We start from the raw sequence: 71,040 nt of genomic DNA, 5'->3' as shown, positions 1-71,040 counted from the left end.
TGGAATGATGCAACGAACACACGTCCGTCCTGCCCCCAGCATATTGTGCCAAGCACTGTTCAGATGGACGTTATTACATAGGCAGGGGCAGTTTGAATAAAGTTTCAGTTTGTTTCATTTCTTCTATTTACAGTCATATCCATCCTTCAACGTCCAACTGAACATTCGACCCTTCATTAATTGCAGGCTCCTAGCTGCAAGCAAGCTTTGTTTCAGGTGACAGGCTCTCATTATCCAACGCCTGGTGACACACGTGCCTAACTGTTAATGACGTGGCAGACAATCAAAACAGTCAGGCACCAAAAGATACAGGGCTCGTCCGGGATTCGAACCTGGACCTCTCGCACCCAAAGCGAGAATCATACCCCTAGACCAACGAGCCACAGATGCTAAGACAGCTTTCGATTAATCTCTTATTTCAACCTCGTCTTATATGGAACCAATCAAATGAAGGGAAAATATCCGCCTTGGATTATCGTGTAATGTTGGGCTCGTCCGAGATTTGAACGGGACCTCTCGCACCCTAAGCGAGAATCATACCCTATAGACCAACGAGCCGCTTGCTATGGAAGCTTCATAAGTTGACTATAGGAACTTCACATGATGGAATGATGCAATGAACACACGTCCGTCCTGCCCCCAGCATATTGTGCCAAGCACTGTTCAGATGGACGTTGTACATAGGCAGGGGCAGTTTGAATAAAGTTTCAGTTTGTTTCATTTCTTCTATTTACAGTCATATCCATCCTTCAACGTCCAACTGAACATTCGACCCTTCATTAATTGCAGGCTCCCTAGCTGCAAGCAAGCTTTTGTTTCAGGTGACAGGTCATTATCCAACGCCTGGTGACACACGGGTCGCCTAATCTGTTAATGACGTGGCAGACAATCAAACAGTCAGGCACCGGATGAAAGATACAGGGCTCGTCCGGGATTCGAACCGGACGGACCTCTCGCACCCAAAGCGAGAATCATGCAAGGGCTCCCTAGACCTCGCATATGAACAACGAGCCACAGATGCTAAGACAGCTTTCTGATTAATCTCTCTTATTTCAACCTCTCCTTATATGGAACCCAATCAAATGAAGGGAAAATATCCGCCTTGGATTATCAAAGGTTGGGCTCTCGTCCGGGATTTGAACTCCGGGACCTCTCGCACCCTAAGCGAGAATCATACCCCTAGACCAACGAGCCGCTTGCTATGGAAGCTTCAAGTTGACTATAGGAACTTCACATGATGGAATGATGCAATGAACACAGCATATTGTGCCAAGCACTGTTCAGATGGACGTTGTAACATAGGCAGGGCAGCTTGAATAAAGTTTCAGCTTGTTTCCCTGTATTTACAGTCATATCCATCCTTCAACGTCCAATTGCAGCAGCAAGCTTTCTTTGTTTCAGGTGACAGGCTCATTATCCAACGCTCAGGATTAACACGTGCCTAACTGTTAATGACGTGGGCAGACAATCAAAACAGTCAGGCACCAAAAGATTACAGGGCTCGTCCGGGGATTCGAACCTGGAGCACCAAAGCGAGAATCATACTAGACTCAACGAGCCACAGATGCTACAGCCTTATTTCAACCTCTCCCTTATATGGAACCAATCAAATGAAGGAAAAATATCCGCCTTGATTATCAAAGGTTGGGCTCCTCCTTGCTATGGAAGTCTAAGTTGACTATAGGGAACTTCACATGATGGAATGATGCAATGAACACACGTCCGTCCTGCCCCCGTTAGCTATTGTGCCGGGCACCGTTCAGATGGACGTTGTACATAGGCAGGGGCAGTTTGAATTGTTTCAGTTTGTTTCATTTCTTATTTACAGTCATATCCATCCTTCAACGTCCAACTGAACATTCGACCCTTCATTAATTGCAGGCTCCTAGCTGCAAGCAAGCTTTTGTTTCAGGTGACAGGCTCATTATCCAACGCCTGGTGACACACGTGCCTAACTGTTAATGACGTGGCAGACAATCAAAACAGTCAGGCACCAAAAGATACAGGGCTCGTCCGGGATTCGAACCCGGACCTCTCGCACCCAAAGCGAGAATCATAACACCCCCTAGACCAACGAGCCACAGATGCTAAGACAGCTTTCGATTAATCTCTTATTTCAAACCTCTCCTATATATGGAACCAATCAAATGAAGGGAAAATATCCGCCTTGGATTCTCAAAGAGTTGGGCTCGTCCGGGATTTGAACTCGACCTCATCGCACCCTAAGCGAGAATCATACCCCTAGACCAACGAGCCGCTTGCTATGGAAGCTTCAAGTTGACTATAGGAACTTCACATGATGGAATGATGCAATGAACACACGTCCGTCCTGCCCCCAGCATATTGTGCCAAGCACTGTTCAGATGGACGTTGTACGTACATAGGCGGGGGCAGTTTGAATAAAGTTTCAGTTTGTTTCATTTCTTCTATTTACAGTCATATCCATCCTTCAACGTCCAACTGAACATTTGACCCTTCATTAATTGTAGGCTCCTAGCTGCAAGCAAGCTTTTGTTTCAGGTGACAGGCTCATTATCCAACGCCTGGTGACACACGTGCCTAACTGTTAATGACGTGGCAGACAATCAAAACAGTCAGGCACCAAAAGATACAGGGCTCGTCCGGTTCGACCGGGACCTCTCGCACCCAAAGCGAGAATCATACCCCTAGACCAACGAGCACAGATGCTAAAGACAGCGATTAATCTTTATTTCAACCTCTCCTTATATATGGAACCCAATCAAAATGAAGGGACATCCGCCTTGGATTCTCCACAGAGGTTGCTCTGTCCGGGATTTGAAGACCTCTCGCACCCTAAGCGAGACCATACTCCCTAGACCAACGAGCCGCTTGCTATTGGAAGCTCAAGTTGACTATAGGAACTTCACATGATGGAATGATGCAATCGTCCTCCCCAGCATATTGTGCCGCTAACTGTTCAGATGGACGTTCAAATAGGCAGGGAGCAGTTTGAATAAAGTTTCCCCAGTTTGTTTCATTTCTTCTATTTACAGTCATATCCATCCTTCAACGGAACATTCGGACCCTTCATTAATTGTAGGCTCCTAGCTGCAAGCAAGCTTTTGTTTTCGTGACAGGCTCATTATCCAACGCCTGGACACATGTGCCTAACCTGTTAATGACGTGGGCAGGACAAATCCAAAACAGTCAGGCACCAAAAGATAAGGGCTCGCGGGATTCGAACTCGGGCCCCCACCCAAAGCGAGAATACCCCTAGACCAACGAGCCGCTTGCTATGGAAGCTTCAAGTTGACTATATAGGAACTTCACATGATGGAATGATGCAATGAACACACGTCCGTCCTGCTCCCCAGCATATTGTGCCAAGCACTGTTCAGATGGACGTTGTACATAGGCAGGGGCAGTTTGAATAAAGTTTCAGCTTTGTTTCATTTCTTCTATTTACAGTCATATCCATCCTTCAACGTCCAACTGAACATTCGACCCTTCATTAATTGCAGGCTCCTGGCTGCAAGCAAGCTTTGTTTCAGGTGACAGGCTCATTATCCAACGCCTGGTGACACACGTGCCTAACTGTTAATGACGTGGCAGACAATCAAAAAACAGTCAGGCACCAAAAGATACAGGGCTCGTCCGGGATTCGAACCCGGGACCTCTCGCACCCAAAGCGAGAATCATGCCCCTAGACCAACGAGCCACAGATGCTAAGACAGCTTTCGATTAATCTCGGGATTTATTTCAACGAGAATCTCTCCTTATATGGAACCAATCGAAAATGAACACTGTTCGGAAGGGAAAATATCCGCCTTTGGATTCTCAAAAGGTTGGGCTCGTCCGGGATTTGAACCTGTTTATTAATGACCTCTCGCACCCTAAGCGAGAATCATACCCCTAGACCAACGAGCCGCTTGCTATGGAAGCTTCGCAATGACTGTACTCTTTGTATAGGAACTTCACATGATGGAATGATGCAATGAACACACGTCCGTCCTGCCCCCAGCATATTGTGCCAAGCACTGTTCAGATGGACGTTGTACATAGGCATGGGGGCAGTTTGAATAAAGTTTCAGTTTGTTTCATTTCTTCTATTTACAGTCATATCCATCCTTCAACGTCCAACTGAACATTCAACGACCCTTCATTAATTGCAGGCCCTAGCTGCAAGCAAGCTTTTGTTTCAGGTGACAGGCTCATTATCCAACGCCTGGTGACATTTACGTGCCTAACTGTTAATGACGTGGCAGACAATCAAAACAGTCAGGCACTTCAAAGATACAGGGCTCGTCCGGGATTCGAACCCGGGACCTCTCGCACCCAAAGCGAGAATCATACCCCTAGACCAACGAGCCACAGATGCTAAGACAGCTTTCGATTAATCTCTTATTTCAACCTCTCCTTATATGGAACCAATCAAATGAAGGGAAAATATCCGCCTTGGATTCTCAAAAGGTTGGGCTCGTCCGGGATTTGAACCCGGGACCTCTCGCACCCTAAGCGAGAATCATACCCCTAGACCAACGAGCCGCTTGCTATGGAAGCTTCAAGTTGACTATAGGAACTTCACATGATGGAATGATGCAATGAACACACGTCCGTCCTGCCCCCAGCATATTGTGCCAAGCACTGTTCAGATGGACGTTGTACATAGGCAGGGGGCAGTTTGAATAAAGTTTCAGGTTTGTTTCATTTCTTCTATTTACAGTCATATCCATCCTTCAACGTCCAACTGAACATTCGACCCTTCATTAATTGCAGGCTCCTAGCTGCAAGCAAGCTTTTGTTTTAGGTGACAGGCTCATTATCCAACGCCTGAAGTGACACACGTGCCTAACTGTTAATGACGTGGGCAGACAATCAAAACAGTCAGGCACCAAAAGATACAGGGCTCGTCCGGGATTCGAACCGGGACCTCTCGCACTCCAAAGCGAGAATCATACCCCTGAACCAACGAGCCACAGATGCTAGAGACAGCTTTCGATTAATCTCTTTATTTCAACCTCTTTGTATATGGAACCAATCAAATGAAGGGAAAATATCCGCCTTGGATTATCAAAAGGTTGGGCTCGTCCGGGATTTGAACCGGACCTCTCGCACCTAAGCGAGAATCATGCCCTAGACCAACGAGCCAGCTTGCTATGGAAGCTCTAAGTTGACTATAGGAACTTCACATGATGGAATGATGCAATGAACACGTCCGTCCTGCCCCTTGCATATATTGCCAAGCACTGTTCAGATGGACGTTGTACATAGGCAGGGGCAGTTTGAATAAAAGTTTTCAGTTTGTTTCATTTCTTCTGTTACATTTATCGCCGTCATATCCATCCTTCAACGTCCAACTTGAACATTCGACCCTTCATTGAACGTGTCGACATGATATGGCTGGCGAACTAGCTGCAAGCAAGCTCATTGGATTTTGGACGTGACAGGCTCACGCTTTATCCAACGCCTGGAATGGATACACACGTGCCTAACTGTTAATGACGTGGCAGACTTCAATCCTATTTACAAATTAAAACAGTCAGGCACCAAAAGCTCCCTTATGTTTAGCAAGCAAGCTCGTCCGGGATTCGCATACTGGTGGCGTATGATAGGACCTCAAAACTGTCGGAACCCAAAGCGAGACGGTTCATCCGCCCCAAAAGCGAGAATCATACCCACAGATGCTGACGGACAGCTTTCGATTAATCTCTTATTTCAACCTCTCCTTATATGGAACCAATCAAATGAAGGAAAATATCCGCCTTTGGATTATCAAAGGTTGGGCTCGTCCGGGATTTGAACCGGGACCTCTCGCACCCTAAGCGAGAATCATATACCCCTAGACCAACGAGCCGCTTGCTATGGAAGCTTCAAGTTGACTATAGGAACTTCACATGATGGAATGATGCAATGAACACGTCCGTCCTGCCCCCAGCATATTGTGCCAAGCACTGTTCAGATGGACGTTGTACATAGGCGAGGGGCAGTTTGAATAAAGCTCAGTTTGTTTCATTTCTTCTATTTACAGTCATATCCATCCTTCAACGTCCAACTGAACATTCGACCCTTCATTAATTGTGGAGCTCTAGCTGCAAGCAAGCTTTGTTTCAGGTGACAGGCTCATTATCCAACGCCTGGTGACACACGTGCCTAACTGTTAATGACGTGGCAGACAATCAAACAGTCAGGCACCAAAGATACAGGGCTCGTCCGGGATTCGAACCCGGGACCTCTCGCACCCAAAGCGAGAATCATACCCCTAGACCAACGAGCCACAGATGCTAAGACAGCTTTCGATTAATCTCTTATTTCAACCTCTCCTTATATGGAACCAATCAAATGAAGGAAAATATCCGCCTTGGATTATCAAAGGTTGGGCTCGTCCGGGATTTGAACCTGGGACCTCTCGCACCCTAAGCGAGAATCATACCCTAGACCAACGAGCCGCTTGCTATGGAAGCTTCAAGTTGACTATAGAACTTCACATGATGGAATGATGCAATGAACACACGTCCGTCCTGCCTCCCCAGCATATTGTGCCAGCACTGTTCAGATGGACGTTGTACATAGGCAGGGCAGTTTGAATAAAGTTTCAGTTTGTTTCATTTCTTCTATTTACAGTCATATCCATCCTTCAACGTCCAACTGAACATTCGACCCTTCATTAATTGCAGGCTCCTAGCTGCAAGCAAGCTTTTGTTTTAGGTGACAGGCTCATTATCCAACGCCTGAAGACACACGTGCCTAACTGTTAATGACGTGGCAGACAATCAAAACAGTCAGGCACCAAAAGATACAGGGCTCGTCCGGGATTCGAACCCGGGACCTCTCGCACCCAAAGCGAGAATCATACCCCTAGACCAACGAGCCACAGATGCTAAGACAGCTTTCGATTAATCTCTTATTTCAACCTCTCCTAATATGGAACCAATCAAATGAAGGGAAAATATCCGCCTTGGATTATCAAAAGGTTGGGCTCGTCCGGGATTTGAACCCGGGACCTCTCGCACCCTAAGCGAGAATCATAGCCCTAGACCAACGAGCCGCTTGCTATGGAAGCTTCAAGTTGACTATAGGAACTTCACATGATGGAATGATGCAATGAACACACGTCCGTCCTGCCCCCAGCATATTGTGCCAAGCACTGTTCAGATGGACGTTGTACATAGGCAGGGGGCAGTTTGAATAAAAGTTTCAGTTTGTTTCATTTCTTCTATTTACAGTCATATCCATCCTTCAACGTCCAACTGAACATTCGACCCTTCATTAATTGCGGGCTCCCTAGCTGCAAGCAAGCTTTTGTTTCAGGTGACAGGCTCATTATCCAACGCCTGGTGACACACGTGCCTAACTGTTAATGACGTGGCAGACAATCAAAACAGTCAGGCACCAAAAGATACAGGGCTCGTCCGGGATTCGAACCCGGGACCTCTCGCACCCAAAGCGAGAATCATACCCCTAGACCAACGAGCCACAGATGCTAAGACAGCTTTCGATTAATCTCTTATTTCAACCTCTCCTTATATGGAACCAATCAAATGAAGGGAAAATATCCGCCTTGGATTATCAAAAGGTTGGGCTCCTCCGGGATTTGAACCCGGGACCTCTCGCACCCTAAGCGAGAATCATACCCCTAGACCAACGTGTCGAGCACCTGAGTAGACACGTGGTTAGATGTTGCACTTCTTTTTATCACCGACGGCTCAAGGATACACCATTCCGGGTTAACTGTATCACTCGATTACTGATAAATCAGTCCGAGGAGTTATGTAGTACCACATTTGGAGACTACAGGTAATAAGTCAGTCTCTCTCCTTGTACAGTATAGCGTTGTGCTCATTTATGAATGTTTTTGTGAATGACGAGATGTGAAGGTGAAAGAATCTACATCCAAACCGAACAGACTTTTTACAAGGAACGATGCTCGTAACTGTGGTGATGATGATACCCTGTAATAGAGAAAACCCTGCCTGACAGTGACACACAGATTTAAAATTTGAAACTGTTTTTTTATTAACTAAAGAGCGAGGGAGGGTGAAAATGTTTGTTTTATGAAAATAATAACTAATGCTAATATTAATTATACTATATATAACCTGATATACTCTATACACTATATGCAAATAACTACATATGTTAATATCAATACTGGGACTATTAACTAATTCTGGTATTACTTTTACTACTTACTAATTACACTATATGGTTTATTGTTTAGGGTCGGTATATTGTTGTCTGTGTTCATAACGAGGTGTAAGAACTTGGCTTGAAACGCCGCTCGAGAGATTTTCAAGTGTCATGTATTCATGTATTATCTCCCTTGGACGATAGAGGGCGGAAGTGTGCACAAGGCCTCTTTCTCAATTCCGCCATCATGGGTCGTATGCACAATCCAGGGTATGGGAACATTTTTTCGCTTATATTTTGATTTTTACAATCATTTCCCCCAACATGAATGTCTAGATTAAGCATACCGTTAATGCTTCCCACTTGGGACAAATTAGTTCATTTACTATAGTGAGAAGGTTGAAATAAAGATATTATTTCCGGTTACTTCCAACCACGTGTTCTAAAGGGATTGAGCTCCACGTGCTTAGTCCCACTATTTTCTCACTGTTTGGAAATTTGAGTCATACCAAAGATTAAAGTATTACGGTTCTTTTGCAACTTTGGAAGATGAACAAGTATATGTTAATCACCCTTATAAGGTACTTATTTAAATAAACTCAGCGAGTTTGTTTAAGTATCTACCGTCGTGAGGGTGATTAAACGGCTTACACCACGAGGGCATGTACTTATTCAATACGCGTCTAATGTATTAGGAAAAATAGGCATGAAGATTATCAAAAAGTACAATTATCCACGCTACGATTAACCCACGTGTTGTAAGATGTGAACAAATGGACAGGATGGTTATTCCTGTGGACTTGGTTAATTGTATAGGAGTCCTCAAGTGGTATTAAAATCGGAATTTTTAGTCAATAAAGTACAGTCGGAAATGGGAAAAAAATGTTTTAGTCTGTTACTCTGTCTCCCTAAAATGTAAACAATAGCCGAAATAACCCCATCAAAAGTGAGGAAGTTCCTGTTTTCCTGTCAGATCCATGACCCAAATCAGCATGAATCTATACTGAACAACATTACCATGCTTACAAACACACCACACTAAAATGCACTGAAAACAAAATGTGAAAACATAGGTTGGAATGAATGATCCATTATGATAGGGATCTCAGCATGTAAAACACACTGATGGTTGGGACTGTTGCATCAAAACACAACCACATCTGTTACTCTATAGCATGAAATGCACGTAATTTTCAAAATTATGATGCAGTATTTGAAAACACGATATTGTTTCCAAAAGGGGTCATGTGACTAACTTCTTATGCATTATGGTGTGACGTTACTTGAATTGGGGTTGGACATGCAGAGAGAGGAAGTGCAGGCATTGTGAACTGCTGAAACATTTCTTCAGAGATTTGAGGGACAACAAAATAGTTAGAAATGTGAGCAGACATTTGAAGTGTTCCAGGAAGTAGAGTTTTGACGATGTAGTAGTATTGATAATCGTGATACTTTATCTAATGATAATTATATCAGATGCTTGATTGGCATTTTAGAAGATGATATTTGATGAACATAGAGATTTTTCTGGGTTACATCTTCTTTTTATTCTCGAGTACAACGTTTCAGGGCTTGTTCTGGCCCCATCATCAGGTAAACTGAACAGTAACTGTTAACTCTGGCCGTGACGTCACAATGCTATGACGACGCAATACATGTGGTGGTCAATAGATACAGATGACATGGCTAATAGAATACATGTTATTATGAATATATAAGATGTCATTTACTGCAAAATTAATGGATCAATTTAGAACTGTGCAGATACTTATACAAAATTGTTGATTGAATTAGAAATGTACAGAGCGTATTTATAAATGTATAGAATGTAAAGTAATAGCAGTGTATACATAGAAATTATGCTTTATACATGGGAACAGTGACGGTAGAGGGTATTGTCTTATTGTTTTATGTACCATGCATTTGGGAGGTAGACACCCTGGTCCCTGTTTATTGCTGGTTTTGTGCGTTTGATGAAGATAGCCTCAATCAACTTGCGTTTACGCCAGTCACTGATGTTTTTTGAGAGGACTTCAGTTTCCCAGTCAATTTCATGATCGGGATTAATCATAATGTGTTCAGAAACTGCAGATTTCAGATCTGATTTGTCCACTGAAGTTTTGTGTTCTTTCACACGTGTAGCTACTGGTCTGCCTGTCTCACCAATGTGAGGTTTTTTGAGAGGACTTCAGTTTCACGCTATATCCAACCCTAAAGGCTGTGTGTATAAACTGAAATGTGACTGTGGTGACATCTACAAATTTAATTGCCAACATTTTGTTTTTACAATCAAAGTGGCAGGTACCGCGGGAAGTAAAAGGTGACTTGTCAAACTGTCTCATACGTAAAATGTATCCACCCACATAACCCAAAGAGCTGAACCTATGTTAATTATTATGTTAAATATATTTGTAGATATATATCATAGAATAACTGCTTGAGATATAAATTATTCTGGTAATGGAATAGAAATTCTTTGATGTTATATTTTCAGATCATTTTAACTGAATCACCGGTAGATTGGAGCAAAACAATTGTACACAGCTGATTGCTATTTCCGGCTTAGTTGAATAGCAGGTAGCATAACAGGAAGGACAACTGAATTATTATATTTCTAGTGATGTTTAATTTGATTGCAGGTTTCCTATACATATATTTATTTTCATTTACAAAGTTTGTTTTTTCACCTCCAATGATATGATATAGTTTGACTGGGCATAATACATGAAATAGCAGTTCTGTTATATATTTGGAATATAAAGTTTACTTGGCCTTTATTCCGGGATATGTATAACGTTATTTTCTCCCATAACTCAGGGTTATGGCTGGGGATGACTGCAACTATGCGTATGGATCTGGTGGCTTTTCCGTCACAGTTCTTAGGACTTATGTTTGTTTGTTGTTGCTACCATCTCATTACAAGCTATATCAGAACAATGAACATTTAACAAGCAATAAAAAGAGAATCAGCATTTTCAAGCTAAAACATATTAGTTTCAGAAAGGAGAAATACCTTAATTCCCACAACTCTAGTAGTATTTAACGGATTGAAACGAGAGATAGACGATGATTTAGAACAAGGACAATGATCAGTCGCATAGACTATAACTGTCTTATGACAATTGTGTCGTGTTAATTTGTTAAATTTATTTGTCTATAATATGTCATCAACGGAGTCACATTAGACAAGATCTGATTTGTGTGTTGTTTGTTTTGTTTTTTTTAAGCATGAACATTTTTTGGGACGTGGTCATTTCACTGCAGTAAATGCTGATGTGATGTTAGTGACTTTTAATCATGCTCGGCTACTTGCTATTTTGCCGCACGGCAGCTGTGAGCTCCAACGTTCCAGTGATACTTTAATTCTTCTATCTTGTCATGAAACTGACAGTTTTGTTATTTCAAAATAACAAAGATTATGGTTATTATTTCCATGTTATTAAACAATGTAAGGTTTGACTCTTGTTGTCAATTTTCTGCATTATGATCATAGCTCATATACCGAACCGAAAAGGACTGAACTGAAAGCCTTGTACCGCAATACGTACCGTACCGTGTTAAGAGCGTATCGTACCGTGTTAAGAGCGTATTGTTTCACCCCTACTTCCAAGATATCGCGATACATATCGTATTGTGAACTTTCTGTATCGTCACACCTCTACCAGGAAGTCAGTCACTGCTGGAGAAAAGAGCTGCATAAAGCAAAAACTGGAAGCAAATCATGTTGTGGGGTTTCTTTTGGAGTAGGATTGTACATAATCTTAGGATTGTTAAATGGGTTTGAATGGGGTAACCTAGTGGTTAAAAAGTTCCCTCATCACGCTGAAGGCCTGGGTTCGATTCCTCACATGGGTACAATGTGTTAAGCCCATAACTGGTGTCCCCTGCTGTGATATTGCTGGAATTTTGCTATAAGTGACATAAAACCCAGCTCACTCACTCAAATCAGGAATATATTAGGAAAGTACTATGGAACAGCCTCTAGCTGTGTAGTCCGACTAGTCAGAATCCAAATTGTTTATAGAGAGCAGCAGAGAGGTTTAGTTACCATAGGGCTAGGTTACTGCTGACTGGAGATACACAGCTTACTCTTTAATTGCTACAATGTTGACGGACCAGAGCATCACTAACCTAAGGCTCCTTGTGTCGTTGCATAAATGGGGCGGTGGGGTAGTCTAGTGGTTAAAGCGTTGGCTCGTCACGCCAAAGACCCGGGTTCGAATCCCCACATGGGTACAATCAGTGAAGCCCATTTCTGGTGTCCCCCGCCGTGATATTGCTGGAATATTGCTAAAAGTAAAATAGGCGTAAAACCAAACTCAGTCAGTCAGTCGTTGCATAAATATTTCCTACATCCTAGATAATTATTCCACGTGATGGTTTTGAAACTTTATTGATAACTTCTTTTATTTGGTCACATTTCGCAGGATTGTAACACGAAGAGGAGGGGATGTATATATGAGTCATTCCTTAAAATTCGTGCATATTTCATGTAGACAAAAATTGTAAATTTTGTTTCCTTGTTTTACCTTAAAATATTGTTGATTACATCCACAGTATTCTGAATATACAAAACATAAATTATGCAACCTGAACAACATTTCATTTTCATATTTTACCCTTTTTATTAGAAATTTCACGAAATTGCATCACTACCGTTAAGAAATTTGTATGTCATTTGGAAAAGAAAAAAATCCAAAGATATTCCATATATACTAAAGCATCTAGTTTTACAACATAACATGGCTAATGAGTTTTGAACTTTTATATTTATTGCTTAAAAGGGGCCAACAAGCCAAACAATTCCTTTCTTTTCTGATTTACATATACAAAGTAATATGTAGCCAAAAATCCAAAATGAGAATATTAATTATATTATGCTTACTTGAAGCTCTACTACCAAACATGCTTGCACTACAAATTCCAGACATAAACAGATACGGCAATTTTAATTAAATAAGGACAATGACTATGTTAAGGCATGGACATTGGCATTGTTACCGTAGTGACACAATAACGGTAGTGGCATTTGTATTTTTTACAAAATAATTTTCCATACAAAAAAGGCCAAACCACGCCAAGCATCATTAATTATATGTTAAATAATTTCTTTTGAAAAACACGAAAAGACATAAATAAAATCAAACTACGCATCGGCCACTGGAGTTGACACATGAAAATTGAGTAAAAATGGGTGGTTTGGGGGGTTTAAAATAAATATAAAAATATTTTTGTCCCAAGTTTGTTACTGTAAAGTGTAGAATAAACTGAGATAAATAAAGTGGTTATCTTAAGAAAATAACTGATTTTGACTTAAGTTTGTCGGGTTCAAACATGTAACATAAATATGCACGAATTTTGAGAATGACTCATATACTGAATATAACAAAGAAAATCATCATAATTAACATAATTGGCTGGGCAGTAAACTGGTAAAGCCGGTGAGTTCACAAAGGGAAAGGCGTGGCACCCAGAGATGTACAAATTGAAGGGGTGATTAAAACGAAAGTTTATGTAAAGATGTTTATATAATAGATTATGCTTGGTGGAGGAGTGCATCATAACCTGATGGATTGAAGTATCCATGGTCTCGGTTAATGGTGAGCTTTTGGCATTTGATGTGAATGGCTTCGGTGAGCCTGTATTTAGTGAAGTCTGTTTGATCGTTAGCAAGAATAGTGATGTCAGACCACTCTATTTGATGATTGGGGCTTGCTTTCATGTGGTCTGAGATGGCTTATTTGTTGTCACAATTGGCAACGGAAGTCTGATGTTCTTTCACTTAGGTGTTGATGGGTCAGGATGTTTCACCTATGTAACTCTGTCCACAATCACAGTTTATTTTCTAAATAATACATTTGAGATTGTTGACGATGTTTTAGGAGTCGACTGATTTGATGTGATGGTATGGTATACAAATGTAGGAAATGGATATCTTGATGGGGGCTGAATCTGCTTTAGGTCGTTTGGTTGGGGATGACAGTTGCAGCAGTGGTTCTATTGACTATTTGGGATGGATAGTGGTTAATTATAAGTTGTACAAAGACTTCTTCAGGTGTTTCTTTCCTCTTGTAGATTAGTTGAGCAGATGTCCTTCACCCTTCCGGCCAATGACACTTTTCTTAGGGAGGGTGGTTGGATTTGTAGTGGATGTACTGATCCTTATGGGTCGGCTTTCTGAACACAGTGGTCTGAAGTTGGTTGCAGTAGGTACGGAATACAAGGACGTCATGGAAAGGTAGTCGGTTGGTGGGCGTATTTTCCATGATGAATTTGATGCATGTGTGTTAGCTGAGATGGGTGAGAAGCTGAATAGGATTTTGCTGAGGTGTCATCCACTTTGCGATACCAGCAGGTATGTTGAATCGGTGCAGTTTCTAGGGTTTTATCTTCCAGGTCTCGCTCTGTCATGTGAAGTTTGGTTAGGATTGGGAATAGCGGGGAGCTCATAGGAAGTCCATGGATTTGCTCATAGATCACATCACCCCCGGTGAAGTAGGTTGAGTTGATGCAGGTTGAGGTGAGGCTGATCATGGAGTCGGTAGAGAGGCTGGTGTTGAGGGGATGTTGAGGGGATGTTGAAGGTTGTCACTTGTGTGGCGTAATGCTAGGAGTGCTTCTTCGCTGGGTACATTGGTGAATAGCTGAAGATGGGGCCTGGCTTGGTTATGTCACGGATCTTACTTCAGATGGAGTTAGCAGGTTTACCTGACAGGGAGAGTACTTGGGTAAGGTGCTGGACGGTATTGTAAAACAGGAACAGACTAGTAGACAGTTTTTACAGAATTCTTATGGATCTTGACTGTTGCTCGGACTTAAGGCTGCTGACTTACACAGGTATAAAGATATCTATTGATAGGTTGAGCAGTAGTATGGTGTGTCAGGACTTACAGTACCTGTAATATTGATAACAATGTTGAAACTATTGGTTATTGTGAATACTCTCCAACTATGCCATTATTCAAGTACATGTTGTATGTTAATGCATGGACTTAATTACCAGAAGTCGGTGGGGTAACCTAATGGTTAAAGTGTTTGCAAATCACGCTGAAAACTCAGGTTCGATTCCACACATGGGCACAATGTGTGAAGCAGAGTTACTGGTGCCCCCACCCCCCTGTAATATTGCTAGAGGCAATGCACAACCAAATTCACTCGCTAAACTACCAGAGCTTATTAGACTTAAAGACTTTACTAGATGTGGCTTTGTACTAGGCACTAAAATCGGATGTAGTTTTGTATGACTCAATTTTATATGTTTGTATTAATTCCTGTTTCAGAAAGGGTATTTCCCAGTCTGCTTTGCCATACAGACGGTCTGTGCCAACTGTAAGTGTTGTGAGCCTTCCTTGGCCTTCTCACATCCTTTCTATGATATCACAAACCAAATAACCATCAAGAGGTGTTAGAATATCTCTCTATTCCTGGATGTAGTCCACCAGTCTGCCTGTCGGAATGTCCATGTGTTGTCCCAAGAGCAACAGCCCTTCTCCATGTCTGCTCCATGTCCCTACAGAATGCCCTGTCTGTTTAGTCCCTACAGAATGCCCTGTCTGTGTAGTCCCTACAGAATGCCCTGTCTATGTAGTCCCTACAGAATGCCCTGTCTGTGTAGTCCCTTGAGAATGCCCTGTCTATGTAGTCGCTTGAGAATGCCCTGTCTGTGTAGTCCCTACAGAATGCCCTGTCTATGTAGTCCCTACAGAATGCCCTGTCTATGTAGTCCCTACAGAATGCCCTGTCTATGTAGTCCCTTGAGAATGCCCTGTCTGTGTAGTCCCTACAGAATGCCCTGTCTATGTAGTCCCTAGAGAATGCCCAGTCTGTGTAGTCCCTACAGAATGCCCTGTCTATGTAGTCCCTTGAGAATGCCCTGTCTGTGTAGTCCCTACAGAATGCCCTGTCTATGTAGTCCCTACAGAATGCCCTGTCTGTGTAGTCCCTACAGAATGCCCTGTCTGTGTAGTCCCTACAGAATGCCCTGTCTGTGTAGTCCCTACAGAATGCCCTGTCTGTGTAGTCCCTACAGAATGCGCTGTCTGTGTAGTCCCTACAGAATGCCCTGTCTGTGTAGTCCCTACAGAATGCCCTGTCTGTGTAGTCCCTACAGAATGCCCTGTCTATGTAGTCCCTAGAGAATGCCCTGTCTATGTAGTCCCTAGAGCATGCCCTGTCTATGTAGTTCCTAGAGAAAGCCCTGTCTATGTCCCTTCAGAAAGCCCTCTGTCTATGTAGTCCAAGGAGAAAGCTCTCTGTCTATGTATTCCAAGGAGAAAGCCCTCTGTCTATGTAGTCCAAGGAGAAAGCCCTGTCTATGTCCCTTCAGAAAGCCCTCTGTCTATGTAGTCCAAGGAGAAAGCCCTCTGTCTATGTAGTCCAAGGAGAACCCCACCCGGGCAACCACCATAACCAAAATGCTGCTGAAACAACATGTCTTGCAAGTTCAATTCCATATGTTTAATGCAGTGACAAATCCATGAAGTAACAGTTCGTTTTGGGTCGTATTGCAGACAGGGTTAGGGTAAGAATGGTCTTGTTGCAGAAACAAAAAATGCGCAATTATTTTGCATGTACACAATTCTCCTGAACATATATCTTTTAATTTTCAGTGGCTCAAGCTGACATCTGAGGATGTTCAGGAGCAGATCTACAAGCTGGCCAAGAAGGGTCTGACCCCCTCACAGATTGGTAAGTGGCTCACGGACGACACTGACTGGCAGATCCACAAACCCTCCTGTCTGCATTTGGCCCTTTAAATGGGTCTGTGTGTTCACTCACATTGATGAATGGGTCCCTGTTCACTCACATTGATGAATGAGGTTTTAAACAACAAACAATGCGGAAAAAAACCCATAAAAGTTCAGTAACATATAACATTGTTTCTCCTGCCCTCACCAAAGAAGAATAAACATTAACATCTTAGTCTCATAGACTCGAGATTATATCAGCCTGAACAATTCTGTAATAGATACTCAGTTTATCAATTGATTGAGACTTGTGCTCCTGTAACAGAATGAACATTGCTATATCTCTGAGATATCATTTCTTGATGTTGCAAATGTTACAACCCCTTGACAAAGGTACCGGGTAGTTATCTCCCATGACAATGGTACTGGGGTGTTATGTCCCATGACAATGGTACCAGGTTGTTACCCCGCCTTGACAATGGTACCAGGGAGTTATCTCCCATGACAATGGAACCGGGGAACTATGTCTCACGACAATGTTACGAGGTTGTTACCCCCCCTTGACAATAGTACCGGGGAGGTATCTCCCATGACAGTGGTTCCAGGGTGTTGTTCCCCATGTCTAAGGTTCCCATATGTTATCACCCACCACTAATTCACCTATGTCTATTGCAGGTGTTATCCTCCGTGACTCGCATGGTGTAGCTCAGGTTCGATTTGTGACTGGCAACAAGATCCTACGTATCCTGAAGGCCAAGGGTCTTGCCCCTGACATCCCAGAAGACCTGTACCATTTGATCAAGAAAGCTGTAAACATCCGCAAACATCTTGAGAGGAATAGGAAGGTGGGTCTCCTGACAACCACTAGGCTGGTATACACTGTATTCCAGACACAGCTACATACGGATGTATCGGTAAAAATGCCCCCTGGCAACCACCAGGCTGATATATACTGTATTCTGGACACAGCCACATACCGGATGTATCGGTAGAAGTGTCTCCTGGCAACCACCAGGCTGATATATACTGTATTCTGGACACAGCCACATACGGATGTATCGGTAGAAGTGCCTCCTGGCAACCACCAGGCTGATATATACCGTATTCTGGACACAACTACATATACGGATGTATCGGTAGAAGTTTCTCCTGGCAACCACCAGGCTGATATATGCCGTATTCTGGACACAACTACACACGGATGTATCGGTAGAAGTGTCTCCTGGCAACCACCAGGCTGATATATACCGTATTCTGGACACAGCCACATACGGATGTATCGGTAGAAGTGTCTCCTGGCAACCACCAGGCTGATATATGCCGTATTCTGGACACAACTACATACGGGTGTATCGGTAGAAGTGTCTCCTGGCAACCACCATGCTGATATATACCGTATTCTGGACACAGCCACATACGGATGTATCAGTAGAAGTTTCTCCTGGCAACCACCAGGCTGATATATACCGTATTCTGGACACAGCCACATACGGATGTATTGGTAGAAGTGTCTCCTGGCAACCACCAGGCTGATATATACCATATTCTGGACACAGCCACATACGGATGTATCGGTAGAAGTGTCTCCTGGCAACCACCAGGCTGATATATGACGTATTCTGGACACAACTACATACGGATGTATCGGTAGAAGTGTCTCCTGGCAACCACCAGGCTGATATATACCGTATTCTGGACACAGCCACATACGGATGTATCGGTAGAAGTTTCTCCTGGCAACCACCAGGCTGATATATACCGTATTCTGGACACAGCCACACACGGATGTATCGGTAGAAGTGTCTCCTGGCAACCACCAGGCTGATATATACCAGATTCTGGACACAGCCACATCGGTGAAGTGTCCTGGCAACCACGGATGTATCGGTAGAAGTGTCTCCTGGCAACCACCAGGCTGATACATGCCGTATTCTGGACACAACTACATCACGGATGTATCGGGTAGAAGTGTCTCCTGGCAACCACCATGCTGATATATACCGTATTCTGGACACAGCCATCACGGATGTATCGGTAGAAGTTTCTCCTGGCAAACCACCAGGCTGATATATTCCATTATTCTGGACACCACTATATCACGGATGTATCGGTAGAAGTGTCTCCTGGCAACCACCAGGCTGATATATACCGTATTCTGGACACAGCCACATACGGATGTATCGGTAGAAGTGTCTCCTGGCAACCACCAGGCTGATATATACCGTATTCTGGACACAGCCACATACGGATGTATCGGTAGAAGTTTCTCCTGGCAACCACCAGGCTGATATATACCGTAGTCTGGACACAACTACATACGGATGTATCGGTAGAAGTGTTTCCTGGCAACCACCAGGCTGATATATACCGTATTCTGGACACAACTACATACGGATGTATCGGTAGAAGTGTCTCCTAGAAACCACCCATCTATGGGACATATGGTGTGCAAGTTCTTGCACAGTAAGTATTTCCTTTATTGAATATCAAGGATTTATTTGGCTCTTCATCCATAACACAATCAAAGTTTAATGGCCAGACAGGTGATTTTGTTCTGTTAGGATTATTTGAACTAACCCGTCATTAGTTTCAGTAGTCTGATGCCCACTGATAAAAAAAACATCAGAAATAGGATATTTTTTTAAAATTTTGGTAGGAAGGTTTTTATTAGTGGTGTTTAATGAGTATGGTATGGTGAGTATGGTAAGAAACTAACTGAATATTTTAGCCTGCAGGCTTTGGCAAGGCTGTGTCCTTAGTCCGGTATTATTTTCCTTGTATTGACCTCAGAAAATAAGTTTGATGATGGTATATTTATCTCCGAAAAGATGTTGAATATTATTGCTCTGTTATTTGCAGATGATTTGGTTTTGATAGCCGATACTGTCGTTAGGTTACAGCGTTGCCTTGACGCCCTGCATATGTATTCCCATAAATGGGGCATGGATATTGTACTGTGACCAGTTATGCAATGTGATAAAAGAGACCGCCAGCTAACCAACTATCAAGGTTTTTAATGATTCTTGTTGATGCATAATAGAGCATTACAGATGAGTGGTGATTTTTAGTTGACATTCATGTGGTAGTATTTGATAGTGTATGGTGAAAAGACTGAAATGGACATAAAAAGATCGAATTAGTTCTATAATAGTTCTGACATTTCAAAAGGTCATTGAAATTAATCTGTACAAAATATTTAAGCTTATTTATTTTTCTTACGTTATATACATTCTAAGTTCAAAAGTTCAAAACATTTAAAATTACATTTAAAGCTCATTTCCTGACTAAAAGTTATGATGAAAGTGACAAAAAGCCTTACTCAGATAAAAGAAAAAAAACTTAAACTGTGGGCACTGTATAATTGTCTGACTTTAGTTAATTGGTTCCTAAATAGAGCTGCTGGGTAGTAGACGACGTCTTGTTGGTGAGGGATCACAAATCTACCTCCCCTGGGAAGAGTTCTACTGGGGAAGGTAACTCTATAGCTGATAAACTTACCGAAGTGTCCATAAAATCTTTAATGGGTGTAACAGAACAGATATTAATATTGATAAAAATAAAATAATTGTTTAAAATGGGCGGACCCTTGTCAAGGTATGAAAAATGAAAAATGGTTTTACAATGACATTCAAATGGAAACTGTCAATGTTAATAAATATCTATTGCGGTGCCTTATTCACAATGTCCTATTCACAATGTCCTAAGCCCATCAGATACTCAGGTGACTTAATCACGTCACAGCCGCCATATAGCTGGAATGTTGCTGAGTGCGGCGTAAAACTAATCTCACTCACTCACTAATCACGTCCCAACCCCATCAGGTACTCTGGTGCCTTATTCACGTTGTCCCAGACTCATCAGGTACTCTGATGTCTTAACTTTAATTCCACTGCAGCCCTGCCAAAGTGTTGTGAGTCCCTACAAACCACAGGCCAGTATGCTGAACTGGTCATGGTCACATCAAAACAATGTGTGCATTTTAAGGATCTTTATGCCCGGACATAATGTTAAATGTCAGGAAACCTGGGTGTCACAGCCATTAAAGCTTCAGGTTCACTGATGTTGAAAGGGTTAATCATGTTATCCTGACATTAAACTGACCCAGTCAGCAACCCAAGGCTGAGTCCTCCATTATCTGAATCCACTTTCAGGACCGTGATGCCAAGTTCCGTCTGATCTTGATTGAGAGTCGTATCCACCGACTGGCACGGTACTACAAGTCTAAGAAGGTCCTGCCTCCCAACTGGAAATAGTAAGTAGCTGTTCATATGGCAGTGAATAGGGACGTGTGTAAACCTTCCTTTAGATAAGATCACAGTACTTGTTGCAATGTATTGTATATTCGGGTCAGTGCAGCATATCAGTAATGCATAAAGCCCCTAATGTTGAGTCAATGCAGTATATCAGTAATGCATAAAGCCCCTAATGTTGAGTCAATGCAGTATATCAGTAATGCATAAAGCCCCTAACATTGAGTCGATGCAGTATATCAGTAATGCATGAAGCCCCTAACGTTGAGTCAACGCAGTATATCAGTAATGCATGAAGCCCTAACCATGAATCAATGCAGTATATCAGTAATGCGTAAGCCCCTAACCATGAATCAATGCAGTATATTAGTAATGCGTAAAGCCTCTAACGTTGAGTCGATGCAGTATATCAGTAATGCATGAAGCCCCTAACGTTGAGTCGATGCAGTATATCAGTAATGCATGAAGCCCTAACCATGAATCAATGCAGTATATCAGTAATGCATAAAGCCCCTAACGTTGAGTCAACACAGTATATCAGTAATGCATGAAGCCCTAACCATGAGTCAACGCAGTATATCAGTAATGCATGAAGCCCTAACCATGAATCAATGCAGTATATCAGTAATGCGTAAAACCCCTAACGTTGAGTCGATGCAGTATATCAGTAATGCATGAAGCCCCTAACGTTGAGTCAACACAGTATATCAGTAATGCATGAAGCCCCTAACGTTGAGTCAACGCAGTATATCAGTAATGCATGAAGCCCAAACCATGAATCAATGCAGTATATCAGTAATGCGTAAAGCCCCTAACGTTGAGTCGATGCAGTATATCAGTAATGCGTAAAGCCCCTAACGTTGAGTCGATGCAGTATATCAGTAATGCATGAAGCCCCTAACGTTGAGTCGATGCAGTATATCAGTAATGCATGAAGCCCCTAACGTTGAGTCAACACAGTATATCAGTAATGCATGAAGCCCCTAACGTTGAGTCAACACAGTATATCAGTAATGCATGAAGCCCCTAACGTTGAGTCGATGCAGTATATCAGTAATCAACCATGCAGACATCGCAACCCAAGTTTGGGTTTAAAGTAACACTATTGCAGCACCTTGGATCAGCATGGAATTAGTGTTATCTGTCACATTACCTGTAAAGTGACAAATATAGAAAACTTGCCCAAGTGTGTGGTCATCCACAAGTTATTGCTTGTTGTTTACTTCCAGTGAATCCTCCACTGCCTCAGCCCTGGTTGCCTAAGGAGTGAAGATGGAAGATGTAAAGCTGAAGAAATAAATTCTTGCAAGGGCACTTGTGTTCACTTACTTTATTTATCAAGTGTTCTGATCTTGTCTCACAAGTGATGAGCTGCTTGTCATCAGGAGCTTGTTCCACAAAACAGTCCAGATGCAGGAAACCTGTTCCTCAAAGATGATCATAGTGCCAATACTTGCATACAGACCTTGTCATACTATTAAGATTGTGGAACAGGGCCCTGTTCCTCAAAGATGACCATAGTGCCAATACTTGCATACAGACCTTGTCATACTATTAAGATTGTGGAACAGGGCCCTGTTCCTCAAAGATGACCATAGTGCCAATACTTGCATACAGACCTTGTCATACTATTAAGATTGTGGAACAGGGCCCTGATCCTCAAAGATGACCATAGTGCCAATACTTGCATACAGACCTTGTCATACTATTAAGATTGTGGAACAGGGCCCTGTTCCTCAAAGATGACCATAGTGCCAATACTTGCATACAGACCTTGTCATACTATTAAGATTGTGGAACAGGGCCCTGTTCCTCAAAGATGACCATAGTGCGAATACTTGCATACAGACCTTGTCATACTATTAAGATTGTGGAACAGGGCCCTGTTCCTCAAAGATGACCATAGTGCCAATACTTGCATACAGACCTTGTCATACTATTAAGATTGTGGAACAGGGCCCTGTTCCTCAAAGATGACCATAGTGCCAATACTTGCATACAGACCTTGTCATACTATTAAGATTGTGGAACAGGGCCCTGATCCTCAAAGATGACCATAGTGCCAATACTTGCATACAGACCTTGTCATACTATTAAGATTGTGGAACAGGGCCCTGTTCCTCAAAGATGACCATAGTGCCAATACTTGCATACAGACCTTGTCATAGTATTAAGATTGTGGAACAGGGCCCTGATCCTCTCAAAGATGACCATAGTGCGAATACTTGCATACAGACCTTGTCATACTATTAAGATTGTGGAACAGGGCCCTGATCCTCAAAGATGACCATAGTGCCAATACTTGCATACAGACCTTGTCATACTATTAAGATTGTGGAACAGGGCCCTGTTCCTCAAAGAGATTGTAGTGCTTTTAACAGTCGTAAGTCTATGATAAAGTATGGGAGTTACAATCACTTATAGTCTGTCTGCAATGAAAACGTACCGATGAATTTCACTTTAAAGTAAATCAAATTAAGATTGCGAATCCTCATAATTTTACCTTGCCAAATGAATATTTAAATCTCAGATACCTTTGTATTACAAGGGGGTAACTGCAGTAGATGAAACAGTGAAACAAATGCACATGCTGTATGTGATGAGCGTTAACTTAGACCAACCCTACTTGTTCTCGGTGTTTCATCGAATGTGCATATCCCCTTGTAATACAAACCAATGGTAGCGATTTGAAACTATGATCGATTGTTAAACTTTTTCCTAAGTTGAATAAAATTATGAGATTTGAATGTTCAATTGGCAAGGTAAAATTATGAGGATTCGCAGTCTTAATTTCACTTTATTCGATTTACTTTTTTGTTTAGAGTGAAATTCATCGGTACGTTTTCACTGCAAACAGACTATAGCGCTACAATCGTCTTTTTGTAACGGGGCCCTGGGCTATAGATATGATGTGCCCTGCTCTGTGTGGGGAGAGTAGATGCAATTTGGACAAAAGATGTACCCATGGGGGATCCTTGGTTGAAAAATGTTCCAAGCTCAGTAGACACGGTGTGATTCTGGATTAGATTGGTACCAAGCAACCTTGTAAGGGTGACTTGAGGTTACAGCAGGGTCTTAGTAACTATAGTGAGACAACTGAATGGGTCAGTGCCACCATAGATATCACCTCATACACAGGGCATGTATGATTGATGATCATTGACTTGTCTGGATACCATCCAGGCTGTGTGCCACCATAGATATCACCTCATACACAGGGCATGTATGATTGATGATCATTGACTTGTCTGGATACCATCGGGCTGTGTGCCACCATAGATATCACCTCATACACAGGGCATGTATGATTGATGATCATTGACTTGTCTTTTATGCCCCGCCATAAATATGGCAGGGGCATATAGGGTTACCCTCGGTGTCCGTCCGTCCGTCCGTACGAAACAGGGAATGTATTCTATCCACTTCTCCACCATAACCGCTCTGTGGAATTCAATGAACTTATACATGGGCTTTCTTGGGACTCTAATGGTGTGCATCTCATATTTTGTTTTTTTATTTTATTGGTTTTTTTGTAAGTTTAGAGACATTTGAACTTAGGTACATTTTGCTGAATTTCTCTATGATGATAGTGTAATACGGGATGAAGTCTATCCACTTCTCCACAAAAACTGCTCAACAGAATTGAATGAACTTCTACATGTCTTTTGTAGGGACTCTAAAGGTGTGCATTTCATAATTTTTATGCAATTTCTTACTTTTGTCACTTTTACAGATGTTTGAACTTAGTTGAATTTTGTTCTATTCAGCCAGTGTTCGTTCCATCCAACAGGGGGTGTACGTTATCCACTTCTCCTCAAAAACTACTTTATGGAATTCTTTTAGATTACACATGTGCTTTATAGGGACACTAAAGGCGTGCATCTCATATTTTGATTTTGTATTTTATTTATTTTTCCAATTTTAATGCCGTTTGAACTTAGATCAATTTTGTTGAATTTCTCTCTGAATATAGTGTTGTAGGGGGTGAAGTCTATCCACTTCTCCACAAAAGCTGCTCAACAGAATTGATTGAGCTTCTACGTGTGTTTCATTGGAACTCTTAAGGTGTGCATCTCATACCTTGTTCATCCAATTTCTTAATTTTGTCACTTCTACAGATGTTTGAACTTAGTTGAATTTGGTTCTATTCATCCAGTTTGTCCCATACAACAGGGGGTGTACGTTATCCACTTCTCCTCAAAAACTACTTTATGGAATTCATTTAGATTACACATGTGCTTTATAGGGACTCTAAAGGTGTGCATCTCATATTTTGATTTTGTATTTTATTTATTTTTCCAATTTTAATGCCGTTTAAACTTGCATAAATTTTGTTGAATTTCTCTCTGAATATAGTGTTATAGGGGATGAAGTCTATCAACTTCTCCACAAAAACTGCTCAACAGAATTGATTAAGCTTATACATGTGTTTCATTGAGACTCGAAAGGTGTGCATGTCATAGTTGCATAGATGTTTATTGAACTTGTTCGTGAATTTTGTTCAATTATTGATCTTTATATGTCTTATGAATGTCAGCAGATTTTAGGGGCATCCGTGTCCCTGGACACAATTTTTTCTTGTTAATCTGCGAATGATTCGAAACACAAAACGCAGCTCTTTGGTCTGTTTCCATGTGTGCTATTATTGTGTGGGAAGTCTAGAGTTTTGTTTTTAGTAATTATTGTCCGAACAGTGATTCGAACCCATGTGGCTCGGATGTTTCCCAGTGAGATGTTGAACATGTATTCACAGCCTGAGTACACCATTGGTTGATGGCATAAATAGACCTGTTGATTATAGCCAGTGTTGACCTGTGGATGATGGCATGAGTAGACCACTGGCTGAAAGCATAAGTAGACCTGTGTGTGATGGCGTAAGTAGACCACAAGTTGATAGCGCAAGTAGAGCACTGATTGATAGCATGGGTAGACCTGTTGTGATGGCGCAAGTAGACCTGTGTGTGATGGCGGAAGTAGACCCCTGGTTGATAGCTTGAGTAGACCTGTGTGTGATGGCACAAGTAGACCCCTGGTTGATAGCTTGAGTATACCACTGGTTGATAGCATGGGTAGACCTGTGTGTGATGGCACAAATAGACCAGTGGTTGATAGCTTGAGTAGACCACTGGTTGATAGCATAAGTAGACCTGTGTGTGATAGCGCAAGTAGACCACTGGGCCTAGATTTTCGAAGCTCTCTTAGCACTAAGATAGTCGTAAGTTAATGTTAATGTATGGCACTTACAACTATCTTAGCGCTTATAGAGCTGCAAAAATCTAGGCCCTGGTTGATAGCATGGGTAGACGTGTGCGTGATAGCGCGAAGTAGACCACTGGTTGATAGCTTGAATAGACCACTGGTTGATAGCATGGGTAGACCTGTGTGTGATGGCGCAAGTAGACCACTGGTTGATAGCACGGGTAAACCTGTGTGTGATAGCTCAAGTAGACCACTGGTTGGTAGTGGGTGTGGAGCGAAACTGTTGTGCATGGTGTGGTGTTGATGTCATGCAGTTGTGCTTGGTGTGGTGGTGTTGACTTACTTGACTTATGCCTTCTCGCTCATGGTAGAGCATAGGCCACAGATTATCGACCGTCATCTGACTCGGTTCTGGGCGTGTTGTACAACGGTGCTCCAGGAGTAACCAGCTTTAGTCATCTCCTCTATGGTTGATCTTCGCCATGAGTGTGGTGTTGATGTCATGCGATTGTGCTTGGTGTGTTGATGTCATGTCATGCGATTGTGCTTGGTGTGATGTCATGTGGTTGTGCTTGGTGCCGATGTCATGTGGTTGTGCTTGTTGATGTCATGCGATTGTGCTTGGTGTGGTGTCAATGTCATGCGATTGTGCTTGATGTGTCAATGTCATGTGGTTGTGCTTGGTGTCGATGTCATGTGGCTGTGCTTGGTGTTGATGTCATGTGATTGTGCTTGGTGTGGTGTCGATGCCATGTGGTTGTGCTTGGTGTCGATGTCATGTGGTTGTGCTTGGTGTAGTGTCAATGTCATTCGGTTATGCTTGTTATGTCATGCAGTTATACTTTGTGCCGATGCCATGCAGTTGTGCTTGGTGTCGATGTCATGCACTTGAGCTTGGTGTCTATGTCATGTACTTATGCTTGGTGTGGTGTCGATGTCATGCACTTGTGCTTGGTGTGATGTCATGCACTTGTGCTTGATGTCGATGTCATGCACTTGTGCTTGGTATAATGTCATGCACTTGTGTTTGGTATAATGACATGCACTTGTGTTTGGTGTTCTGTCATGCAGTTGGGCTTGGTGTGATGTCGATATGCTGTTGTGGTTGGTGTGATGTCGATGTCATGCTGTTGTGCTTGGTGTGATGTCAGTTAGGGATACTGGGTATGAAGTCATGCATTGGTTTTGGGTGTGATGTCATGTGATATTGGATGTGGTGTGTAGCTGCATAGCAAGATCCACGGTATGACATCATATCCAGTGTCTCAACATCAAACCCAGTTCACATTCAGTATCGGGGTCATCTTCTCGGCAAGGTGTAAACAATACCCAAGGTCATATTCCTATCATGCACTTGGGGTATAAAGGGCGCTGTCAGCGTGACACAGGCAGGTGACGGGCACGCCTGCGCAGTACCGAGTCTCATTCGGACTCCACAGCTATACTGGCACAGAGCACAGGTAGGGTATGGCGTGGGTGTGTATGTGATGGGCACGATGTATGTGATGGGCACGGTGTATGTGATGGGCACGGAGTCTCCTCCGTGGTTTGTGAGGTGGTATTTACGTACACCTGCCAAGCTTCAACGCCAGGGTAACCTAATCAAGCTAGCTAAGCTACGTGACCTTGTTACACAAATCAAGGTCATAACGGCATTTCGCTTGTCTATTGTGGTTGAGGGTGGAATTGTGTATAATTGGGATTTTAGCTCTCCGGATCTGATAGTTCATATGTCGCAGTGTCCTTTTGCTCGTCAGTTGCATAGTTAACATCTGGAGAGCTGAATTGATGCAGAGACCATGGGAAGACACCAGCAATGTCATCGCGTCCTAGAAACCGCCTCAGACGCGGCATCCACTGCAGTCTGAAAATGATATTGGGACGTATCTGGGTCACGCGATGCATGGGCTTGGGTAGTCTGTCTCACAGTCCCTGAACCACATTATTTCCCTACTGCTAAGCCCTCTCTGCAGTGCTAAAGCCCTAAATAAAGCAAGTCTAGATTTCCTCAGGTTCTCTGGTCTCCCTAGGGCTCCTTTTCAATATAAATGGGCTTGTTTGTTATATCAACATTATATATATTGGGTGTACCGGAGGTCCGTCCTCTCGTGATTGCGATAAACTTTGTAGCAAGACAGATATTTTATTCATAGCAAGTGTCATTGATTTAAGTGGTAAGATAGAAATAAATACGTCCAAGTGACAAAATATCCAGCATTTACAGTACAACCAGAAATTATTGAGAATTTTGAAGATTGTAATTTCTTTTTCTTTTTTTCACTCATTACTCTAGTATTAATGTGAATATTAGCAGAACATAACTCCAGATTAAAAGACGGGTGAACAGTTAGTATTTTGTCAAGTCACCATGGGCAGCAATGCAGGCTTCAATGCGGCGGGGCATACTACTGATCAAAGAAGTTAGAAAATCGTGGTCCATGCTGTCCCAATATCGGACCACCTCTTCTTTCATTTCAGCAATATTTGTCAGATTTTTCTTATTGACACTTTCCTTCATAAGTCCCCAAACATATTCTATTGGATTTAGGTCAGGCCTATAGCTTGGCCAATCTAAAAATGACATATTTTTGTTCCGAAACCAGGCCTGTGAATGCTTGAACGATGTTTTCGGTCGTTGTCCTGCTGGAAAATCCAAAAAATTTCCATTGAACACGTGAGCAGATGGAAGTAAATGTCCCTCGAGAATATCTGTGTACCTCTCACTGTTCGTATTCCCTTCAAATACACAGAGGGGCGTTGCTCCTAACAAAGAAATGCCACCCCACACATTAACTTTCGGACTGTACTTTGGGCGCTGATACAAAGGTTTTTCAGTTTGTTTGGTCCAGAATTTCAGTGTATTAGGAAACAGCCACACAGAACTTTCCTCTGAGAAAGTCATATTGTCCCGGTTAAAATTTCTATGCTGTAAGCACCCGTTCAACCTTCGTTTGTTTTTAGAAACAAGAATACCAAGCCGCCTCCTGTCACCGACAGTCAATTTTCTGGGCCTACCTGCACCTCCCTGGTGCTCAACGCCATATCCATTTGCAATATTTTTCAAAACACGATAAACAGTGGACAAAGGGATGCCTGTTCTACTTGAAATCACTTTAGCTGATCTGATGTCCTTGTTTTAATACTCTAAAATCAACTTCCTCTTCTCTAAATCATCCATACTGAGGAGCACTGAAAATGTCGTCTGCTAGCAAGTAAACAAAGGGGGATAACTTCACAAACTAATGAAAAAGGATTAACGGAGTTGTCTCTCTTGAATATGAAACCAAGCACTTGATAGCTGGTCAAGGTTGTTTATACTAGTAATCCAATTAGACATATTCCTAAAATTCTCAATAATTTCTGGTCATTATATATATGTCGTGTGACGTAATGAAAATTGTGTCAAAAAGACAGAATTGCGTGTGCTTTTTCATTCAATTAAAGAAAAGACCATATTTCCATATTTTCATGACAAATATTAGAAAAAATAATACACTTCAAAATGAAGTACACTATTTCATCTTCATTATTTCACTTCATTGTTGTTCAGCCTATTTCCTTCACCTACCGACCCGTGAAGGTCCGGGTTAGAATGAACCCTCAGTAACTAATGCTTGTCTCCTCGTGAAGGTCCGGGTTAGAATGAACCTTCAGTAACCAATGCTTGTCTCCTCGAGAAGGTCCGGGTTAGAATGAACCTTCAGTAACCAATGCTTGTCTCCTCGAGAAGGTCCGGGTTAGAATGAACCTTCAGTAACCAATGTTTGTCTCCTCGTGAAGGTCCGGGTTAGAATGAACCTTCAGTAACCAATGCTTGTCTCCTCGTGAAGGTCCGGGTTAGAATGAACCTTCAGTAACCAATGCTTGTCTCCTCGAGAAGGTCCGGGTTAGAATGAACCTTCAGTAACCAATGCTTGTCTCCCGTTAGAATGAAGGTCCGGGTTAGAATGAAACTTCAGTAACCAATGCTTGTCTCCCGTTAGAAGGTCCGGGTTAGAATGAAACTTCAGTAACCAATGCTTGTCTCCCCGTGAAGGTCCGGGTTAGAATGAACCTTCAGTAACCAATGCTTGTCTCCCCCGAAGGTCCGGGTTAGAATGAAACTTCAGTAACCAATGCTTGTCTCCCGAGAAGGTCCGGGTTAGAATGAAACTTCAGTAACCAATGCTTGTCTCCCGAGAAGGTCCGGGTTAGAATGAAACTTCAGTAACCCATGCTTGTCTCCCGCGAAGGTCCGGGTTAGAATGAAACTTCAGTAACCAATGCTTGTCTCCCCGTGAAGGTCCGGGTTAGAATGAACCTTCAGTAACCAATGCTTGTCTCCCGAGAAGGTCCGGGTTAGAATGAACCTTCAGTAACCAATGCTTGTCTCCCCGTGAAGGTCCGGGTTAGAATGAAACTTCAGTAACCAATGCTTGTCTCCCCGTGAAGGTCCGGTTAGAATGAACCTTCAGTAACCAATGCTTGTCTCTCCCGTGAAGGTCCGGGTTAGAATGAAACTTCAGTAACCAATGCTTGTCTCCCCGTGAAGGTCCGGGTTAGAATGAACCTTCAGTAACCAATGCTTGTCTCCCGTGAAGGTCGGGTTAGAATGAACCTTCAGTAACCAATGCTTGTCTCCCGTGAAGGTCCGGGTTAGAATGAAACTTCAGTAACCAATGCTTGTCTCCCGTGAAGGTCCGGGTTAGAATGAACCTTCAGTAACCAATGCTTGTCTCCCCGTGAAGGTCCGGGTTAGAATGAAACTTCAGTAACCAATGCTTGTCTCCCCGTGAAGGTCCGGGTTAGAATGAAACTTCAGTAACCAATGCTTGTCTCCCGTGAAGGTCCGGGTTAGAATGAACCTTCAGTAACCAATGCTTGTCTCCCCGTGAAGGTCCGGGTTAGAATGAACCTTCAGTAACCAATGCTTGTCTACCCGCGTGAAGGTCCGGGTTAGAATGAAACTTCAGTAACCAATGCTTGTCTCCCCGTGAAGGTCCGGGTTAGAATGAAACTTCAGTAACCAATGCTTGTCTCCTCGTGAAGGTCCGGGTTAGAATGAACCTTCAGTAACCAATGCTTGTCTCCCCGTGAAGGTCCGGGTTAGAATGAACCTTCAGTAACCAATGCTTGTCTCCCCGTGAAGGTCCGGGTTAGAATGAACCTTCAGTAACCAATGCTTGTCTCCCCGTGAAGGTCCGGTTAGAATGAACCTTCAGTAACCAATGCTTGTCTCCCCGTGAAGGTCCGGGTTAGAATGAACCTTCAGTAACCAATGCTTGTCTCCCCGTGAAGGTCCGGGTTAGAATGAACCTTCAGTAACCAATGCTTGTCTCCCGTGAAGGTCCGGGTTAGAATGAAACTTCAGTAACCAATGCTTGTCTCCCCGTGAAGGTCCGGGTTAGAATGAAACTTCAGTAACCAATGCTTGTCTCCCGTGAAGGTCCGGGTTAGAATGAAACTTCAGTAACCAATGCTTGTCTCCCGTGAAGGTCCGGGTTAGAATGAACCTTCAGTAACCAATGCTTGTCTCCCGTGAAGGTCCGGGTTAGAATGAACCTTCAGTAACCAATGCTTGTCTCCCCGTGAAGGTCCGGGTTAGAATGAACCTTCAGTAACCAATGCTTGTCTCCCCGTGAAGGTCCGGGTTAGAATGAAACTTCAGTAACCAATGCTTGTCTCCCGTGAAGGTCGGGTTAGAATGAACCTTCAGTAACCAATGCTTGTCTCCCCGTGAAGGTCCGGGTTAGAATGAACCTTCAGTAACCAATGCTTGTCTCCCGTGAAGGTCCGGTTAGAATGAACCTTCAGTAACCAATGCTTGTCTCCCCGTGAAGGTCCGGGTTAGAATGAAACTTCAGTAACCAATGCTTGTCTCCCGTGAAGGTCCGGGTTAGAATGAACCTTCAGTAACCAATGCTTGTCTCCCGTGAAGGTCCGGGTTAGAATGAACCTTCAGTAACCAATGCTTGTCTCCCGAGAAGGTCCGGGTTAGAATGAACCTTCAGTAACCAATGCTTGTCTCCCGTTGAAGGTCCGGGTTAGAATGAACCTTCAGTAACCAATGCTTGTCTCCCCGTGAAGGTCGGGTTAGAATGAACCTTCAGTAACCAATGCTTGTCTCCCGTGAAGGTCCGGGTTAGAATGAACCTTCAGTAACCAATGCTTGTCTCCCCGTGAAGGTCCGGGTTAGAATGAAACTTCAGTAACCAATGCTTGTCTCCCCGTGAAGGTCCGGGTTAGAATGAAACTTCAGTAACCAATGCTTGTCTCCCGTCCCCGAAGGTCGGGTTAGAATGAAACCTTCAGTAACCAATGCTTGTCTCCCCGTGAAGGTCCGGGTTAGAATGAACCTTCAGTAACCAATGCTTGTCTCCCGTGAAGGTCCGGTTAGAATGAACCTTCAGTAACCAATGCTTGTCTCCCCGTGAAGGTCCGGGTTAGAATGAAACTTCAGTAACCAATGCTTGTCTCCCGTGAAGGTCCGGGTTAGAATGAAACTTCAGTAACCAATGCTTGTCTCCCCGTGAAGGTCCGGGTTAGAATGAACCTTCAGTAACCAATGCTTGTCTCCCCGTGAAGGTCCGGGTTAGAATGAACCTTCAGTAACCAATGCTTGTCTGACCCCGTGAAGGTCCGGGTTAGAATGAACCTTCAGTAACCCATGCTTGTCTCCCCCGGAAGGTCCGGGTTAGAATGAAACTTCAGTAACCAATGCTTGTCTCCCCGTGAAGGTCCGGGTTAGAATGAACCTTCAGTAACCAATGCTTGTCTCCCGTGAAGGTCCGGGTTAGAATGAACCTTCAGTAACCAATGCTTGTCTCCCCGTGAAGGTCCGGGTTAGAATGAAACTTCAGTAACCAATGCTTGTCTCCCCGTGAAGGTCCGGGTTAGAATGAAACTTCAGTAACCAATGCTTGTCTCCCCGTGAAGGTCCGGGTTAGAATGAACCTTCAGTAACCAATGCTTGTCTCCCCGTGAAGGTCCGGGTTAGAATGAAACTTCAGTAACCAATGCTTGTCTCCCCGTGAAGGTCCGGGTTAGAATGAACCTTCAGTAACCAATGCTTGTCTCCCGTGAAGGTCCGGGTTAGAATGAACCTTCAGTAACCAATGCTTGTCTGACCCCGTGAAGGTCCGGGTTAGAATGAACCTTCAGTAACCAATGCTTGTCTCCCGTGAAGGTCCGGGTTAGAATGAACCTTCAGTAACCAATGCTTGTCTCCCCGTGAAGGTCCGGGTTAGAATGAACCTTCAGTAACCAATGCTTGTCTCCCGTGAAGGTCGGGTTAGAATGAACCTTCAGTAACCAATGCTTGTCTCCCGTGAAGGTCCGGGTTAGAATGAACCTTCAGTAACCAATGCTTGTCTCCCCGAAGGTCCGGGTTAGAATGAAACTTCAGTAACCAATGCTTGTCTCCCCGTGAAGGTCCGGGTTAGAATGAACCTTCAGTAACCAATGCTTGTCTCCCGTGAAGGTCCGGGTTAGAATGAACCTTCAGTAACCAATGCTTGTCTCCCGCGGAAGGTCCGGTTAGAATGAAACTTCAGTAACCAATGCTTGTCTCCCGTGAAGGTCCGGGTTAGAATGAAACCTTCAGTAACCAATGCTTGTCTCCCGTGAAGGTCCGGGTTAGAATGAACCTTCAGTAACCAATGCTTGTCTCCCGAGAAGGTCCGGTTAGAATGAACCTTCAGTAACCAATGCTTGTCTCCCGTGAAGGTCCGGGTTAGAATGAACCTTCAGTAACCAATGCTTGTCTCCCCGAGAAGGTCCGGGTTAGAATTAACCTTCAGTAACCAATGCTTGTCTCCCGTGAAGGTCCGGGTTAGAATGAAACTTCAGTAACCAATGCTTGTCTCCCCCGTGAATGTCCGGGTTAGAATGAACCTTCAGTAACCAATGCTTGTCTCCCGAGAAGGTCCGGGTTAGAATGAACCTTCAGTAACCAATGCTTGTCTGACCCCGTGAAGGTCCGGTTAGAATGAACCTTCAGTAACCAATGCTTGTCTCCCGTGAAGGTCCGGGTTAGAATGAAACTTCAGTAACCAATGCTTGTCTCCCCGTGAAGGTCTGGGTTAGAATGAAACTTCAGTAACCAATGCTTGTCTCCCCGTGAAGGTCCGGGTTAGAATGAACCTTCAGTAACCAATGCTTGTCTCCCCGAGAAGGTCCGGGTTAGAATGAAACTTCAGTAACCAATGCTTGTCTCCCCGAGAAGAACCGGGTTAGAATGAACCTTCAGTAACCAATGCTTGTCTCCCCGAGAAGGTCCGGGTTAGAATGAACCTTCAGTAACCCATGCTTGTCTCCCCGAAGGTCCGGGCTAGAATGAAACTTCAGTAACCAATGCTTGTCTCCCATTGAAGGTCCGGGTTAGAATGAAACTTCAGTAACCAATGCTTGTCTCCCGTGAAGGTCCGGGTTAGAATGAAACTTCAGTAACCAATGCTTGTCTCCCGTGAAGGTCCGGGTTAGAATGAACCTTCAGTAACCAATGCTTGTCTCCCCGTGAAGGTCCGGGTTAGAATGAACCTTCAGTAACCAATGCTTGTCTCCCCGTGAAGGTCCGGGTTAGAATGAACCTTCAGTAACCAATGCTTGTCTCCCGTGAAGGTCCGGGTTAGAATGAAACTTCAGTAACCAATGCTTGTCTCCCCGAGAAGGTCCGGGTTAGAATGAACCTTCAGTAACCCATGCTTGTCTCCCCGAGAAGGTCCGGGTTAGAATGAAACTTCAGTAACCAATGCTTGTCTCCCCGTGAAGGTCCGGGTTAGAATGAAACTTCAGTAACCAATGCTTGTCTCCTCGTGAAGGTCCGGGTTAGAATGAAACTTCAGTAACCAATGCTTGTCTCCCCGTGAAGGTCCGGGTTAGAATGAACCTTCAGTAACCAATGCTTGTCTCCTCGTGAAGGTCCGGGTTAGAATGAACCTTCAGTAACCAATGCTTGTCTCCCGTGAAGGTCCGGGTTAGAATGAACCTTCAGTAACCAATGCTTGTCTCCCGAGAAGGTCGGGTTAGAATGAAACTTCAGTAACCAATGCTTGTCTCCCCGTGAAGGTCCGGGTTAGAATGAAACTTCAGTAACCAATGCTTGTCTCCCCGTGAAGGTCCGGGTTAGAATGAACCTTCAGTAACCAATGCTTGTGTCCTCGTGAAGGTCCGGGTTAGAATGAACCTTCATTAACCAATGCTTGTCTCCCCGTGAAGGTCCGGGTTAGAATGAACCTTCAGTAACCAATGCTTGTCTCCCCGAGAAGGTCCGGGTTAGAATGAAACTTCAGTAACCAATGCTTGTCTCCCCGTGAAGGTCCGGGTTAGAATGAAACTTCAGTAACCAATGCTTGTCTCCCCGTGAAGGTCCGGGTTAGAATGAACCTTCAGTAACCAATGCTTGTCTCCCCGTGAAGGTCCGGGTTAGAATGAACCTTCAGTAACCAATGCTTGTCTCCCCGTGAAGGTCCGGGTTAGAATGAAACTTCAGTAACCAATGCTTCTCTCCCGTGAAGGTCCGGGTTAGAATGAAACTTCAGTAACCAATGCTTGTCTCCCCATTGAAGGTCCGGGTTAGAATGAACCTTCAGTAACCAATGCTTGTCTCCCGTGAAGGTCGGGTTAGAATGAACCTTCAGTAACCAATGCTTGTCTCCTCGTGAAGGTCCTGGTTAGAATGAACCTTCAGTAACCAATGCTTGTCTCCTCGTGAAGGTCCGGGTTAGAATGAACCTTCATTAACCAATGCTTGTCTCCCCGTGAAGGTCCGGGTTAGAATGAACCTTCAGTAACCAATGCTTGTCTCCCGAGAAGGTCGGGTTAGAATGAAACTTCAGTAACCAATGCTTGTCTCCCCGTGAAGGTCCGGGTTAGAATGAAACTTCAGTAACCAATGCTTGTCTCCCGTGAAGGTCCGGGTTAGAATGAAACTTCAGTAACCAATGCTTGTCTCCCGTGAAGGTCCGGGTTAGAATGAAACTTCAGTAACCAATGCTTGTCTCCCGTGAAGGTCCGGGTTAGAATGAAACTTCAGTAACCAATGCTTCTCTCCCGTGAAGGTCCGGGTTAGAATGAAACTTCAGTAACCAATGCTTGTCTCCCCGTGAAGGTCCGGGTTAGAATGAACCTTCAGTAACCAATGCTTGTCTCCCCGTGAAGGTCCGGGTTAGAATGAACCTTCAGTAACCAATGCTTGTCTCCTCATTGAAGGTCCTGGTTAGAATGAACCTTCAGTAACCAATGCTTGTCTCCTCGTGAAGGTCCGGGTTAGAATGAACCTTCATTAACCAATGCTTGTCTCCTTGTGAAGGTCCGGGTTAGAATGAACCTTCAGTAACCAATGCTTGTCTCCCCGTGAAGGTCCGGGTTAGAATGAACCTTCAGTAACCAACGCTTGTCTCCCCGAGAAGGTCCGGTTAGAATGAAACTTCAGTAACCAATGCTTGTCTCCCCGTGAAGGTCCGGGTTAGAATGAAACTTCTGTAACCAATGCTTGTCTCCCCGAGAAGGTCCGGATTAGAATGAAACTTCAGTAACCAATGCTTGTCTCCCGTGAAGGTCGGGTTAGAATGAACCTTCAGTAACCAATGCTTGTCTCCCGTGAAGGTCGGGTTAGAATGAAACTTCAGTAACCAATGCTTGTCTCCCCGAAGGTCCGGGTTAGAATGAAACTTTCAGTAACCAATGCTTGTCTCCCGTGAAGGTCCGGGTTAGAATGAAACTTCAGTAACCAATGCTTGTCTCCCCGAAGGTCCGGGTTAGAATGAAACTTCAGTAACCAATGCTTGTCTCCCGTGAAGGTCCGGGTTAGAATGAAACTTCAGTAACCAATGCTTGTCTCCCCGTGAAGGTCCGGGTTAGAATGAAACTTCAGTAACCAATGCTTGTCTCCCCGAAGGTCCGGGTTAGAATGAACCTTCAGTAACCAATGCTTGTCTCCCCGTGAAGGTCCGGGTTAGAATGAACCTTCAGTAACCAATGCTTGTCTCCCTTGAAGGTCCGGGTTAGAATGAACCTTCAGTAGCCCATGCTTGTCTCCCGTGAAGGTCCGGGTTAGAATGAACCTTCAGTAACCAATGCTTGTCTCCCGTGAAGGTCCGGGTTAGAATGAACCTTCAGTAACCAATGCTTGTCTCCCGAGAAGGTCCGGGTTAGAATGAAACTTCAGTAACCAATGCTTGTCTCCCCGTGAAGGTCCGGTTAGAATGAAACTTCAGTAACCAATGCTTGTCTCCCGTGAAGGTCCGGGTTAGAATGAAACTTCAGTAACCAATGCTTGTCTCCCGTGAAGGTCCGGGTTAGAATGAAACTTCAGTAACCAATGCTTGTCTCCCGTGAAGGTCCGGGTTAGAATGAAACTTCAGTAACCAATGCTTGTCTCCCGTGAAGGTCCGGGTTAGAATGAAACTTCAGTAACCAATGCTTGTCTCCCCGTGAAGGTCCGGGTTAGAATGAACCTTCAGTAACCAATGCTTGTCTCCCCGCCCGGGTTAGAAATGAAACTTCAGTAACCAATGCTTGTCTCCTGCAAGAAGGTCCGGGTTAGAATGAACCTTCAGTAACCAATGCTTGTCTCCCGTGAAGGTCCGGGTTAGAATGAACCTTCAGTAACCAACGCTTGTCTCCCCGAAGGTCCGGGTTAGAATGAAACTTCAGTAACCAATGCTTGTCTCCCCGTGAAGGTCCGGGTTAGAATGAAACTTCTGTAACCAATGCTTGTCTCCCCGTGAAGGTCCGGGTTAGAATGAAACTTCAGTAACCAATGCTTGTCTCCCCGTGAAGGTCCGGGTTAGAATGAACCTTCAGTAACCAATGCTTGTCTCCCGTGAAGGTCCGGGTTAGAATGAAACTTCAGTAACCAATGCTTGTCTCCCGTGAAGGTCCGGGTTAGAATGAAACTTCAGTAACCAATGCTTGTCTCCCGTGAAGGTCGGGTTAGAATGAAACTTCAGTAACCAATGCTTGTCTCCCGAGAAGGTCCGGGTTAGAATGAAACTTCAGTAACCAATGCTTGTCTCCCCGTGAAGGTCCGGGTTAGAATGAAACTTCAGTAACCAATGCTTGTCTCCCCGTGAAGGTCCGGGTTAGAATGAAACTTCAGTAACCAATGCTTGTCTCCCGAGAAGGTCCGGGTTAGAATGAACCTTCAGTAACCAATGCTTGTCTCCCCGTGAAGGTCCGGGTTAGAATGAACCTTCAGTAACCAATGCTTGTCTCCCGAGAAGGTCGGGTTAGAATGAACCTTCAGTAACCAATGCTTGTCTCCCCCGGGTTAGAATGAAACTTCAGTAACCAATGCTTGTCGAGAAGGTCGGGTTAGAATGAACCTTCAGTAACCAATGCTTGTCTCCCGAGAAGGTCCGGGTTAGAATGAACCTTCAGTAACCAATGCTTGTCTCCCGTGAAGGTCCGGGTTAGAATGAAACTTCAGTAACCAATGCTTGTCTCCCCGTGAAGGTCCGGGTTAGAATGAACCTTCAGTAACCAATGCTTGTCTCCCCGTGAAGGTCCGGGTTAGAATGAAACTTCAGTAACCAATGCTTGTCTCCCCGTGAAGGTCGGGTTAGAATGAAACTTCAGTAACCAATGCTTGTCTCCCGTGAAGGTCCGGGTTAGAATGAACCTTCAGTAACCAATGCTTGTCTCCCGTGAAGGTCGGGTTAGAATGAACCTTCAGTAACCAATGCTTGTCTCCCGAGAAGGTCGGGTTAGAATGAACCTTCAGTAACCAATGCTTGTCTCCCCGAGAAGGTCCGGGTTAGAATGAACCTTCAGTAACCAATGCTTGTCTCCCCGAGAAGGTCCGGGTTAGAATGAACCTTCAGTAACCAATGCTTGTCTCCCCGAGAAGGTCCGGGTTAGAATGAACCTTCAGTAACCAATGCTTGTCTCCTTGTGAAGGTCCGGGTTAGAATGAACCTTCAGTAACCAATGTTTGTCTCCTCGTGAAGGTCGAGGGTTAGAATGAACCTTCAGTAAACAATGCTTGTCTCCCGAGAAGGTCCGGGTTAGAATGAAACTTCAGTAACCAATGCTTGTCTCCCGAGAAGGTCCGGGTTAGAATGAACCTTCAGTAACCAATGCTTGTCTCCCCGTGAAGGTCCGGGTTAGAATGAACCTTCAGTAACCAATGTTTGTCTCCTCGTGAAGGTCCAGGTTAGAATGAACCTTCAGTAACCAATGCTTGTCTCCCCGAGAAGGTCCGGGTTAGAATGAAACTTCAGTAACCAATGCTTGTCTCCCCGTGAAGGTCCGGGTTAGAATGAAACTTCAGTAACCAATGCTTGTCTCCCCGTGAAGGTCCGGGTTAGAATGAAACTTCAGTAACCAATGCTTGTCTCCCCGTGAAGGTCTGGGTTAGAATGAAACTTCAGTAACCAATGCTTGTCTCCCCGTGAAGGTCCGGGTTAGAATGAACCTTCAGTAACCAATGCTTGTCTCCCGAGAAGGTCCGGGTTAGAATGAACCTTCAGTAACCAATGCTTGTCTCCCCGAGAAGGTCCGGGTTAGAATGAACCTTCAGTAACCAATGCTTGTCTCCTTGTGAAGGTCCGGGTTAGAATGAACCTTCAGTAACCAATGTTTGTCTCCTCGTGAAGGTCCGGGTTAGAATGAACCTTCAGTAACCAATGCTTGTCTCTCCGAGAAGGTCCGGGTTAGAATGAAACTTCAGGAACCAATGCTTGTCTCCCCGAGAAGGTCCGGGTTAGAATGAACCTTCAGTAACCAATGCTTGTCTCCCCGTGAAGGTCCGGGTTAGAATGAACCTTCAGTAACCAATGTTTGTCTCCTCGTGAAGGTCCGGGTTAGAATGAACCTTCAGTAACCAATGCTTGTCTCCCCGAGAAGGTCCGGGTTAGAATGAAACTTCAGTAACCAATGCTTGTCTCCCCGAGAAGGTCCGGGCTAGAATGAAACTTCAGTAACCAATGCTTGTCTCCCCGAGAAGGTCCGGGTTAGAATGAACCTTCAGTAACCAATGCTTGTCTCCCCGTGAAGGTCCGGGTTAGAATGAAACTTCAGTAACCAATGCTTGTCTCCCCGAGAAGGTCCGGGTTAGAATGAAACTTTCGTAACCAATGCTTGTCTCCCCGTGAAGGTCCGGGTTAGAATGAAACTTCAGTAACCAATGCTTGTCTCCCCGTGAAGGTCCGGGTTAGAATGAACCTTCAGTAACCAATGCTTGTCTCCCCGAGAAGGTCCGGGTTAGAATGAAACTTCAGTAACCCATGTTTGTCTCCTCGTGAAGGTCCGTGTTAGAATGAACCTTCAGTAACCAATGTTTGTCTCCTCGTGAAGGTCCGGGTTAGAATGAACCTTCAGTAACCAATGCTTGTCTCCCCGTGAAGGTCCGGGTTAGAATGAAACTTCAGTAACCCATGGGATCGAGTGGTCAGGATCCCTGACATGGTAGACACATTGGCTCCTAATTGCGCAGATCGATGCTCATGCTGTTGATCACTGGATTGTCTTTTCCAGATACGATTATCTACAGACCGCCGCCATATAGCTGGAATTTTGCTGAGTGCGGCGTACAACTAAACTCACTCACTCACATTTCACCAGCCGTATGTACCGAATTGATTAACTCAGTAGGAACCACATGCTGTAAGAGACTATTCACGTCGGCCGTTCATGATATATTGTGTTTATTAATATAGGAGTTTCGTTAAAACTCACAACATTACGGCAATGTGTAAAACATATTAGCGGAATAAGGAGTTGCAGACGAAATTGCATTTATGACCTGTACAGTTAGCCATAAACCCAAATGGACAACTTACTTTTAACAGAGTTAATACAAATAGACCATGGCCGTACGTCCGTTTTGGAATGAAACTAACATACACTCAACTGTGGAAATGTTTGGGGGAAAGTTAAAATTGTAGATTTATTTCGTTTGATTTATGGTAGAACTTCACATGCAAACAGCCACTTAGTTGTTCACAAATTTCAATATGGCTTAAATAATGCCGTTGCGACGAAAAGTTTTATCTCACTCACTGAACTCGCTCATAAATTTCAAAAGTATCGTTAAGTCGGAGTCATCAGAGTTTTTTTTCCTTTTTGACCCCTTCATGGCCATTTGTTACCTTTAGTGAAGAAGAAAATAATGTTGTTCTGTGTGTTTCAATACAACAAATTATCGACAGGCACCAGAGGGATCTGTTTAGCAAGGTTCATTTAAAATGATTGAACAGTTTTGGTACACTGATCCTTCGGAAACGAGTTTTGGTACACTGTTCCGGAAACGAGTACTTCCCTCGTTTTCAGTGAAGTCGTCATGAATAGAAAAATACAAGTCCAAAATCATCAAAGGCACAAAAATCTTGTTGATTTATTGCTGGAATAATGCCTCTGTGACATTAATGTTTCCAGCCGTTAGTGCTTTGTTCACATGTTACATCAGTATGGATTAAATATGACGTGCATAAAGAAGGAATGTTACATGACATTGTACAACAAGAAGGAATGTTACATGACATTGTACAACAAGAAGGAATGTTACATGAGATTGTACAACAAGAAGGAATGTTACATGACATTGTACAACAAGAAGGAATGTTACATGACATTGTACAACAAGAACAAATGTTACATCAGTATTGATTAAACATGACATTGTTTGTACAACAAGAAAGAAAGTTACATCAATATGAATGAGTGCACTTGTGTATCTCGTGATGCTTACTGTCTGCAGAAATTGTTTACACACATTATTTATTGTTTTTGCAGTGTGATTTGGAACAAACGTCGGCTACCGGACAACATGACCGCAACTGTCAAGCTGTTTTCTTCGTGGTTCTGCCCGTTCGCACAGAGGGCATGGCTCGCTCTACTGGAGAAAGGGGTGGAGTTCGAATACAATGAGATTGACCCATACAACAAGACCAAGGAGTTTCTGACCATCAACCCCCGAGGGCTCGTCCCCGTCATCGTCAACGACGGCAAGTGTGTATACGAGTCTGCTGTGTGTATTGAGTATGTGGACGAAGCCTGGCCAGGACCGTCCCTCCTTCCGAAAGATCCGTATGAACGTGCACAAGCAAGAATCTGGGCTGATTTCATCACCAAGAAGATCGTGCCGAAATTCTACATGGCCCTCCAGCGCCAAACTCGTCCAGAGCAGGAGGAGGCTATGGAGGCCATCTTGACAGCTCTCATAGAGTTGTCGGGGGCCATGTCAACTGAAGGTCCTTTCTTCGGCGGCCAAAATTTCGGGCTCGTTGATATCATGCTGGTGCCATTTAGCATTAGATTTGAAATGTTGTCTCACTACAGGAGGTTTGCAGTTCCTGAGACCGACACATTCGCTCGATTCCGGAGATGGATGGAAGCGTGTCATGCGCGTGACTGTGTCAAGGCCACACTGTCCACAAAGGAGAAGTACATTGCCATATATAAACGTTACGAAAACAACAGTGCCCAGACGGAAGTAGCCGACGCCATCAGGAAGGGAACCACCCTTCCCTAACCCTTCCCGTTAGGGACCCCCTTTCCATATTTTTAAAGCATAATTCTTAAATATTAATACGTACATTATGAACTGTCCCTATATCATTCATAATTATATTTAGTGTATCAATCTACCAGTTAATAAATACCGGATTCAAGCAGACAGAATGTCTACTGTTTAACCAACTGGTCAACGTCAAGACAAACAGTGCAACGTCTTGGCCAAGGAGGAAACAGAGCCACTCTGTACATATAATTGTGGTGAGATTCGAAGTATTCCAGTCCTATTTTCCGTGTACTGTAATGTGAGAAGACACCCCGAGTGAAGCAGGTGCCAGGCGTTGACCACAATGGTGAAACCAAAAAGAACGGGATTCCAGGCATGCCTTCGGGACTATACATGCAATCATCACATGGCCACTATAACACAGACACTAGGCATGCCTTCAGGTTTAGACATGTCGTCATCACATGACCACTATAACACAGACACAAGGAATGCCTTCAGGTTTAGACATGCCATCATTACATGGCCACTGATAACACAGACACTAAGCATGCCTTCAGGTTTAGACATGCCATCATTACATCGCCACTATAGCACAGACACTAGGCATGCCTTCAGGTTTAGACATGCCATCATTACATCGCCACTATAGCACAGACACAAGGCATGCCTTCAGGTTTAGACATGCCATCATTACATGGCCACTGATAACACAGACACAAGGCATGCCTTCAGGTTTAGACATGCCATCATTACATCGCCACTATAGCACAGACACTAGGCATGCCTTCAGGTTTAGACATGCCATCATTACATGGCCGCTATAGCACAGACACTAGGCATGCCTTCAGGTTTAGACATGTCGTCATCACATGGCCACTATAACACAGACACAAGGAATGCCTTCAGGTTTAGACATGCCATCTTTACATGGACACTGATGACACAGACACTAGGCATGCCTTCAGGTTTAGACATACCATCATTACATGGCCACTGATAACATAGACACTAGGCATGCCTTCAGGTTTAGACATGTCGTCATTACATGACCACTGATAACACAGACACAAGGCATGCCTTCAGGTTTAGACATGCCATCATTACATGGCCACTGATAACACAGACACAAGGCATGCCTTCAGGTTTAGACATGCCATCATTACATGGCCACTGATAACACAGACACAAGGCATGCCTTCAGGTTTAGACATGCCATCATTACATCGCCACTGATAGCACAGACACAAGGCATGCCTTCAGGTTTAGACATGCCATCATTACATGGCCACTGATAACACAGACACAAGGCATGCCTTCAGGTTTAGACATGCCATCATTACATCGCCACTATAACACAGACACTAGGCATGCCTTCAGGTTTTAGACATGCCATCATTACATGGCCGCTATAGCACAGATAACACATGACACAAGACATGCCTCACAGGTTTAGACAACTTCACCATCATTACATGGCCACTGATAACACAGACACTAGGCATGCCTTCAGGATTAGACATGCCATCATTACATGGCCACTGATAACACAGACACAAGGCATGCCTTCAGGTTTAGACATGCCATCATTACATGGCCACTGATAACACAGACACAAGGCATGCCTTCAGGTTTAGACATGCCATCATTACATGGCCACTGATAACACAGACACAAGGCATGCCTTCAGGTTTAGACATGCCATCATTACATGGCCACTGATAACACAGACACAAGGCATGCCTTCAGGTTTAGACATGCCATCATTACATGGCCACTGATAACACACAGACACAAGGCATGCCTTCAGGTTTAAACATGCCATCATTACATGGCCACTGATAACACAGACACAAGGCATGCCTTCAGGTTTAGACATGCCATCATTACATGGCCACTGATAACACAGACACAAGGCATGCCTTCAGGTTTAGACATACCATCATTACATGGCCACTGATAACACAGACACTAGGCATCCCTTCAGGATTAGACATGCCATCATTACATGACCACTGATAACACAGACACAAGGCATGCCTTCAGGTTTAGACATGCCATCATAACATGGCCGCTATAGCACAGACACTAGGCATGCCTTCAGGTTTAGACATACCATCATTACATGGCCACTGATAACACAGACACTAGGCATGCCTTCAGGTTTAGACATGCCATCATTACATGGCCACTGATAACACAGACACAAGGCATGCCTTCAGGTTTAGACATGTCATCATTACATGGCCACTGATAACAAAGACACAAGGCATGCCTTCAGGTTTAAACATGCCATCATTACATGACCACTGATAACACAGACACAAGGCATGCCTTCAGGTTTAGACATGCCATCATTACATGGCCACTGATAACACAGACACAAGGCATGCCTTCAGGTTTAGACATGCCATCATTACATGGCCACTGATAACACAGACACTAAGCATGCCTTCAGGTTTAGACATGCCATCATTACATGGACACTGATAACACAGACACAAGGCATGCCTTCAGGTTTAGACATGTTATCATTACATGGCCACTGATAACACAGACACAAGGCATGCCTTCAGGTTTAAACATGCCGACCGGACAGAGACATTAAGCTACACCTTTAAATACTCAGTCGCAAGTCCGACACGTCATATTAGTCATCCCTTGTTATTAGTCACTGCCACGCCCACACCAGCTGAAACAGCCATGCCGACGCCTTTAAGACACACCAGCTGAGACAGCCCCGCCCACGCCTTTAAGACACACCAGCTGAAACAGCCACGACCACGCCTTTGACGACACACCAGCTGAAGCAGCCATGCCCACCCGATCCCGTTAGTCGCCTCTTACGACAAGGATGGGTTGCTGACGACCAGTTCTTACCCGGATCTTCACTGGTGGAATAACATGTAACTTAATCATGTAAAGGTATCATTGTTACCAGAATGTGACAGTTCTGATTGCTTCACTGTCAACAGGAGCTATTATATTAGTTTGCTTGTTTTCCCTGTCTAATTCTGAGGGCCACAAGACATATGCCTACCTGTTGTGCTGGGAGCAATTTAATCGTTCAAGAACCACCCACGTATGTTTGAAAGTGGTGCTAAATACATCGCATGATCGCCGAAGAGGACTGTTCTTGGAATCTTTTGAGATTATCAGTGCATGAAACAAAAAGACTGCACTTACGTCGCAGAAATCTGTACTGAAGAAATAGAGGCATTCCCTATCGCCCGCCATGTCAATAATATGGTTAACATACAAAACAGGTTCTCGGTATACCCTTCTCTTCGACTGTGTACATTCATTGTTCCTCAGGGTGAGTGAGTGACTGAAGAACACGTCTTTCTAAATATATGTTTATTTCCAGAACATTAACATTTGAAGATACAGGTGTATATGAAAAAGTAAAAGATGAAACAATGAAATATAAGCTTTATATGACATTTGTTCTTGACAGGATACCAAGGAGAATAAATTGAAAAAGGACATTAGGAGCGCACACGTAAACATAACATCAGTGGCATATAATGACACAATCATCAGGGGTATACTTGACACAGACATCAGGGGCATATACATAACCCAAACATCAGGGGCATATACATAACCCAAACATCAGTGGTATATAATGACACAAACATCAGGGACATATACATAACCCAAACATCAGGGGCATATACTTAACAAAAACATCAGGGGCATATACTTAACAAAAACATTAGGGACATATACTTAACACAAACATCAGGGGCATATACTTAACAAAAACATTAGGGACATATACTTAACACAAACATCAGGGGCATATACTTAACAAAAACATTAGGGACATATACTTAACAAAAACATCAGGGGCATATACTTAACAAAAACATTAGGGGCATATCCTTGACACAAACACCAGGGGTATATACATAAACACTAGTGGTATATAATGACACACACCTCAGGGGTATATCTGACACAAACACCAGGGGTATATAATGACACAAACACCAGTGGGTATACCAGACACAAACACCAGGGGTATATACATCACACAAACAGCAGGGAGTATACTTGACACAAACACCAAGGGGTATACTTGACACAAAGACCAAGGGGTATACTTGACACAAACACCAGAGGTACACTTGACACAAACACCAGGGGTATACTTGACACAAACACCAGGGGTATACTTTACACAAACAGCAGGGGCATATACTTGACACAAACACCAGGGGTATACTTGACATACACGCCAGGGGTATACTTGACATCAACACCAGGGGTATACCTGACACAAACACCAGGGGTATACTTGACACAAACAGCAGGGGTAAACTTGACACAAACACCAAGGGTATACTTGACACAAACTACAGGGGGTAAACTTGACATAAACACCAGGGGTATATTTGACACAAACACCAAGGGTATACTTGACACAAACACCAGGGGTATACTTGAAATAAACACCAGGGGTATACTTGACATAAACACCAGGGGTATACTTGACACAAACACCAGGGGTATACTTGACACAAACACCAGGGGTATACTTGAAATAAACACCAGGGGTATACTTGACACAAACACCAGGGGTATATTTGACACAAACACCAAGGGTATACTTGACACAAACACCAGGGGTATACTTGAAATAAACACCAGGGGTATACTTGACATAAACACCAGGGGTATACTTGACACAAACACCAGGGGTATACTTGACACAAAAACCAAGGGGTATACTTGACACAAACACCAGGGGTATACTTGACACAAACACCAGTTGTATACTTGAAACAAAAACCAGGGGTATACTTGACACAAACACCAGTGGTATACTTGAAACAAACACCAGGGGTATACTTGACACAAACACCAAGGGTATACTTGACACAAACTACAGGGGCAAAATTAACATAAACACCAGGGGTATATTTGACACAAACACCAGGGGTATACTTGACACAAACAGCAGGGGTATACTTGACATAAACACCAGGGGTTTATTTGACACAAACACCAGGGGTATACTTGACAAAAACAGCAGGGGTATACTTGACATAAACACCAGGGGTATACTTGACATAAACACCAGGGGTATACTTGACACAAACATCAGGGGTATACATGGCACAAACAACAGGGGTATACTTGACACAAACACCAGGGTTGACACAAACACCAGGGGTATACTTGACACAACCGGACACCAGGGGTACTGCTTGACATAAACACCAGGGTATACTTGACACAAACACCAGGGGTATATTTGACACAAACACCAGGGGTATACTTGACCGGACACCAGGGGTATACTTGACACAAACACCAGGGGTATACTTGACATAAACACCAGGGGTATACTTGACATCAACACCAGGGGTATACTTGACATCAACACCAGGGGTATACTTGACACAAACACCAGGGGTATACTTGACACAAACTACAGGGGCATATACTTGACATAAACACCAGGGGTATATTTGACACAAGCTCCAAGGGTATACTTGACACAAACACCAGGGGTATACTTGACAAAAACACCAGGGGTATACTTGACACAAACAGCAGGGGCATATACTTGACACAAACACCAGAGGTATACTTGACATAAACGCCAGGGGTATACTTGACATCAACACCAGGGGTATACCTGACACAAACACCAGGGGTATACTTGACACAAACACCAAGGGTATACTTGACACAAACTACAGGGGGTAAACTTGACATAAACACCAGGGGTATATTTGACACAAACACCAAGGGTATACTTGACACAAACACCAAGGGTATATTTGACACAAACACCAGGGGTATACTTGACACAAACACCAGGGGTATACTTGACATAAACACCAGGGGTAAACTTGACATAAACACCATGGGTATATTTGACACAAACACCAGGGTTATACTTGACACAAACACCAGGGGTAGACTTGACACAAACAGCAGGGGCATATACTTGACACAAACACCAGATTTATACTTGACACAAACAGCAGGGGTGTACTTGAAACAAACTCCAAGGGTATACTTGACACAAACACCAGTGGTATACTTGACACAAACACCAGGGATATACTTGACACAAACAACAGGGGTATACTTGAAACAAACAACAGAGGTATACTTGACACAAACACCAGTGCTATACTTGACACAAACACCAGGGGTATACTTGACACAAACACCAGGGGTATACTTGACACAAACACCAAGGGTATACTTGACACAAACACAAGGGGTATACTTGACATAAACACCAAGGGTATACTTGACATCAACACCAGGGGTATACCTGACACAAACACCAGGGGTATACTTGACACAAACAGCAGGTGTATACTTGACATAAACACCAAGGGTATACTTGACACAAACTACAGGGGCATATATTTGACACAAACACCAGGGGTATACTTGACACAAACTACAGGGGCATATACTTGACATAAACACCAAGGGTATATTTGACACAAACACCAAGGGTATACTTGACACAAACACCAGGGGTATACTTGACATAAACACCAGGGGTATACTTGACACAAACAGCAGGGGTATACTTGATACAAACACCAGGGGTATACTTGACACAAACACCAGGGGTATACTTGACACAAACACCAGGGGTATCCTTGACACAAGCACCAGGGGCATATACTTGACACAAACACCAGGGGTATACTTGACATAAACGCCAGGGGTATACTTGACATCAACACCAGGGGTATACCTGACACAAACACCAGGGGTATACTTGACATAAACACCAGGGGTATACTTGACATAAACACCAGGGGTATACTTGACATAAACACCAGGGGTATACTTGACACAAACACCAGGGGTATACTTGACACAAACACCAGGGGTATCCTTGACACAAGCACCAGGGGCATATACTTGACACAAACACCAGGGGTATACTTGACATAAACGACAGGGGTATACTTGACATCAACACCAGGGGTATATACTTGACACAAACACCAGGGGTATACTTGACACAAACACCAGGGGTATACTTGACACAAACACCAGGGGTATACTTGAAATAAACACCAGGGGTATACTTGACATAAACACCAGGGGTATATTTGACACAAACACCAATGGTATACTTGACACAAACACCAGGGGTATACTTGACACAAACACCAGGGGCATATACTTGACACAAACACCAAGGGTATACTTGACACAAACAGCAGGGGTATACTTGACACAAACTCCAGGGGTATACTTGACACAAACACCAGGGGTATACTTGACACAAACACCAGGGATGTACTTGACACAAACACCAGGGGTATACTTGAAACAAACACCAGGGGTATACTTGACGCAAATACCAGTGCTATACTTGACACAAACACCAGGGGTATACTTGACACAAACACCAGGGGTATACTTGACACAAACACCAGGGGTATACTTGACACAAACACCAGGGGTATACTTGACATAAACACCAGGGGTATACTTTACACAAACAGCAGGGGCATATACTTGACACAAACATCAAGGTCATATACTTGGGGCTATAAACGAGACATGATATCAGGGATACATAATTCATGTTGACGCTCGAGGTATACATATATGCATACACTTTGTGGTACATTAGCTCTTGCTTAAAACACTTCCACGAGGACATCAGGGGAACATACTCTTCATTGGCATGGAGATACCTGCTTGACAAGCACATTAGGGGTATATACTGGACGCACATGAGACAAAAGGTTTCAACAAAGACATTACATATAATTAAAATTAACTTTAGGAATATGTACTTTAAATGGCCATTAGGTACATATGCCCAAAAGTGCATGAGGGATGTATACACTTTAAACAGACAGTAGGGATGTATACACTTTAAATAGACAGTAGGGATGTATACACTTTAAATAGACAGTAGGGATGTATACACTTTAAACAGACAGTAGGGATGTATACACTTTAAACAGACAGTAGGGATGTATACACTTTAAACAGACAGTAGGGATGTATACACTTTAAATAGACAGTAGGGATGTATACACTTTAAACAGACAGTAGGGATGTATACACTTTAAACAGACAGTAGGGATGTATACACTTTAAATAGACAGTAGGGATGCATACACTTTAAATAGACAGTAGGGATGTATACACTTTAAACAGACAGTAGGGATGTATACACTTTAAAAACAGACAGTAGGGATGTATACACTTTAAACAGACAGTAGGGATGTAAACACTTTAAACAGACAGTAGGGATGTATACATTTTAAATAGACAGTAGGGATGTATACACTTTAAACAGGCAGTAGGGATGTATACACTTTAAACAGACAGTAGGGATGTATACACTTTAAATAGACAGTAGGGATGTATATACTTTAAACAGACAGTAGGGATGTATACACTTTAAATAGACAGTAGGGATGTATACACTTTAAATAGACAGTAGGGATGTATACACTTTAAACAGACAGTAGGGATGTATACACTTTAAATAGACAGTAGGGATGTATACACTTTAAACAGACAGTAGGGATGTATACACTTTAAATAGACAGTAGGGATATATACACTTTAAATAGACAGTAGGGATGTATACACTTTAAATAGACAGTAGGGATGTATACTTCAAATGGCCATGAGGGACATATACTTCAAATTGACATTGGAGATGTATACCTCAAATGGCCATTATGGACATATACTTCAAATTGATATCAAGGATGTATACACCTTAAATTGACATTCGGGGATGTATGCGCTTTAAATTGAAAGTATTGATGTAAACTTCAAATGGCCTTCAGGGATGTATACTTCAAATTGACGTTAGGGGTGTAGACTTCACATTGGTATTAGGGTTGTATATTTCAAATTGACAAAACTGGTATATACCAGTACTTAACATCGATATTTAACAGCCCGATATTAAAGGTAAATAATATTAAATGAGATTAAGCATGTATCATATAACACAAGATTACATATGTGTACACACAAGACCTGTTCATTCCAATATTGGTTTTAGATTGAGCGTGGTTTGTTGAACACACCTGTTTTCACTGGGCATTGTAATGAAACACGAGTCCACTGGTCTACTGAACATATTGTCATAAAACAGGAAGTAACGATACATCCACTGATCTACTGAACATATTGTCGTAAAACAGGAAGTAACGATAAATCCACTGGTCTACTGAACATATTGTCGTAAGCCAGGAAGTAACGATACATTCACTGGCCTACTGAACATACTGTCGTAAAACAGGAAGTAACGATACATCCAATGGTCTACTGAACATATTGTTGTAAACCAGGAAGAAACAATACATCCACTGGTCTACTGAACATATTGTCGTAGACCATGAAGTAACAATACATCCACTGGTCTACTGAACATATTATCGTAAACCAAGAAGTAACGATACATCCAATGGTCTACTGAACATATTGTCATAAAACAGGAAGTCAGGATACATCCACTGGTCTACTGAACATATTGTCGTAAACCAGGAAGTCAGGATACATCCACTGGTCTACTGAACATATTGTCATAAACCAGGAAGTCATGATACATCCACTGGTCTACTGAACATATTATCGTAAACCAGGAAGTAACGATACATCCACTGGTCTACTGAACATATTGTCGTAAACCAGGAAGTCACGATACATCCACTGGTGTACTGAACATATTATCGTAAACCAGGAAGTAACGATACATCCACTGGTCTACTGAACATATTGTCGTAAACCAGGAAGTAACGATACATCCACTGGTCTACTGTACATATTGTCGTAAACCAGGAAGTCACGATACATCCACCGGTCTACTGAACATATTATCGTAAACCAAGAAGTAACGATACATCCACTGGTCTACTGAACATATTGTCGTAAACCAGGAAGTCACGATACATCCACTGGTCTACTGAACATATTGTCGTAAACCAGGAAGTCACGATACATCCACTGGTCTACTGAACATATTGTCGTAAACCAAGAAGTAACGATAATGCTACTAAACAACTCCGGCTAATCTTTCCTCGTCTTCGTGACGTTTGGCCTTCTTGATGGACGCCAGTGCTGTGAGACCTGATGCTACGAGGGAGATAACACACCCCAGGACAGCCGGACAAATTGACCAACCCACCGCAAACTCCTTGCTCCTCTCCACAAGTACCTGATGCTTGCCGAGGAAGATGGTGAAGGCAAGGAGGACAAACAGACCTGAAAAAACACTTCTGACGTTAGTTGCAACTCGACGGTGGTTATGATGTCGGTAGCACCATGCAACCAATGATAATGTCTTTACGACGGAGATTGAGAAAAAAGTCATTAGGCTTCTCCAGAAGGTGTATGTACCTGTTGGTGCCCCCAGACTGCAGCTGGTATAGGATAGATACACTTGAAGATGTGTCTAGTGTATGTACCTGTTGGTGCCCCCAGACTGCAGCTGGTATAGGATAGATATACTTGAAGATGTGTCTAGTGTATGTACCTGTTGGTGCCCCCAGACTGCAGTTGGTATAGGATTGATATACTTGAAGATGTGTCTAGTGTATGTACCTGTTGGTGCCCCAAGACTGCAGCTGGTATAGGATAGATATACTTGAAGATGTGTCTAGTGTATGTACCTGTTGGTGCCCCCAGACTGCAGCTGGTATAGGATAGATATACTTGTATATGTGTCTAGTGTATGTACCTGTTGGTGCCCCCAGACTGCAGCTGGTATAGGATAGATATACTTGAAGATGTGTCTAGTGTATGTACTTGTTGGTGCCCCCAGACTGCAGTTGGTATAGGATTGATATACTTGAAGATGTGTCTAGTGTATGTACCTGTTGGTGCCCCCAGACTGCAGCTGGTATGGGATTGATATACTTGAAGATGTGTCTAGTGTATGTACCTGTTGGTGCCCCCAGACTGCAGCTGGTATAGGATAGATATACTTGAAGATGTGTCTAGTGTATGTACCTGTTGGTGCCCCCAGACTGCAGCTGGTATAGGATAGATATACTTGAAGATGTGTCTAGTGTATGTACCTGTTGGTGCCCCAGACTGCAGCTGGTATGGGATTGATATACTTGAAGATGTGTCTAGTGTATGTACCTGTTGGTGCCCCCAGACTGCAGCTGGTATAGGATAGATATACTTGAAGATGTGTCTAGTGTATGTACCTGTTGGTGCCCCCAGACTGCAGCTGGTATAGGATAGATATACTTGAAGATGTGTCTAGTGTATGAACCTGTTGGTGCCCCCAGACTGCAGCTGGTATAGGATAGATATACTTGAAGATGTGTCTAGTGTATGAACCTGTTGGTGCCCCCAGACTGCAGCTGGTATAGGATAGATATACTTGAAGATGTGTCTAGTGTATGTACCTGTTGGTGCCCCCAGACTGCAGCTGGTATAGGAAAGATATATTTGTATATGTGTCTAGTGTATGTACCTGTTGGTGCACCCAGACTGCAGCTGGTATAGGATAGATATACTTGAAGATGTGTCTAGTGTATGTACTTGTTGGTGCCCCCAGACTGCAGCTGGTATAGGATAGATATACTTGAAGATGTGTCTAGTGTATGTACCTGTTGGTGCCCCCAGACTGCAGCTGGTATAGGATAGATATACTTGAAGATGTGTCTAGTGTATGTACGTGTTGGTGCCCCAAGACTGCAGCTGGTATAGGATAGATATACTTGAAGATGTGTCTAGTGTATGTACCTGTTGGTGCCCCCAGACTGCAGCTGGTATGGGATAGATATACTTGAAGATGTGTCTAGTGTATGTACCTGTTGATGCCCCCAGACTGCAGCTGGTATAGGATAGATATACTTGAAGATGTGTCTAGTGTATGTACGTGTTGGTGCCCCAAGACTGCAGCTGGTATAGGATAGATATACTTGAAGATGTGTTTAGTGTATGTACGTGTTGGTGCCCCCAGACTGCAGCTGGTATAGGATAGATATACTAGAAGATGTGTCTAGTGTATGAACCTGTTGGTGCCCCCAGACTGCAGCTGGTATAGGATAGATATACTTGAAGATGTGTCTAGTGTATGTACCTGTTGGTGCCCCCAGACTGCAGCTGGTATAGGATTGATATACTTGAAGATGTGTCTAGTGTATGTACCTGTTGGTGCCCCCAGACTGCAGCTGGTATGGGATTGATATACTTGAAGATGTGTCTAGTGTATGTACCTGTTGGTGCCCCCAGACTGCAGCTGGTATAGGATAGATATACTTGAAGATGTGTCTAGTGTATGTACCTGTTGGTGCCCCCAGACTGCAGCTGGTATAGGATAGATATACTTGAAGATGTGTCTTGTGTCTGACCTGTTGGTGCACCCAGACTGTAGCTGGTATAGGATAGATATACTTGAAGATGTGTCTAGTGTATGAACCTGTTGGTGCCACCAGACTGCAGCTGGTATAAAATAGATATACTTGAAGATATGTCTAGTGTATGTACCTGTTGGTGCCCGCAAACAGTAGATGGTGAAGGGTATATATACTGGAGGCTGTGTTTTGTGAACGTACAAGGTGCCCGCAAACAGTAGATGGTGTTGGATAGATATACTGGAGGCTGTGTTTTGTGAACGTACAAGGTGCCCGCAAACAGCAGATGGTGTAGGATAGATATACTGGAGGCTGTGTTTTGTAAACGTACAAGGTGCCCGCAAACAGAAGATGGTGTTGGATAGATACTGGAAGCTGTGTTTTGTGAACGTACAAGGTGCCCGCAAACAGCAGATGGTGTAGGATAGATAAACTGAAGGCTGTGTTTTGTGAACGTACACGTGCCCGCAAACAGTAGATGGTGTAGGATAGATATACCGGAGGCTGTGTTTTGTGAACGTACAAGGTACCCGCAAACAGTAGATGGTGTAGGATAGATATACTGGAGGCTGTGTTTTGTGAACGTACAAGGTGCCCGCAAACAGTAGATGGTGTAGGATAGATATACTGGAGGCTGTGTTTTGTGAACGTACAAGGTGCCCGCAAACAGTAGATGGTGTAGGATAGATATACTGGAGGCTGTGTTTTGTGAACGTACAAGGTGCCCGCAAACAGTAGATGGTGTAGGATAGATATACTGGAGGCTGTGTTTTGTGAACGTACAAGGTGCCCGCAAACTGTAGATGATGTAGGAAAGATATACTGGAGGCTGTGTTTTGTGAACGTACAAGGTGCCCGCAAACAGTAGATGGTGTAGGATAGATATACTAGAGGGTGTGTTTTGTGAACGTACAAGGTGCCCACAAACTGTAGATGGTGTAGGATAGATATACTACAGGGTGTGTTTTGTGAACGTACAAGGTGCCCGCAAACAGTAGATGGTGTAGGATAGATATACTGGAGGCTGTGTTTTGTGAACGTACACGGTGCCCCCAAACAGTAGATGGTGTTGGATATATACACTGGAGGGTGTGTTTTGTGAACGTACAAGGTGCCCGCAAACAGTAGTTGGTGTAGGATATATACACTGGAGGGTGTGTTTTGTAAACGTACAAGGTGCCCGCAAACAGTAGATGGTGTAGGATAGATATACTGGAGGCTGTGTTTTGTGAACGTACAAGGTGCCCGCAAACAGTAGATGGTGTAGGATAGATATACTAGAGGGTGTGTTTTGTGAACGTACAAGGTGCCCGCAAACTGTAGATGGTGTAGGATAGACATACTAGAGGGTTTGTTTTGTGAACGTACAAGGTGCCCGCAAACAGTAGATGGTGTAGGATAGATATGCTAGAGGGTGTGTTTTGTGAACGTACAAGGTGCCCGCAAACTGTAGATGGTGTAGGATAGATATACTGGAAGGTTTGTCTAGGTTATGTACCTGTTGATGCCCGCAAACAGTAGAATGATGGTGTAATATACACATACTGGAGGGGGTGTTTGGAGTACGAACCTGCTGCTCCCAGACAGTAGATGGCAATGGATCTGACCACGACCTTCCTTATGGGGACATAGATTATGTGCAGTATTAAGGCGACCTGCGTCAGCACCACGGCAAATGTCATGAATATCTTGCTGATGAAAAGAAACTCTGCAACAAATGGAGAAACAGTGTTAATGTATGACTAAGAACATAGGTAGGTAGGTAGGTATTTAGGTTGTTAAGTAGTTTAGTATGAAGTAAGGAAGGTAGGTAGGTAGTCAGGCAGGTAGGCAGATTGGTAGGTAGGTAGGTATTTAAGTAATTAAGTAGGAAGCAAGGAAGATAGGTAGGTAGATAGGAAGACAGGCAGGCAGGCAGGTAGGCAGTTAGGGGTAAGTGGGCAGGTGGGCAGGTGGGCAGGTGGGCAGGTGGGCAGGTGGGCAGGTGGGCAGGTGGGCAGGTGGGCAGGTAGGCAGGTGGCAGGTTGGCAGGTAGGCAGTTAGGTGGGTAGGTAGGTACTGACGACGATTAAGCTTTTACCTTTACCGCCTTCAATCTCGTATGTGACAGACAGGACGCAGCTCCCATCCTCTCCACACTGGGACTTTGTCCACAGACCGTAGTTGATGTAGGTTCCCCGGGCGCTGGTGACCCGCCACCAGTAGGGCAGGAACATGGCCAGATCCACCAACACGGTGGCCACCAAGGTCAGGACAAAGGCTGCTATAGCAACAGGGTTGATCCACATCTTTGGTCAGAGTACCTGTATTGGAACCGTCTACTGTGTCTCGCGGGAATGACCTTAGTATTAGGGTTACTGATCTCTGGTAAAAAAGGACATGATGAATGTGAATCATCTTATACACACACAACGAAGTTGACACTTACAGTCAATCAATGGACTGCAGACGTTGTATCAAACAACAGACGTTGTATCAAACAACAGACATTGCATCACACAACAGTCACTGTATCGGGATAACCCACACTGCATCAAACATATCAAGATTTAACGTCAGACAAAAAGCAGTCTCATGTAGCTGATGAAACAGAATTCATCTGACGTAAAATTTACTCACTGTTTGTGAAAACAGTGAGCGACCTCCCTCAATTTACATAATGGAATATGCTTCAAAAACAGACACTGTCTGAAAACAACAACTATCAAAAGAATGTAAACTGCATCAAAACAGCTGAAACTACATTTACAACAACGAACAATAAATCGCATAGACATGCAAGAAACTGCATGTATAATGGAGGAACCGATTATACCACCAAGAAAGTGCATCTACTATCAAGAAACCGCAAATCCCTAACAGAACAACATTACAAGACCGGCCACGGACGGACAACACCAAAGTGATGGCACGGGTTTTTACCTTGATGCTGTCACAAATCTCCCCTTGATTTCTCAATAAATCGCAACTCTCTGCTCTTTAGATCTGCCACTGGCCTCTACAATGGCGTCTGTCCAGCCTGGTGACGACGTCCCGCGGCATGTCCGGTGTACAATCCTACAGTTCGTTTATCACAGAAACATCAACAATCACTCACGGCGTAGTCGTCTGGTGAGAGTGTCACGTGCAGGATGTCGTCTGCTCATCTCATACCAACACACTGCTTCCTAAAGATGACAGCCGGAAGTAGCCAACCTCACTTGCACCCTTCACTTTCGCCCGAATCAGAGACCCCGTGCAAGGGATGTATGTAAATGACACAAACATCTTTATATACTCCTTCTATGTGGCTTCCAGTGGTATGTGTGCAGTCCCCCTCATAATCTGGTACGCATCTAAGAATCCAACAAAGCGAAACGTTACCATTCTGCTGCTCTTTAATGTCCCCATCTCTTCATGCTAGTGCTCTTTAATGTCCTCATCTCTTCATGCTAGTGCTCTTTAATGTCCCCATCTCTTCATGCTAGTGCTCATTAATGTCCTCATCTCTTCATGCTAGTGCGCTTTAATGACCTCATCTCTTCATGCTAGTGCTCTTCAATGTCCTCATCTCTTCATGCTAGTGCTCTTCAATGTCCTCATCTCTTCATGCTAGTGCTCTTTAATATCCTCATCTCTTCATGCTAGTGCTCTTCAATGTCCTCATCTCTTCATGCTAGTGCTCTTCAATGTCCCCATCTCTTCATGCTAGTGCTCTTTAGTGTCCCCATCTCTTCATGCTAGTGCTCATTAATGTCCTCATCTCTTCATGCTAGTGCTCTTTAATGACCTCATCTCTTCATGCTAGTGCTCTTCAATGTCCTCATCTCTTCATGCTAGTGCTCTTCAGTGTCCTCATCTCTTCATGCTAGCGCTCTTCCATGTCCCCATCTCTTCATACTAGCGCTCTTCAATGTCCTCATCTCTTCATGCTAGTGCTCTTCAATGTCCCCATCTCACCATGCTATTGCTCTTCGATGTCCACATCGCTTCATGCCAGTGCTCTTTAATGTCCCCATCTCAACATGCTAGTGCTCTTCAATGTCCTCATCTCTTCATACTAGTGCTCTTCAATGTCCCCATCTCTTCATGTAAGTGCTCTTTAATGTCCTCATCTCTTCATGCTAGTGCTTTTCCATGTCCTCATCTTTTCATGCTAGTGCTCTTCAATGTCCCTATCCCTTCATGATAGTGCCCTTTAATGTCCCCATCTCACCATGCTAGTGCTCTTCAATGTCCCCATCTCTTCATGCTAGTGCTCTTTAGTGTCCCCATCTCTTCATGCTAGTGCTCTTCAATGTCCCCATCTCTTCATGCTAGTGCTCTTTAATGTCCTCATCTCTTGGTGCTAGTGCTCTTTAATGTCCCCATCTCACGATGCTAGTGCTATTCGATGTCCCCATCTCACGATGCTAGTGCTCTTTAATGTCCCCGTCTCACCATGCTAGTGCTCTTCAATGTCCCTATCTCTTCATGCTAGTGCTCTTTAATGTCCTCATCTCTTCATGCTAGTGCTCTTTAATCTCCCCATCTCTTCATGCTAATGCTCTTTAATGTCCTAATCTCTTCATGCTAGTGCTCTTTAATGTCCTCATCTCTTCATGCTAGTGCTCTTTAATGTCCTCATCTCTTCATGCTAGTGCTCTTTAATGTCCTCATCTCTTCATGCTAGTGCTCTTCGGTGCATTTATCATCATTGCTTTATGTGCTAGTGCTCTTCAATATCCCAATCAACATTACTCTACATGCTAGTGTTCTTCAGTCACAATATCACAACTGCTCTACATGTTAATGTTCTTCATTGACCATATCAATATTGCTTTACATGCTAGTGCTCTTTAATGTTCCTGCAAACATTGCTCGCACACTTCACCCTACCAACATTTAAACACATTCTTGATCCAAATACTAACATTCTTCACTCTACCAAGTGCACTGTGTATGTACAAGAGAGTGGCAGTCAATACAGTGCAATGTGTATGTACAAGAGAGAGGCAGTCAACTACAGTGCACTGTGTATGTACAAGAGAGCGAAAGTCAATACAGTGCACTGTGTATGTACAAGAGAGAGGCAGTCAACTTCAGTGCACTGTGTATGTACAAGAGAGAGGCAGTCAACTACAGTGCACTGTGTATGTACAAGAGAGCGACAGTCAACTACAGTGCACTGTGTATGTACAAGAGAGAGGCAGTCAACTACAGTGCACTGTGTATGTACAAGAGAGCGACAGCCAACTACAGTGCCTGTGTATGTACAAGAGAGCGACAGTCAATACAGTGCACTGTGTATGTACAAGAGAGCGACAGTCAACTACAGTACACTGTGTATGTACAAGAGAGCGACAGTCAACTACAGTGCACTGTGTATGTACAAGAGAGAGGCAGTCAACTACAGTGCACTGTGTATGTACAAGAGAGCGACAGTCAACTACAGTGCACTGTGTATGTACAAGAGAGAGGCAGTCAACTACAGTGCACTGTGTATGTACAAGAGAGAGGCAGTCAACTACAGTGCACAGTGTATGTACAAGAGAGAGACAGTCAACTACAGTGCACAGTGTATGTACAAGAGAGCGGCAGTCAACTACAGTGCACTGTGTATGTACAAGAGAGAGGCAGTCAACTACAGTGCACTGTGTATGTACAAGAGAGAGGCAGTCAACTACAGTGCACTGTGTATGTACAAGAGAGAGACAGTCAACTACAGTGCACTGTGTATGTACAAGAGAGAGGCAGTCAACTACAGTGCACTGTGTATGTACAAGAGAGAGACAGTCAACTACAGTGCAATGTGTATGTACAAGAGAGAGGCAGTCAACTACAGTGCACTGTGTATGTACAAGAGAGAGGCAGTCAACTACAGTGCACTGTGTATGTACAAGAGAGCGGCAGTCAACTACAGTGCACTGTGTATGTACAAGAGAGAGACAGTCTACAACAGTGCACTGTGTATGTATAAGAGAGAGACAGTCAACTACAGTGCCGCCCTGTGTATGTACAAGAGAGCGAAAGTCAACTACAGTGCAATGTGTATGTACAAGAGAGCGGCAGTCAACTACAGTGCACTGTGTATGTACAAGAGAGAGGCAATCAACTACAGTGCACTGTGTATGTACAAGAGAGGAAAGTCAACTACAGTGCACTGTGTATGTAGAAAGAGAGAGGCAGTCAACTACAGTGCACCTGTGTATGTACAAGAGAGGCAGTCAACTACAGTGCACTGTGTATGTACAAGAGAGCGACAGTCAACTACAGTGCACTGTGTATGTACAAGAGAGAGGCAGTCAACTACAGTGCACTGTGTATGTACAAGAGAGAGGCAGTCAACTACAGTGCACTGTGTATGTACAAGAGAGCGACAGTCAACTACAGTGCACTGTGTATGTACAAGAGAGAGGCAGTCAACTACAGTGCACTGTGTATGTACAAGAGAGAGGCAGTCAACCACAGTGCACTGTGTATGTACAAGAGAGAAGCAGTCAACTACAGTGCACTGTGTGTGTACAAGAGAGAGACAGTCAACTACAGTGCACTGTGTATGTACAAGAGAGAGGCAGTCAACTACAGTGCACTGTGTATGTACAAGAGAGCGACAGTCACTACACCACACTGTGTATGTACAAGAGAGCGACAGTCAACTACAGTGCACTGTGTATGTACAAGAGAGAGGCAGTCAACTACAGTGCACTGTGTATGTACAAGAGAGAGGCAGTCACTACACCACACTGTGTATGTACAAGAGAGCGGCAGTCAACTACAGTGCACTGTGTATGTACAAGAGAGAGGCAGTCACTACACCACACTGTGTATGTACAAGAGAGCGGCAGTCACTACACCACACTGTGTATGTACAAGAGAGCGACAGTCAACTACAGTGCACTGTGTATGTACAAGAGAGAGGCAGTCACTACACCACACTGTGTATGTACAAGAGAGCGGCAGTCACTACACCACACTGTGTATGTACAAGAGAGCGGCAGTCAACTACAGTGCACTGTGTATGTACAAGAGAGAGGCAGTCACTACACCACACTGTGTATGTACAAGAGAGCGGCAGTCAACTACACATGTACAAGAGAGAGGCAGTCAACTACAACTGTGTGTATGTACAAGAGAGAGGCAGTCAACTACAGTGCACTGTGTATGTACAAGAGAGAGGCAGTCAACTACAGTGCACTGTGTATGTACAAGAGAGCGGCAGTCACTACACCACACTGTGTATGTACAAGAGAGAGGCAGTCAACTACAGTGCACTGTGTATGTACAAAAGAGCGGCAGTCAACTACAGTGCACTGTGTATGTACAAGAGAGAGGCAGTCACTACACCACACTGTGTATGTACAAGAGAGCGGCAGTCACTACACCACACTGTGTATGTACAAGAGAGAGGCAGTCACTACACCACACTGTGTATGTACAAGAGAGAGGCAGTCACTACACCACACTGTGTATGTACAAGAGAGAGGCAGTCACTACACCACACTGTGTATGTACAAGAGAGCGGCAGTCACTACACCACACTGTGTATGTACAAGAGAGCGGCAGTCACTACAGTGGGAAGTTCCTGACTCACACAGGAAACCCTGGGTGGTACAGATAACTTTCTTCGACCGACCAGGAAATTAATTAAATACCACTCAAATACCGCCATGAAACTGAATTCATTGTTGCACGAAAATTAGATACGCCATTTCTATGTAAAGTGAATGTGAGTTAGAGATGCTACCAAGGGACCGTCTCCATGTCGTGGCGCTGATGTTGACTGCGCTCGCCTCCATATTTCAGTGTGTGGGTGTGCTGTTCCCCAACTGGTGGGTGTTGAAGGATACTTCCACGAAGAACGTTGTGGCCACGTTCTCACTATTCGGTCCGGTGAGATGCAGTGACAATCTTTGTTTCCCGGAGGATGTTCGAGTGATCTCTGTACCTGAAGGCATGACGCCTCCGTCAGCCGTACCTAACGACAACGCAGGTGAGTAACGAGATATCCCAACACATACCTAATACACCCACCTGCACACGTAATACACTTATCTACATATACCTAGCACACCCAGCTACACATGCCTAGAACACCCACCTACACATACCTAGCACACCCAGCTACACATGCCTAATACACCCACCTACATATAAATAGAACACCCAGCTACACATGCCTAATACACCCACCTACATATAAATAGAACACCCAGCTACACATGCCTAATACACCCACCTTCACACGAAATACAGTTATCTACATATACCTAGCACACCCAGCTACACATGCCTACCACACCCAGCTACATATACCTAGCACACCCAGCTACACATGCCTAGAACACCCAGCTACATATACCTAGCACACCCAGCTACACATGCCTACCACACCCACCAACGCCAAGACACACCTAATACACCCACCTACACCTACCTAGCACTATGTATGTCGAACTAAGATTCAATGTCACACACACTTACACATATGTACACCCACAAACACTGACAGACCTTACAGTCTTTCTCACACAGATACACTCACTCACAATCCACACAAACTCTCTTCTGACACAGCCCCCACTTTAACACACACACATCAGACACCACGCAAATCACAAACCCAGCACACACGCTTCCATCCCAGAGCAGGAAGACAGAGTTCTCGTGGCTGCAGCATGAGGTCATCGTGACTGCCACAGTGATGAGGCTCACGTCCCGTCACGGAGGGCATACTCGACAGGAAGACACGTTTGGACTGCACTGGACAGCCAACGGCAGGACTCCAACAGCTTTCACTGGCCTCCCGTCACGGAGGGCATACTCGACAGGAAGACACGCTTGGACTGCACTGGACAGCCAATGGCTGGACTCCAACACCTTTCACTGGCCTCCCGTCACGGAGGGCATACTCGACAGGAAGTCACGCTTGGACTGCACTGGACAGCCAATGACTGGACTCCAACACCTTTCACTGGCCTCCCGTCACGGAGGGCATACTCGACAGGAAGACACGCTTGGACTGCACTGGACAGCAAATGGCTGGACTCCAACACCTTTCACTGGCGTTTCGAGATATTGCCGAGGCCTCACAGAGCGTTGTGCATTAGTGTTACGTAGTTCAGGAGAAAGACTTCAAGATTCAAACCTAAACAAACACAACCTCCAGATACCTCCAGATGCCCCCAGATGCCTCCAGATAGCTCTAAACGCCTCCAGATGCTACCTACAGACACCTCCAGATACCTCCAAATACCTCTAGATACCTCCAGATGCTACCTCCAAATACCTCCAGATGCTATCTCCACATACCTCCAGATATCTCCAGATACCTCCAGATTCCTCCAGATGCTACCTCCAGATACCTCTAGATACCTCCAGATACCCCCAGATGCCTATAGATACCTCAAGATACCTACAGATGCTACCTCCACATACCTCCAGATGCTACCTCCAGATACCTCCAGGTACCTCCAGATGCCTCTAGATACCCCCAAATACCTCCAGATGCCTCTATATACCTCCAGATACCTCCATAAGCCTCTAGATGCCTCTAGATAGATCTAGATACCTCCAGATATCTAAAGATGCTACATCCAGATACCTCCAGATGCCTCCAGATGCTACCTCCACATAACTCCAGATGCCCCACATGCCTCCAGATTCCTCTAGATGCCGTCAGATGCTACCTCCAGATACCTCCAAATACCTCTAGATACCTCCAGATGCTACCTCCACATACCTCCAGATGCTACCTCCAGATACCTCCAGGTACCTCCAGATGCCTCTATATACCTCCAGATACCTCCATAAGCCTCCAGATAGATCTAGATACCTCCAGATCCTACCTCCAGATACCTAAAGATGCTACCTCCCGATACCTCAAAATACCCCTAGATGCCTCCGGATACCTCCATAAGCCTCCAGATAAATCTAGATACCTCCATATGCTACCTAAAGACGCTACCTCCAGATACCTCCAGATGCCTCCAGGTGCTTCCTCCAGATACCGCCAAATACCCCTAGATGCCTCGCGATATCTCCAGATACCTCCAGATACCTCCAGATACCTCCAGATACCTCCAGATACCCCCAAATACCCCCAGATACCCCCAGATGGCTCCACATACCTTCAGATGCCTCCACATACCTCCAGATGCCTCCAGATACCTCCAGATACCCCCAGATACCTCCAGATATCCCCCCAGATACCCCCAGATGCCTCCAGATATCCACATACCTCCCAGATACCCCTCCAGATACCTCCCACCCCCACATACCTCCAGATACCCCCAGATACCCCATATGCCCCAGAGACACCTCCAGATACTCTCCAGATACCCCCCAGATACCTAGATACCCACATGCCCCCCCAGATACCCCATATACCCCCAGATACCTCCAGATACCCCCACATACCTCCACATACCTCCACATACCACCAGATACCCCCAGATACCCCCAGATACCCCAGATACCCCCAGACACCCCCAGATACCCCCAGATACCTCCAGATACCCCTAGATACCCAGATGCCCCCAGATACCTCCAGATACCCCCACATTCCTCCACATACCTCCACATACCTCCACATACCTCCTGTGCTGTTTTCTGGCAATGCTACGCTTGTGTGGCGCGTGTGGCGCGTGTGGCGAGGGATGGCTGTTCATTGGCTTTTTCAACAGACGCACACAACGTGCCATGTTGCCTTTTAACATGGTCGTCGTTTGAAACCTCCGAGGAGCATAATTACGTAACACAATGACGTTATTAACAACGCATAGAAACTGTATGAAAAACGCGTTTGATAAAGAGAGCAACTGCCTTCATCGTTGTGTACATGTGGCAAAGAACAATTTAACTACCCAGTCCCCCGGATGTAAACAAAGGAACAATCATTAACTGTAGGGAACTACACCAATGTAATACCTTTCACATTCCAAATAAGGAAAACGCGCGGAACATCCAGCCTTGTTCCATTCAGTGTCATTAATTCACTTCTGCATTTCGTCTTCAGTAAGTACACAAAATATCTCCTCCCTGAAGGAGCAATCTAAACAGCTGCAGCAGCAAGGGAATCAGTGTTGTTTCCAAGCTGGATATTAACATTTGGTGTTTACGTTATTCAATCATGGCTTCGTGAGATACTGGACTGGACATTTGAGAGATGCGTGGTATTTTATGGCAGCTTCACACTTCCACCCACGACAACACTCACATAAACACTGTTGTAAACAATACGGTCTGATACGGCCTTTCATTAATCTCCAACTCACTCACTCACTCACCCACTCACTCAACCACCCACCCACCCGTCCACCCACCCAAAACTCACCCACCCACCCACCCACCCACTCACCACCCACTCACTCACACACACTCACTCACCACCCACCCAGCCACCCCCGCTCGCTCGCTCACTCACTCACTCACTCACTCACTCACTCACTCACTCACTCACTCACTCACTCACTCACTCACTCACAACTCACTCACTCACTCACTCACTCACTCACTCACTCGCATTTGGGTACGATGTTCAAGTATCTGGTATTTGGGTACGATGTACAGGTATTTGGTATTTGGGTACGATGTGCACGTATGGCATGAGGGTATGTGGTGTTGGGTAAAAGCTTTATCTGGTGTTAAGAGGGATCTGGTAGCGAGGTTTTGGGTGTGGGGTTGGGTTGTTCGAGTATTTATTAAGGGGTGGGTGTTACTGGTTTGTCGGTATCGGTTCTGATATGGGGTACTTGGGTTTGGGGATATCTAACAGAACGGTATGCAGTATCGGGATGTCTACTGGGAGCACGTTGTATCAAGGTGTATCGACGACATACTATTCCATGTGGATTAATGTATGTGGCATGTTCCAAGTGTCTGTGTCTCTGTTCTCAGCCTGGTTGACGGTGGGCCGGATACTGAGTGTCGTTGGAGTCACCCTCGTCCTGGCGACTGTAGTGCTTCAACTGATCTTCCTCAAGGCCAGCTACCGCGCGCTACAGCTGGTCGCCAACTCCTTCCTGGTCACTGCAGGTAAGGTCATAGTGCTGCAGCCAGAAACACTGGCCAGTCTTAATGTGAAGGAGCTACAGTGTTATAAACCTTGATACTGAATTACTGACAAAATAACAGGGCTAAAGTCCAGAATCTACAGCGTCGAGTGATCTGTTCACCATAGAGTCGAGTGATCTGTTCACCATAGAGTCGAGTGATCTGTTCACCATAGAGTCGAGTGATCTGTTCACCATAGAGTCGAGTGATCTGTTCACCATAGAGTCGAGTGATCTGTTCACCATAGAGTCGAGTGATCTGTTCACCATAGAGTCGAGTGGTCTGTTGATGAGATGTTTGTTGGTGCACATTGAATCAGCATTTTGGCTACATTACACAATGGAATCTTGATCACATGTGGCACCAGTGGTTGCCAGATGACACACAATCAGTCAGGTCACTGGACCTGTCTACCCTAAACAGTGTAGTCTCGACACTTAAGGTTGAACATGTGCAGGGTCCTGTGACAGTAACATCTGCCCGACAGCATTATACTTTACACCCGAAAGGCCAGTGCTAATACTCTGAATGTTACAGATTTCACCATGAATGTCAGATCAAACTGTCAACGTGTTGTAGTTTCACCCTGAAGGTCAGGTCAAACTGTCAACGTGTTGTAGATTTCACCCTGAAGGTCAGATCTGGCTGTCAAAGTGTTGTAGATTTCTCCCTGAAGGTCAGATATGACTGTCAAAGTGTTGTAGTTTACACCCTGAAGGTCAGATTAGACTGTCAACGTGTTGTAGATTTCACCCTGAAGGTCAGATATGACTCTCAAAATGTTGTAGATTTCACCCTGAAGGTCAGATCTGGCTGTCAGAGTGTAGATTTCACCCTGAAGGTCAGATCTGGCTGTCAAAGTGTTGTAGATTTCACACTGAAGGTCAGATCTGGCTGTCAAAGTGTTGTAGTTTACACCCTGAAGGTCAGATCTGGCTGTCAAAGTGTTGTAGATTTCACCCTGAAGGTCAGATATGACTGTCAAAGTGTTGTAGATTTCACCCTGAAGGTCAGATCTGGCTGTCAAAGTGTTGTAGATTTCTCCCTGAAGGTCAGATATGACTGTCAAAGTGTTGTAGTTTACACCCTGAAGGTCAGATTAGACTGTCAACGTGTTGTAGATTTCACCCTGAAGGTCAGATATGACTGTCAAAGTGTTGTAGTTTACACCCTGAAGGTCAGATCTGGCTGTCAGAGTGTAGATTTCACCCTGAAGGTCAGATCTGGCTGTCAAAGTGTTGTAGATTTCACCCTGAAGGTCAGATATGACTGTCAAAGTGTTGTAGTTTACACCCTGAAGGTCAGATATGACTGTCAAAGTGTTGTAGTTTACACCCTGAAGGTCAGATATGACTGTCAAAGTGTTGTAGATTTCACACTGAAGGTCAGATATGACTGTCAACGTGTTGCAGATTTCACCCTGAAGGTCAGATCTGGCTGTCAAAGTGTTGTAGATTTCTCCCTGAAGGTCAGATATGACTGTCAAAGTGTTGTAGTTTACACCCTGAAGGTCAGATTAGACTGTCAACGTGTTGTAGATTTCACCCTGAAGGTCAGATATGACTCTCAAAGTGTTTTAGATTTCACCCTGAAGGTCTGATCTGGCTGTCAGAGTGTAGATTTCACACTGAAGGTCAGATCTGAATGTCAAAGTGTTGTAGTTTACACCCTGAAGGTCAGATCTGGCTGTCAAAGTGTTGTAGATTTCACCCTGAAGGTCAGATATGACTGTCAAAGTGTTGTAGATTTCACCCTGAAGGTCAGATCTGGCTGTCAAAGTGTTGTAGATTTCTCCCTGAAGGTCAGATATGACTGTCAAAGTGTTGTAGTGTACACCCTGAAGGTCAGATTAGACTGTCAACGTGTCGTAGATTTCACACTGAAGGTCAGATCTGGCTGTCAGAGTGTAGATTTCACCCTGAAGGTCAGATCTGGCTGTCAAAGTGTTGTAGATTTCACACTGAAGGTCAGATATGACTGTCAAAGTGTTGTAGTTTACACCCTGAAGGTCAGATCTGGCTGTCAAAGTGTTGTAGTTTACACCCTGAAGGTCAGATATGACTGTCAAAGTGTTGTAGATTTCACCCTGAAGGTCAGATATGACTGTCAACGTGTTGCAGATTTCACCCTGAAGGTCAGATATGACTCTCAAAGTGTTTTAGATTTCACCCTGAAGGTCAGATCTGGCTGTCAGAGTGTAGATTTCACCCTGAAGGTCAGATCTGGCTGTCAAAGTGTTGTAGATTTCACCCTGAAGGTCAGATATGACTGTCAAAGTGTTGTAGATTTCACCCTGAAGGTCAGATATGACTGTCAAAGTGTTGTAGTTTATACACTGAAGGTCAGATCTGGCTCTCAAAGTGTTGTAGATTTCACCCTGAAGGTCATATCTGGCTGTCAAAGTGTTGTAGATTTCACCCTGAAGGTCAGATCTGGCTGTCAAAGTGTTGTAGATTTCACCCTGAAGGTCTGATCTGGCTGTCAAAGTGTTGTAGATTTCACCCTGAAGGTCAGATCTGGCTGTCAAAGTGTTGTAGATTTCACCCTGAAGGTCAGATCTGGCTGTCAAAGTGTTGTAGATTTCACCCTGAAGGTCAGATATGACTGTCAAAGTGTTGTAGATTTCACCCTGAAGGTCAGATATGACTGTCAAAGTGTTGTAGATTTCTCCCTGAAGGTCAGATATGACTGTCAAAGTGTTGTAGATTTCACCCTGAAGGTCAGATATGACTGTCAAACTGTTGTAGTTTATACCCTGAAGGTCAGATATGACTGTCAAAGTGTTGTAGATTTCACCCTGAAGGTCAGATATGACTGTCAAAGTGTTGTTGATTTCACCCTGAAGGTCAGATATGACTGTCAAAGTGTTGTAGATTTTTCCCTGAAGGTCAGATATGACTGTCAAAGTGTTGTAGATTTCACCCTGAAGGTCAGATATGACTGTCAAACTGTTGTAGTTTATACCCTGAAGGTCAGATATGACTGTCAAAGTGTTGTAGATTTCACCCTGATGGTCAGATATGACTGTCAAAGTGTTGTAGATTTCACCCTGAAGGTCAGATATGACTGTCAAAGTGTTGTAGATTTCACCCTGAAGGTCAGATATGACTGTCAAAGTGTTGTAGTTTACACCCTGAAGGTCAGATATGACTGTCAAAGTGTTGTAGTTTACACCCTGAAGACCAGGACAGTTAACCTGAATATTCTTCTCACATTAATCCTTTTCTATTTTCAGCTACCGTCAGCTTTATCACAGGATTCTTTTTCATCTTCAAGTTCGTAACTCTCACTGAGGCTTATGTAAATCTGCGGCCGCTAGGCGCTGACACATACCCGGCAGCACCCGGATGTATATTGTTCTCGGGTGTCATCTGCGCTGTGGCTGCACTCTTCACCACCCTGGCGTTCAAACCACCCCGTAAAGCTGCCATTCTTATTTGAGCGGGTCCACTTGAGCGGGTCCACTTGAGCGTCGTGTAATCGTCACTTTCACACCGTCATGTACACAAATAAGCTTGTTGTTAGTTCTCACACATTCCAAAACATTCTTGTTTAACAACCGCTGATCTTCCGAGTGTTGGACAAGTTGGTCCTTCATGAGTATACTCTGATGCGAGAGATTTCTGTTTGACGAATTTATGGTGGACATGCAAATAAAAGATCACATCAAAGAACCCGAGTGGCTTATTTCTTACTGCGTCTACTGACCAGACAACCCACATCGTTATAAATCGTCATGTTTCAATGTGCTTCTGAGGCCCACATAACCATTGTCTCACAGTGACTTACATCTGTCTTACACCCCTGTCTTATCTGCCAGTATCTCGCCTACCTCCCTGTCTTATCTGCCAGTATCTCTCCTACCTCCCTGTCTTATCTGTCAGTATCTCTCCTACCTCCCTGTCTTATCTGTCAGTATCAGTCTTACATCCCTGTCTTATCTGTCAGTATCTGTCTTACATCCCTGTCTTATCTGTCAGTATCTGTTTTACATCCCTGTCTTATCTGCCAGTATCTGT

The 71,040-nt window shown here is 44.1% G+C and overlaps 4 protein-coding genes and 10 non-coding genes across 14 annotated transcripts; 3 read left to right on the top strand and 11 right to left on the bottom strand.

The window, feature by feature from the left end:
- Window positions 1–311: 311 nt before the first annotated feature.
- Trnap-ugg lies at window positions 312–382 on the bottom strand. Its single transcript has one exon. It is a non-coding gene; the product is annotated as a tRNA-Pro (tRNA).
- A 736-nt stretch (window positions 383–1,118) lies between these two features.
- Window positions 1,119–1,194, bottom strand: Trnap-agg. The gene has a single exon. It is a non-coding gene; the product is annotated as a tRNA-Pro (tRNA).
- Window positions 1,195–2,005: 811 nt separating this feature from the next.
- On the bottom strand, window positions 2,006–2,080 carry Trnap-ugg. Its single transcript has one exon. It is a non-coding gene; the product is annotated as a tRNA-Pro (tRNA).
- Window positions 2,081–3,607: 1,527 nt separating this feature from the next.
- On the bottom strand, window positions 3,608–3,679 carry Trnap-ugg. The gene has a single exon. It is a non-coding gene; the product is annotated as a tRNA-Pro (tRNA).
- Window positions 3,680–4,259: 580 nt separating this feature from the next.
- Trnap-ugg lies at window positions 4,260–4,331 on the bottom strand. Its single transcript has one exon. It is a non-coding gene; the product is annotated as a tRNA-Pro (tRNA).
- A 103-nt stretch (window positions 4,332–4,434) lies between these two features.
- Trnap-agg lies at window positions 4,435–4,506 on the bottom strand. The gene has a single exon. It is a non-coding gene; the product is annotated as a tRNA-Pro (tRNA).
- Window positions 4,507–6,163: 1,657 nt separating this feature from the next.
- On the bottom strand, window positions 6,164–6,235 carry Trnap-ugg. The gene has a single exon. It is a non-coding gene; the product is annotated as a tRNA-Pro (tRNA).
- Window positions 6,236–6,759: 524 nt separating this feature from the next.
- Trnap-ugg lies at window positions 6,760–6,831 on the bottom strand. Its single transcript has one exon. It is a non-coding gene; the product is annotated as a tRNA-Pro (tRNA).
- Window positions 6,832–6,934: 103 nt separating this feature from the next.
- Window positions 6,935–7,006, bottom strand: Trnap-agg. The gene has a single exon. It is a non-coding gene; the product is annotated as a tRNA-Pro (tRNA).
- A 356-nt stretch (window positions 7,007–7,362) lies between these two features.
- On the bottom strand, window positions 7,363–7,434 carry Trnap-ugg. The gene has a single exon. It is a non-coding gene; the product is annotated as a tRNA-Pro (tRNA).
- An 861-nt stretch (window positions 7,435–8,295) lies between these two features.
- On the top strand, window positions 8,296–22,339 carry LOC124288186 (40S ribosomal protein S13). The gene is made up of 6 exons (XM_046724773.1): window positions 8,296–8,358; window positions 15,369–15,417; window positions 16,698–16,776; window positions 17,451–17,620; window positions 20,927–21,027; window positions 22,255–22,339. Exons 1-6 carry the CDS (start codon window positions 8,336–8,338, stop codon window positions 22,286–22,288), a joined length of 456 nt encoding a protein of 151 aa, XP_046580729.1. The 5' UTR covers window positions 8,296–8,335; the 3' UTR covers window positions 22,289–22,339.
- A 5,217-nt stretch (window positions 22,340–27,556) lies between these two features.
- On the top strand, window positions 27,557–42,823 carry LOC124288181 (glutathione S-transferase U20-like). The gene is made up of 2 exons (XM_046724767.1): window positions 27,557–27,684; window positions 41,939–42,823. The coding sequence occupies exon 2, from the start codon at window positions 41,973–41,975 to the stop codon at window positions 42,675–42,677; it is 705 nt and encodes a 234-aa protein (XP_046580723.1). The 5' UTR covers window positions 27,557–27,684; window positions 41,939–41,972; the 3' UTR covers window positions 42,678–42,823.
- Window positions 42,824–52,509: 9,686 nt separating this feature from the next.
- On the bottom strand, window positions 52,510–58,089 carry LOC124288183. Its single transcript, XM_046724770.1, has 4 exons — window positions 57,932–58,089; window positions 57,090–57,373; window positions 56,580–56,717; window positions 52,510–52,901 (listed from the first exon to the last, which is right to left on the bottom strand). Exons 2-4 carry the CDS (start codon window positions 57,295–57,297, stop codon window positions 52,693–52,695), a joined length of 555 nt encoding a protein of 184 aa, XP_046580726.1. The 5' UTR covers window positions 57,298–57,373; window positions 57,932–58,089; the 3' UTR covers window positions 52,510–52,692.
- Window positions 58,090–62,519: 4,430 nt separating this feature from the next.
- On the top strand, window positions 62,520–70,697 carry LOC124288182. The gene is made up of 3 exons (XM_046724769.1): window positions 62,520–62,960; window positions 66,866–67,003; window positions 70,257–70,697. The coding sequence occupies exons 1-3, from the start codon at window positions 62,708–62,710 to the stop codon at window positions 70,460–70,462; spliced, it is 597 nt and encodes a 198-aa protein (XP_046580725.1). The 5' UTR covers window positions 62,520–62,707; the 3' UTR covers window positions 70,463–70,697.
- Window positions 70,698–71,040: the final 343 nt, after the last annotated feature.

Source organism: Haliotis rubra, unplaced genomic scaffold (genome assembly GCF_003918875.1).
Source record: "Haliotis rubra isolate DU_JTF1 unplaced genomic scaffold, ASM391887v1 Scf413, whole genome shotgun sequence".
In the NCBI taxonomy this organism is placed as follows: Eukaryota; Metazoa; Mollusca; class Gastropoda; order Lepetellida; family Haliotidae; genus Haliotis; species Haliotis rubra.
The sequence above is the reverse complement of the archived record's forward strand: the minus strand, read 5'-3'. Positions and strand labels throughout refer to the sequence as shown.

What these genes read in the sequence shown, in the direction of transcription:
- LOC124288182 (XM_046724769.1), top strand. Translation starts at nt 62,708, where the DNA reads ATGCTACCAAGGGACCGTCTCCATGTCGTGGCGCTGATGTTGACTGCG. An exon ending in CGTACCTAACGACAACGCAG is followed by an intron (nt 62,961 to 66,865) that starts GTGAGTAACGAG and finishes CTCTGTTCTCAG; the next exon opens with CCTGGTTGACGGTGGGCCGG. An exon ending in CTCCTTCCTGGTCACTGCAG is followed by an intron (nt 67,004 to 70,256) that starts GTAAGGTCATAG and finishes TTCTATTTTCAG; the next exon opens with CTACCGTCAGCTTTATCACA.
- LOC124288181 (XM_046724767.1), top strand. Translation starts at nt 41,973, where the DNA reads ATGACCGCAACTGTCAAGCTGTTTTCTTCGTGGTTCTGCCCGTTCGCA.
- LOC124288186 (XM_046724773.1), top strand. Translation starts at nt 8,336, where the DNA reads ATGGGTCGTATGCACAATCCAGG. An exon ending in ACAGACGGTCTGTGCCAACT is followed by an intron (nt 15,418 to 16,697) that starts GTAAGTGTTGTG and finishes TTTAATTTTCAG; the next exon opens with TGGCTCAAGCTGACATCTGA. An exon ending in TCTGACCCCCTCACAGATTG is followed by an intron (nt 16,777 to 17,450) that starts GTAAGTGGCTCA and finishes TGTCTATTGCAG; the next exon opens with GTGTTATCCTCCGTGACTCG.
- LOC124288183 (XM_046724770.1), bottom strand. Translation starts at nt 57,297, where the DNA reads ATGTGGATCAACCCTGTTGCTATAGCAGCCTTTGTCCTGACCTTGGTG. An exon ending in CGAGATTGAAGGCGGTAAAG is followed by an intron (nt 56,718 to 57,089) that starts GTAAAAGCTTAA and finishes CATTTGTTGCAG; the next exon opens with AGTTTCTTTTCATCAGCAAG. An exon ending in CTACTGTCTGGGAGCAGCAG is followed by an intron (nt 52,902 to 56,579) that starts GTTCGTACTCCA and finishes GTGTTTTTTCAG; the next exon opens with GTCTGTTTGTCCTCCTTGCC.